The following is a 72,089-nucleotide window of genomic DNA, read 5'->3' on the forward strand; positions in this document are numbered from 1 at the left end:
TGCATAATCCTCACAGATTTTATGTCAAGTTGTGTGTGGGTCCCAAAAAGGAGTGGAACAGCTATTATGTAAAGTTTTGTTTATTATTTGTTTGGGATTTTTTTTGGAAAAATGTACTAATTTTAAATTATTTGTTTTGAAATAAATCCAAGCAATTCACATTGGAAAGATTTTTATAATATCATCCATCTATAATATTAGAATGAGTATAATTTATCATTTGTTTCTAAATTTGTTTTGCATACTGATCTAAGAAAGGGTTCAATATCTAAAGAACAAAATTCATTTCATAACCAGGCAGCCTTATGTGGCTAAGGGAAGGAAACCTTCGGTTTATCGTTTATCAATATTTATATTTTTTGTTAAACCAGGTGGTTGGAGAGAATCCATGTTTCCTGCAACTTCTACTGATATATTTATTCACTGGCTAAAGCCCAAATAACCTGTACATCAGTATCGTTCTTGCTGGCAGCCAATTTTTTGTCCCTGGGGCCTCTCCTGCTTGGATCTTGGCCAGTCCAACCCAAGCCTTCATGAAGATGAGGAAGCAGCATTGATTTTCCTTTTGAGCTAATCTTGTTGAGGCCGCTGCTCCTTCCCCGGCTTTGAATGAGGAGCAGCAGAGGGAGCCAGCTGCAACACTTGGAGGTAGAGCTGCCTCCTCGGCCTTGCCCTGAGCTGAATTCCAAATGCTGAACATAAAAGAGAAAGTGCCAGAGGACAGGCTTCCTTTCAGGGCAGAGACACATTCGAGAGTCTCTAAAAGAATGTTCTTGGGAAACAGGGAATTTGCTTGTTACAACAAGTCAAGGAGATTCTTATTTTAAGGGCTGGTATACAGTTGTTAGCCAACACAATGATTATTCTCAGAATATTCTTATACAAGAATATTCTGAGAATAATCCGTCTGCAAAGCTATTTCTGCGTTTAAATGATACAATGGATATATTTTATATAATACATATGCATATATGTTATATATATGACATATGTATAAATATGTATGTTGTATAATATAGACATGAAGATGTTTCCATTTTTGTGCTTTCTATAAAATGTATATAAATTCCAGTGTAAAAATAACCTGCTTTTAATGTAGATAAATTCATGTTAATTGAGTCTATTAATTTTTAGGCTGATGCTAGTATTTTATGGACAGTGCCATCTGTTATGTCAGCAAAGAAAATAGTATAATAGTTTACCATATAAAGTGAGTTGACACTGTGAATTCATAGGACATTGCTTTTACTTTTTATGTGCTCTAGTATTCATATTTTGGACTCTGGTATCAGAGTTAAACCCAAAGCTTCCTATATGTAAGCATACGCTCTTCCTCTGTACACATTCTCAGCCCTCTTGACCTCGAAGAAAAGGCTAGACTATAAAGAAATGCATTTCTGAAATCACATTCAACAGAATTTCTACCTGTCTAATCTACTTTGAAGAAATTAGTCTTTATTGACCCTAAATTTTCTAATCCCCCTGTACCCAATAATTACCATCATGATTACCTTCCATTAGGATATCTTCCAAGAGGCTCATAAAAAAGTAATAAAAATCTATTTCGTATCTTTAAAATATCCCTGATGACTCACAACATTCATGCTATGAAAAAATAAAACAACCAAGACTAATAAATTGCATATGACAAAGAAATAATATGTTTCGATTCATTGAGGATTAACTGAGGTTTCAAATTCCATGTAGAGTGCAGAAGGGTTATTGGAAAAACCACATACACTTTAATCCAGGGATATTCAATGCTGATGCTTTGTACTTACTGCCTGTGACACAAGCAGAATTTTGAAAAAGTATAAAATTACTCATAACTTGCTTTTTTCTTTTGAATTTGTTATGTGCTAAGCACGTGCTTTTAAAAAAAATGTCATATTTGAACCAGAAGCTGGAATGATTCCTGCGACCTTTTTCTATCATCTTCCCTTGTTACCCTTATCTGTCCTACCACTCCACCACTCTGTCTTGAGGTTGAGAGAGAGACTGAGGGGAGGGCTGGGCTAAGTGCTTCCATGACATTAGGACCTGGAGTAAGTCCAGTTTCCAATGATTGAGATGTTGGCAGGGATTCCTGAAGGCCAGAGCCAGCTGCTCTGCGGACAGTCCCGGGGAGGGGCAGGGTCTGAGCTCTCCCATCCCAGTTTCACACTGTGAGTGGCGCTGATGAGGCCCCACAGCTCAGTAATGAGGCAAGGAGTTAGACCTGACTCAAGAGCGTAGAAGAAGTGATTAAGAGGACGAAGAACCTCCGGCTCTGGGTTATCTTTTCAACTCCACCATCCTTGCACTAACATACGCCTCAGAGACCTGGACCCTATGCAAACAGGATGAGAACACTATTCAGGTATCCCAAAATGGAATGGAAAGTGCTATGCTTGGAGTATCACATTTCACCCAAGTGAGAGAAGGAATCCGGAGTTCTGACCTCCTTCAATGGTCAAAAATCAGATGGGCCAGACACTTAATGCAATTTAGAGACAACCGCTGGACTAGTGCTGTTACGACTGGATCCCATGGGATGTCAAAAGACCTCGTGGTCGCCCACCTACGAGACGGTCAGCCTTCTTTGTCAAAACCTTGAATGAATGGTTTGAGGTTCTTCATGTTCCTGTAGCGAACAGATACCATTGGGCTACACTAGCATAAGAAAGGGATAATGGAGACGTAATGGTGCCCGCTCAAGCAAATCGAAGATCAACAGGATGACAAGTGACAAGTGACAAGGCCATAGGTATTTATCTGCACCAGAAGCACTTTAAATTATCAACTATTGTTAAAGATTATATTTAAACACGTTTTATTCCACTGCATACTTAAATTCCAGTGTTGCCACAATAAAAAAACAAGAAAAACACAAAAAGAACAATTAATAGTATTCAATATGCCAAAAACAGTAACAAGCCTCAAAATGGATATGCTACTGATGCCTGCTTGATTAAATCGATGAACAATGGGATGACAGTGCTACAGTGCACATATGTATAAAATATATACGAATATGTAGAAATGCATATATGTATATACTTGGAGATATTTAAAAATACAAATACTGAAAAATTTGTCGAAAATCTCCTGGACATTTTCATTTCATTATTTTTTTCTTTCTGGTAAAATGAATATACATCTAAGTGTGATTAAATTCATCTGTTAAATGGGACTGTAATTTCCCCCTTCAGCACTTTCTGCCTGAGTAAAATGGGATACTTTAAGTCAGAAAGAAAACCAAAATCATGTGTATAAATTCAATCACCGTACAGCACCATAATCTGCTTCCCTTGGGATTCAAGTGTCCGTGTGGGAAATTAAAACTCTGAAAAATGGCATTATCCCAAGGGGAGTATATCTGCAACCTCCCAATAACACCACGAGAAGCAAAGCGTCAACCAGGCTAAACTTAGCTTCTGGAGGGTCTGAACTCGCACGGTGAGTGGGGTTTGGTGGCGCCGGTGAGCGTGGGTACGTGTTCAGACTGAGAAGGACTGAAAGGGCACATCTAAATAGAGACGCTGTATTTTTGCAACTTCATCTTCAAGGTCTCCCAGCTGAAAGCACAAAAAAGAAAAAACTGCCCAATATTTTTAACATCATTGTGTGTTATTTTGCTTAAAGCTGCAAATTCTTATTGAATTCTTACTTTGCTCTCCAAATCAGATTACTCTTGTAAGTGATTAATTTAAATGTAAACAAACAAATAATATAGTATAGTCATTCAAATATGTACAAAACATAATAAAGTGATGTTATATTTCCATCGACTTTAAATATATTTGTAATTATGCATTGCTGTTGCGATGATTTGGTGATAAACTCGTTTAATTGTCTGAGTGTCTTTCATATGCTTGCTCATAACGCAGAAAATGAGGATCAGATGCCAAGTGGTATGTGGTGGCTTGCTACTGGGGGTAAAATAGAGGTTAATGAGAACTAGTCAGAAAAAGGTTTAGAAAGGTACAATAAAGCGGATGCCTGGGATTATTGCTGGGACAACTCTGCTCAGAGACACGTGAAAGCGGCAGGTATAATCAATGGGTGCAGACCCTCCAAGTGAACAGGAATGCCACAGACCGCCAAAGAATTAACACCAGAATAGCAAGTCAAAGAGAAAAATTCTTTCAGGGATATGTGAAATTTAAACATAGTTCTATGTAGCAAACTAAGAGATGACACAAAGGTCTGGTGTCTGGAGAGCATCAGGGTCCCAGTTCTAGCTCAACGTGGACCCGTAACCCAACGTGCCAGGTCTGCCCCTGGACACCCCTTACCTCTGCCTCGTGGCCTCGGTGCTTCCTCCAAACTTAGGGCCTGAGTTGCTCACGTCCTCAGGTTCTACCACTGAGCTCCACAACCTGGTCGGAGTATCACTGGGAATGGTCCCTGGGCTCCCTGCCATTGTTTAGGACCATTCCCAAACCCCCTCCACACCAAACAAAATTCTAAATAAATTCTGGTTGTAAAAATGTTAGAAGAATCTGAAATATCCTTAAATTCCAAAGTCTTTTCATTAAGTGTCTGCATATCAGTCTGCTGCATGTGTTATTTAAATGTATACATATGCATTAAAAACACGCTCAGATTCTGTATACCAGTCACAGGAGCTACGTTATCTATGAATGCAGTGAGAATGTTCTTAGAATTGGTCCACGCCTTTCTAAGCTGACAGCAGCTGAAGAATGGTTTCAGAGTAGGCTTCTGGGAGGTTCTTCAGGCACATTTTTTATTTAATTGCTTCATAAGTGTCCCTGGGAGACACACACCTGAAAAAATATAAAACCTTATACAAAAGATTGTTAACTTCCATTAATTCAATAAATAGTGTGTATATATGTATATAGATGTATAGATACGAATAAGCATTAGATTCCTACTGATAAGCTCTGTTTTTAACACTTTTAGACTAAATTGTTTAGCTGGATTTCATACTTACCTAGCATATATAAGTATTTTATATTATTCTATTACTCCAGGTGTTTAAATCCCACTGATTGCTTCAGCAATACCAAGTAGAATAGTGAAATTGGAATCTTTAGAGATTACACTACTTCTCAGTATTTAATATTTAAAAAAAATAGGATGTAAACATAAACAAATGTTGAATGAAAATATCAGCATGAAATGTTAAAAATAGTGCTGGAGAGGTAGCACAGGTGTAAGGACCTCCCCGGGCACTCAGTCAATCTGGATGTGATCCCCTGTAGCACGTGTGTTCCCCTGAACACTGCCAGGAGTAATCTCTGAGCACAAAACCAGTAGCAAGCCCTGAACACCACTGCAATACCTTCTGACCACCCCATTTCTTTTTTTAATTTGTTGTTGTTTAGGGATAAATACAAATCAATGAGGTTTAATACACGAGGGCAAAATTTGTAGGAGTGCCGATCTATTTGGTTCTTTAGCAAAATTTTTAAAAATTAAAAGATTATCTTTGCAGAAGCTATGAAGAAAGATATTCACATTAAAGCTCATGGATACTGTAAATCCTGCTTCTTGTGGCCTGAGCGTGGTTCCTCAAAAAATTGGAAATGACTCCATGGTGTCTGGGTAACACGGTCAGTGCTTTTGGCCTTTCCTGGTTCTTTCATTTGAAGCACAGACTTGAGTGTTGTTCTAAGTGTCATTCTCCCACAGTCAACATACCCTTAATCCAGTCAGAAGGGCTGTGGCACTAAGGGGAGCCACTCCGTGAATGGCCAAAGGGACCCATGTATTCAGTCCTTGTGGTTGAATGCAGAACTAACTGGACACTTTTTTTTTCCAAGTCAGAGAAAGAAAGCAAATTACCTACACATGGGTTTTCAAGACATTAGTTTTCATTATCAACTATAGATGCCAGAAAATAAGCAGTAATTGTTTTAGATTGATGGAAAAAAGCTCTTTCATTCGAGTTTTGCATCTGAATCACCCATCATTTAAGGAAAAGTCAACTTAACTTAAGTTATCAATACTTACCACTGCAGGGGTTACCTTCCTCAGAAAGGAAAAGTAACTGCCCTTCACAAATGCATGGCTTCCAGCTCTAGCTCTCAAATCCATCCTGAGGTTTGACACAAATGAGGCAATAGAAGGGATTTTCCTAAAAACAAATCCTCCTAGTTTAAAAGATGACAGTCATTAGGTAATTGGTGAATTTCTCATCCACCTAAGAGGTTCCTGAATGTGATGCTGTGTTAAACATCTTAGAGTTTGAGATCCTAGCCCTAAAAATCAAAGATTAGACATGAAAAATAAAAACTAGTGTTAATTACAGATCTTAAAATGTCTGTGCCACATTATTTGTTAAGGAAAACAATGCAACCTATTACACATCACATGGGGATTGTTCTGCAAATAAAATAATTGTTACTGTCACTGTCATCCTGCTGCTCATGAATTTGTTCAAGCGGGCACCAGTAATGTTTCTCATTGTGAGACTTATTGTTACTATTTTTGGCATATCCAATATGCCACGGGTAGCTTGCCAGGCTCTGCCATGCGAGCGAGATACTCTCGGTAGCTTGCTGGGCTCTCCGAGAGGGGCGGAGGTATCGAACATGGGTCACGGGTCGGCCACGTGAAAGACAAACGCCCTACTGCTGTGCTACCTATTTTAAACAATTTTTATTCTGCTGCATCATTTCAAAGATGAAATGGATATAAGACGTTTTAGTTTTGCTCTGGCCTTTTGAACTCAGGGATCACTCCTGGTGGTGCTTGGAAGACCATAAGGGGTGCTAGGGACTGAAACTGCTTGGGCTACATGCAAGACAATCAGTTTATCCACTCTCCTGTTTCTACAACTCCTCAGATACGGCCAAGACAAAAGATAAAATTATGCTAGTCAAAAAATAGTTGTAAAATGTAAAATGTAGGCCAATAGATCCTTTTCTCGGGAAAAACAAGTCATGGTGGTTTTGTTGATTTTAAGGTATTAATTATACAACTATATTGCTAGCCTAAACGGGAACAGTATCTGCAGTGGAATAAATACCGTGTGGGGCCAGATCAGTAGTCCAGCAGGTAGTCCATGCATTGAATTGCGTGGACCTGAATTCTATCCCTGGCATCCCACATGGTCCCCTGAGAACCACCAGAAGTAATTCCTGCGTGCAGAGCTAGGAGTAGCCCCTGAGCATTGCTGGGCGTTGCCCAAACCACTGCTGCCACCAGAATAAAATGTAGTGCGTGCCATGTACGGCACAGAAGAAACATTCTCATTGGCAGAACAATAATATTAATTCTTATTTTTAAAAATTAAATTGGTTGAAATGGTGTCAATAAGAGTTATGTTCGTGTGAGGTTATTTTTGTGTGAGATATATTTTAAAGTGTTTTCTCAATGGGTAGGATGCATGGACTCACTTTCGAAGCATGTAGTACTAGACTGATGTAGATTTTTTTTTCATGGAGATTTTCTAGGAGATAAGTGAAAACAATGCTACCCATGCCATTGTATTTTACTACATACAAAAATGTTCTACAAAGGAGTTCTGGCCGCTACAGACAAGTATACATTAATTCACACGTGAATGAATGACTTCACTTTTCTTAAAACTAAATTAGAACATGATGCAATCTTTTATTTCATTTATCATGGCTAATTTGTAATGGATCAATCACCTTTCAGAATCAATTTCATTAATTAAAGAAAAAGTTATGGGTTATAAAAGTCAGAACTAGAAAAGCTCAAAGAAACCATAGGTAATCATTGAAATATATTTTATTTTAGGTCATGTCATTAATAATGCCAAACCGCCGAACAGATCATCAAAATTGATAAAATAAGATCATTTAAAATCAGTAGTAAACTGCCTCTCAATTTTGTTAACTCAAGCCAAAAAAAATTTGATTTCATGATATATTTTAAGTAAGCGTGTTTGTTTAGCACACAGGGTGGAGGGGAAAGTGTAAAAATGTAATTTCCTGAAGTGCTTTCAAAGACTATCTCCGACACAATTATAAATCATAAAGTTTGAGCCTGCTCCATTTTCAACTTGGAGCATTCAAAAGTTAATTCTCTTTCAGTTTCTGAAGATTGGCCTAGAAACCCTCACTCGCTTGCCTGTTAGCAGCGTACTGTAATATTGGAATTAAATGTACCAGATCTCGCCCTGCAGACCCCTCCCTCTACACTTCCTTTGTGAGAAAGAAAGTCATTAGATCCTTTGCCTACTGCTGCTTCTCTCGGAGGGTGTCTGTGGTCCTTCTGCTGCTTCCCACCCTGGCCTGCCGGCCTGTCTTCCCCATCTCATCCTCGGGCTTTTCTCTTCCCTCCATTTCCTCCTCCCTTTGAAACTATACATTTCTACAAAATGACCAGGTGTTTCCTCAGTCTATTTGACAGGACCTACCCTGTGCATCGCCCTCAGCCAGTTTCCTTCCTGTCTCCTGAAAAGGCAGCAGACACAGGAAAGGCGGCTTGATTGTTTACCCTCTTTTCCTGCTACTTAGGATTCAGAGAAAATACCATGCATAAAACATTTTGTCTGGGCACCCTGACGATGCCCCTTGGTGTATTTTAGGGACTTCTTCTCCAACCAGCATATGGCCTGAAGTTCTGCTAGCAGATCTAAATCAAGGCTTGGAAGGCCTTTACTGTACGCACCTCCTCCCTGCCCACAACATTTTTTAAGACAAAAAAATTTGTGGAGTGCTTTGAAAAGTCAATTTTAAAACTCCAGCCCTTGGTGAAGACTAAATTAAAAACAGCTTGAGAAGAGTTGAACATGACAAAATAATAGTTCAAGGAGATTTAGAGATACTGTCAGAAGTTATGCTGAAGTTAGAAGAAACAATTTAAAGGTTATTCCAAGGAATTTGCAGTTCTCATTTTAATGCTAATGAACCAAGAAATATTAGGCTAAGGGAGTTAATCTGTATTCAGAGCGTTCTAATAAATTAAATGAAAAGGTACAGATCTCATGGAACTTGCAAATGCTGGTTTCGATAATTGTCACATCAGCTGACTATTTATCTAATCAGGATGGCTAAATTTACTTTTCTCCCAGATACTGCTTTTCTCTTTTTTCACCTCTTTTTAGTGGCAGTTTGGTCCAGCTGAGGATTTCCCTGAAATTGTCTAAGAGAGAAGAGGATAAACTCCTTGTTCACAAAGGGATTCCTTGCATGGGGGAAAAAGTCACTTTAAAACACATTTTACTTATTAGTCTCCCGTCAAGACTCAACTTCTAAAGTACTTCAACTCTTGGGTCCTATAACTCTTCCTTTGGGGAACTTGGTGTAAAATCATCTTGGCTGAAGATGTTGTTCAGAGCTTCACTAGTTTACCACCCGTGAATGTTAGTCATCGACAGATGTCTACAGCACTCCTGGCCTTATGGGGGTACTTCCTCACGACCTCCCCACCATTCTGAGCTTCCTTTCTCACTTTACACCCCCTTCCTCAATCCTGGCGCACATATACCTCAAGCAAAGAAATTGCAAGCTCTAGAAACATGGGATGTAGAGTCCAGTCTTGCTAACATTCCCCAATCTCTCACTCAAAGGTGTCTGCAGCGCAGGAGCTAAGTTGCTTGTGATGGAGGGCTGAGGTGTTCCAGTGACTGCCCAGAGCGAGAGGACAGGCGCTCTGGTTCACTGGGACACCAACGCAGCACTGCCCAGGTGCAATGTTTCAGAGGAGTGTCACCGTCCCTGCTCACTTGGCTTTCCATTTAACTTTCAAGGGGGGACTTTTCACCCTTCTGTCACCCTTCTAGGGTCAGGCGTTGTGATCTTTCCTAAGAGAGAAGAGAAACCATCCTGTGTGTCTTGGGTTGTTTCAATGGCAGCATTCACTGTGATTTTTATATAAGAAAACACTAATTTCACAATTCTCTACATGGCATCTTTCAACTTGGCTTCATGGAAAGGATCTTCCAGAAATTTCTCAGGCAAATGGGGTGAAGAAAGGTAAAAGGAAGTCGTTTTAGAATTAGAAATAAGTAAGAAAGAGGGTCCATGCAGAAAGGACTAGAGAAGAATTTTCAATTTGAAAGTTATAATGAACTATCATTGTTTTTCAATAAAAGTGACCTTTTTTAAAAAATGAAGAGGCGTGCCTTCTTCTTTAGTGAGAATATTGCATTAATAATTGTCAACTTGCAATTAGAAAAGGAACAGGCTTTCAATGCGTATAACTTTTCTCTAAAAGGTTGGCCCATGAAAAGAAGTGCCCTAGACAGATGGGAAATTAGCATGTCATAAAAATCTATAATAGATTGGCTGGTACTGTCAATCTCGTGAAAGTAATTACTTTGTGATGACTTTTTCTGAAAATTACTATGGACTTACAAGGGAAAATATTATGCACATAAAGCAAACAACAATATGAATAAATATCTCTTTCTTTCAATAAAATTTCCTAATCTCTTTTTAATTGTTTGCCAGGATGAAGGTTTTTAAATTGTGTTTGTATGAGAATATCATACAAAAGAGAAATTAACTTTGGGAAAGAATTATGTGTAAGGTGAGGGAACATAGAAAGACCATCCACATTCTGACCCAGGCTCAGTCTTTGGCAGACTCTCCCTGATACCACATGACCCTCCGCTCAATTTTCTTTTGGGAGAGACACATCCGGTATCTCATATGTTAGTCAAGCTCTGTGCTCAGGAATCACACCTGGCGGTGCTTGAGGGATCACATACAGTGCTGGGGATCAGAACAGGGTACACCATGGTTAAAGCAAGAGCCTTATTTCCAGTATCTTCTCTCTAGTCCTTCTGGAGTCAAATTTTCAATAAGGCTTTCTTATTTTTTTAATTAGTAGCACTAGTACAGATCCAAGTGGCATGTTCATTCTTCTGTGTTGAATCTCTAGAAATACCAAGTCAGACACGTCTACGGGTCATTTGGAAGCAAATGTGGGAGGCTGATATTTCCTACTCTAGCATCACCTTCTCCAACACTCATCATCATCATCATCCCATTGATCGTCAAATTTCTCGAGCGGTCTCAGTAACGTCTCCATTCGTCCTAGCCCAGAGATTTTAGAAGCCTCTCTTTACTCGTCCTTCCCAATGAGGTTAGGCTCTTTCAGGGTCAGGGGAATGAACCCCAGCATTGTTACTTGTTTGGGCATATGAATACACCACGGGAAGTTTGCGAGACTCTTCCATGTGGGCAGGAAACTCGGTAGCTTGCCAGGTTCTCCCAGAGGGAGAAGTAGGCTATAAGATGTCCTTCCAGGAGCTTGGTTTTAAGTCTCTGGATGCTGGCTGTTGGTAGGATTACACAGCACCAGGGGCAGTCCTAGCTGTGTAATCCTACCATTTTCCAGTGACCGCCTAGCTACTGGAAAATGGGAAATCTGGGTGAAAGAGGCCCAGTCCCTATCTAAGCAGGCTTGGAGGTCTCAGCCCCGGGTCCCACACACCTGGGTTCCCCTGCTGCTACCTTCATGCGTGAGGCTCATGGGAACATGTGGAGAGGGGCCTTGAGCATGGCTGTAGCTAAGGCTCCAACACTACTAACTTAGATTTTCTTGGTGCTCAGGATCGAAGCTTGGGGCTCACGCATGAAGGAGGCAAGCATTCACCTGCTGAGCTACGACCCCAGAATGCAGAACTCCCAGGGAATGTTCAACCTCCACTTTGTATCCGCTATAGACATCCAGCTCAGTTTTTGCCCTCAAAGTTATCCGGAAGAATACAACTTTTTCACTAATCACACGGAATTAGGAATTAGTATGGAATTTTAGGTGGCCTTTGATGCTGGGAATATCCTCAAGCCTTTTTTTTTTTTTATCACTGTATCACTGTCCTACCCGCTGGGCGTTTGCCTTGCATGTGGCCGACCTGGGTTCAATTTCTCCTTCCTTGGAGAGCCCAACAAGCTACAGAGAGTATCCAACCTGCAGGACAGAGCCTATCAAGCTACCTGTGTCGTATTCAATATGCCAAAAACAGTGACAAGTAACAGTAACAGTAACAAAAGCCTCACAATGGAGACATTACTGGTGCCCCCTAGAGCAAATCCACGAGCAATGGGACAATAGTGCTACAGTGCTACAGTATCACTGTAATCCCGTTGCTCATCAATTTGCTCGAGCAGATGCCAGTAACATCTCCATTTGTCCCGTATCACGTGCTTGTGTAGCCTGAGGGAGTGTTGGGGGCTCTTTCCACACATAAATATATATATATATGTATATATATATATTTATGTATATATATTATGTAAAATAAATGGAGTCCGTTAACTGACTTTCAACCAAGAATTCGTTACATATTAAATTCTTACCTAAATAAGTCTTTGGTTTTGTCTTTTTTTCGGTGAGCGTGGGAGGGGTGCATATCTGGGGTTCTCTAGGATTTGTCTTGGCTCTGTGTTCATGCTTGTCCCAGTGGCATTCTGGGGACCGTGACGTTCTGGGGATGGCACTGGGGTCAGCTGCATGCAAGGTGAGAATCTTCCCTCCTGTCCCGTCTCTCCAGACTGAAGTGCATCTTCTGGATGGTCTATATTTATTCTGCAGTCATTTTTATTGAAAGCATATATTCACTCCCAGGCATAGATGCTATGGGTATGATGTTCTATTTAAAAGAAAACATTTTGAACAGCTTATAATAAATATGACATTTTTCCCTTATCTTGAACACACGTCGTCTCTTCTGATGTATAAAAAATGTTCTAAAACCATGCGGAGCCCTGCAAGGAAATTCCCACTTCAGAGTGTAGCGGCAGCTCCCATCTGTCCATCCGCCCCATCCGGGAGGGTGTTGATGGAGTGATGGCCCCTCTTCTCTCTCCTTTCCACGGTTCACATTTCACATCACCCCCTGCCGTTTGCCACGCGTGCGGGGCTCTCTGGGGGCCTCCTCTTCCCTTCACATTTTCCAAAGCAGATTTCAAGGCTTAATTTTTTCCTTTTCTCTTTACTACTCAACATATGGGAAAGTTTTCTGCTGGCTCTTCTCTACTCAGTATTAACTTTTGAGACTTTAGTTTGATTTTTTTTAGACTTTGTGAATAATATATTTGGTTTATCAGGCTTAATGATTAGTAAAGAAGAGCAAAGCTAAATCCTACAATCTGGCATTGATATTGTGCGACAATATTTTTTATAGGATTTTATAGAAAGAAAATAAAGTCCCGCCATATCTAACAGTCATTCCTTCATTCATTAATGTGTTCTCAAAAGTTTATTCTGATGATGGCAAATTAGCAATTATTTGAGAACCTAGGTTGGTAAAGTATCCTTTTCCTCAAGGAGCTAATATTTGTATGTATGTAAGCTTGTGTGTGTGTATATGTAATAAGTATGTTAGAGATAGGATTTTGCTTAAGCACTTTAAGCAATAGTAACTCTGTCTTCACATACATGCATGTAGGAATGGTGTGGCCATGGGCTAGCTATGCTTGAGGATACTTGGTCTCTGACCTTGGCACTTGTTCTCTATAGTTTTTTGAGAGCTTGTATTCCAGAGCACATGGGAATTGGCTTGGTGCTGCTTGGTGTTGCAGAGCCTTTTCTAAGTCTCCAGAGGTGAGAAGGGACATTGGAAACATTTCTAAGCAAGTTACAGGGAGCACTGTTGGACTCTCGCTTACTGGATATAGAATTCACAAGATGATTAAACCCACTGATCATAGAAGCTCAGAGAAGCAACTATAGAAAAATTTGCTACTACTAAGGCCCTATGTAGGTATGCACAAACCCACAGCCATTATCTCGGATTCAAGAGAGCCAACATTTTCTTCTGGTTGCACTGTGTTTCTAGTTAAATCCAAGTTTTAGACAAAAGCCCTATTTCTGTTTGAGTCTCAGATACTGAAATGAAAAGAGGGGTCAAACTAAGGGCTTGTTTATAGTTCTCTGTTACAGAAAATGGTGTTAAATTATGAACATTTTAAAGGAATGTAATAGGCCTGTGTAACTTCTTCACTTAGTAAGATGCGGCTAATTAAGGCAATCGTGAAGGTCACCAACATAGATTTCAAGTTCAGATGGAAGATGAAAATATGGACACTCGGTGCAAATGATGTTCAAGGTTTCTATAGAAATATAAAATACGAACCTGCAAAATAATTTCATAGATAATAAATATTGACTCAGAAAAAAATCCAGAGCCCAGCTCCTCCCCAAACACTGTCACTTCATTCCTTTGATCCTATGTATCTTTTAATGGTAATTTTAGGTATCAACTTCATCGGCACGGGGAAGAAAAAAATATTTGAGCCAATGTGAATTGTGCATGGGTGGGAGGGGCTTTCTAATCAAGGTGAACATTTTTTTAAAAATTATTTATTTTTATTGAGTCACCATGAGATACACAGGTACAAAGATTTTCATGATTGGGTTTTAGTCACACAATGTTCCAACACCCATCCCCTCACCAGTGTACATTTCCCATCACCAATATCCCCAGTTTCCCACCCCCCAACCCCACCTCTATGGCAAACACTTTTCTTTTCTCTCCCTCTCTGGGACATTGGCATCTTGAATGAAGCAGTTGGCTGGAATTTCCCCCGTTACTTGTCTCTTTAGGTTCTCAGAACTTCAAGCTGCCTTTGGTTTATTAGCATTTACAATCATAAAAGAAAGTTCTTGCTGATAAATTTTTACATCTTTGGGTCCAGAGAGATAGTACAGGAGTTAGGTGTTTGCCTTGCACGGGGCCAATATTTCCATGTTGATTTTAGTCATACTGTGACATACCTCAATTTCCAAACATTCAAAATATCAAAGATAATAACAGCCTCTTGTTTAATAGTTGATACAGTGAATGAATCTCTGCATCCTTGAAGTTAAAGCAATAAGAATTTGATTTCATTTAAATAAAATAAAATTGTTCACATAGTATAGACATGATACAAATACTCACCTTGTGTAATTTTTCTTTTCTATTTTTCCTTAAAGGAAAGTTTCATGTTAAGTTTCTTAGGCTTAACAAAAAGAGAGAGAGTGAGAGAGAGAGACAGAGAAAGAATATTGTTTTCTCTAAAATATACTGACCCCTAACTAGCATACAAGCAAATCCTGCCCATTTTATTTACAGATGCAGAATTTTCTTCAAATGTTTGTTCAGCCTGTACATTTCACAAGAGCTGGATAAGCTAGATTCAAGTTGAAGTTGTGAGTATCAAAGAAACGTGTGCGCTCTAGCATTCTGTGTCCGAGAGCATTACCCTGACCGACCCATAGCGGTGGACGGATGGAGGGAATGGAAAAACAGGGCCCTATGTTTGTTGGTCATCATCATCATCATCATTATCATTATCATCATCATCACATTGATCGTCGATTTTCTCAAGTGGTCTCAGTAACAGTCTCCATTCGTCCTAGCCCTGAGATTTTAGCAGCCTCTCTTTACTCATCCTTTCCAAAGGCGCCACATTGGAGGCTCTTTCAGGGTCAGGGGAATGAGACCCAGCTTGTTACTGGTTTTGGCATATGAAAACTCCCCGAAGAGCTTGCCAGGCTCTCCCATGCAGAAAGGAAAACTCTTGGTAGCTTGTTGGTAGAGAGTTTATTTCTCTCTCCGACCCAACATAGTCCGATCTCTCCCTTATAGCACAATTACAGTTGTAGTTTTGGTGACAGCCCCAGTCATCATAGTACCCTCATCCTCGTCCTCATAGTCCTCAACTTCTAGTCATAATTCTCAACTTCTACTCATCCTCCCCACTGTCCCCTTACAGCCTAGTTATATAGAAATCATGAAGGGTGGGCGACACATAGGTGGGGTTCGACATTGTCACAACAAACAGGGGTAAAGCCACTCCTTCAGGGGAAGTTCTAGGAGATTTACTCAAAGTCAAAATCCCATCTGAGGGCTCAGCACTCCAGATTACTAGGAGATTCACTCAAGGGCGGGATTCCGCCCTGGGTGTGTTGCTTTCTCCTTTCCTCAGCTAGTCATCCATTTAAACAATCATAGTAAATTTACTTCTGATAATATTTCTAGTCATTTTGTTTGAGCACAGCAAGAGATTTATTAAGCTTAAAGGTTGGCTCTTCCTGGGAACATCTGGCTATATGTCCCGGAATATAGTCCTCGGGCCAGGTTAGTCTTTCCTAACCCCAGCAGGGTACTTATTTAGTTACTTCTTTTTGGGTCATGACAAAGTTTGTTCCATGACCGTGATCTTAACTTATTGTACTTATGGTGCTTGCCCCCTTTCGATGCTAGAGGAGTTTACAAGCTTGCCCTGGGTCCAACCAGTCCCTTCGTTGGAACCGTCCTTTTGGGGGTGTTTGGAAGTAAGAGCAACTGAGGCTTATGTCAGGTAAATGCAATGGATGCCCAGGAGTAAATATTATTTGGAGTTAATTAACTACCATGTTACAAAAGCATAGCATCAACTATCTTTCTGTGTCTACACAACAAGGATATTGCTAAATAAACCATGCAAGTGACATAAAGGAAAGAGAAGGGCAGTATAGGATTATTAGTGCTTGATGGAATTTGGTGTGCCTCAGGAGCACTGTCCTGGGAGTAACTCAATAAACATAATTTCCCTGTGGGAGGAGCAAGGACAACCCAATGTTATCGAACACAAATGATTCCTAGCTGACTGTGTGGTGTGGGCCAACTTGTCCTCTGCTCGAACCCCCTGTAGGAATTACTGTTAGTTCAGAAGCAAGAGCAGCATCCTGCAACTGCTTGGAATTCATCCAGAAACCTGAGACAGAGTAATCAGGGAAAGAACGCACTTCAGCATCGACAACGGTTTATTCCTTTCCTCTCCCCTCCCTCCGGATCTGATCACGTCTTTCTCTTCCACCCCCCTGGGTCCCACTTCTTTCTTTAGGGCTGAGGTTCAAGAATCAGCTCAAATCTCGAGGACCACAGAGGAAGGAGGCGAGTAAGGAGGATGCTCTCCTGTCCTGGGCAGGACCACGACCACGCGCCACTCTCAGGCACCGCGTTGTGTTTTCCTCCACTGAGTCTCTTCGGATTTTGATCTTTGCTTCTTGCAGTTACAACCATTCTGACGATAACGCTTCACGACGTGACCGTGTACCCCTGCACTTCTGCTGGGTTGCGGTGTGGTCAGCAGGCGGGTGCCAGCAGGGGTGACCAGCAGCCCTCACACCCTTCAGAGCCCATCAGTCCTGCGGGCCAGGTTCGGATAATACCGAGTTGGAGGTCCGTGTCTGTGCTCTAACTTGATATTTGTTATCAGAGCAGCAGAGACCCTCATAACATTTATAATGAGAAGGGAAACTATCGGGAGCATACATCTGACTCTCTCGCCTGCTGTGAAAATGTCTTCTTGTCAAGAAAAATAAAGAAATGAGACCATTTTTCAGGTGGGTTTCAAATGCGTGTTTCCTCCTGGTGGATTGAAACCACCGTCATTACATAATGGCCCTCTTTAAACCTGCTAATGCTGCTTTTCCTTTCACACCCAGCTTGGCCCTGGGACGCTGCCACAAAGGGTTTCTTTCCAATCGTTGCTGCTGGATAGAAATGGCACAGCTCTATTTTTCTGCTAATATATTTGTAAACATCAAATTTTAATTCGAGAGCTAATAGTGCCTGAAGACTTCCCATGGTGCCTTGCTGTTGGCGTTGTTTCCACTCTTTGCTTTCATGGGCTTGTCACCAACTGATACCGAACGAATCAAAATGAGTCAAAGGATGAGGACTAGAGGACGTCCAGAGAGGACGGACATCTAGAGCATCCAGGGTATCACCACGGGCAATCTGAATCCACTATATTTTAATCAACAACATGTTGTTTTTCTGTAATGTCCATGTTTAAACGTTTCACTCCCATGCCTTTGTGACTGCAAAACTATGGACATACATATGAGTAGGAATTTCTTGCTCATTTGCTCCTTCATCTCTCTCTCTCTCTCATTTTTGTTCCATTGCTCCCACTTGAGAGCCAATTTGGGCCTATTCTTACAGGACCTTTACTTTTACTGTTATAGATTTTATTGAGGCAACAATTCACTTATAGTAGTATAAAGGCTTTAGACAAACAGTGTTATCCCCCCCACACACACCAGCAAAACAACATAACCACCATCATTATCACAACCAAAGTGCCAATTACCTCTACCACCATGTTATTTCATAATTAGGTTGTTGTGTTCACAGGGGAAAATATAGAGCGACTTAGGATCAATTTTATATCACTAATTTCTTAGTGGACAAAGATGTCAGTTACAAGGGCATATAATTATTTCAATAAGCGGTAACAACTAAATAAATACATGAAGTCTACCTAACTTTCTTAAATTTCTTAATAAATGAGGTAAGATTCAAAAATTTTCATTGAAGAGTATATTTTTCATGACAGGATATATTTTCACTTACATTATTCAAATATTCATTGTATACCAAGCTTTATTAAATAATTGCCTTAATGGTATAAGATTTGTAAACAATCCTTACAATTCAAAAGCAGGACCAGGTATTAAGAAACATAGTTTCTTAAGAGAAGAAGAGTTTATCTGGTAAGATAAACTGTAATATGGCTGTTAAGTGACACAGAAAATTCAGGCCCACTATAAGTAGAAGGAGACAAACATTTCACAGGTAGAGAACACCATCAGGCTTACTTTATTTGACTTTAAATGATTGAATTAAAATTTCATAAGTATTTATATGTTTTGGCAAAAATCTAATAATGCAAATAACTATTAGACACCTTTAAATGATATTTGTCTTAAGTAATTTTCTCTCTGTAAAATGTGCTACACAGACATGAAGCATTTTATTTATGAAAATAAAGAGTGTTTTTAAATTCCCTGACAAAACAGAGCACTAAAAATATTTGATTATGTAAAGGCATGGGTGAGACAACTGCAAAAGTTCAGCAATAAAAGAAAACCAAAATATTTAGGAAGAAACAGCATTTAGATACCTTTTCAAGAGTCTCTAAGTTCTCACTTCACCTTAAAGGAACTTAAAATGGAAATTCTAGAAGGTACAATGTGAGCATATTTTATTTAATAAAGTGTTAAATAGGAAAGAGATATTTGGTTCTACAGCAAATATGTATATATACATATATATACTTTTATATCTTAAAGGCTAAAATTGTTCAAATGCCTTACTTTTTTAATGTATCAAAGAACTCTAGTTCAAATAGTTTTATGCCTTTCCTTTCTTATTTGCAGCCACAAGAGATCATGATTTTTATTCTTAAAGTTTTTTATACTTCTCTTGGGTTATAGTCCAATAGCTTTTATTATTTATCTGTCGTTATTTGAATTTTATGTAATAAAATTCTTATATGTAATTCTTATATCTAATATGTAATTCTTATGTAATAAGAATGGGGGTAGTTACAGGATCACAGAAAGGTTTGTGGGGTTTCCATTAGGAGACTCTCATTATTTCCCGTCCCCACAAAAGCTCAACCTCTCACCATCCAACACCAGAGCAAAGTTTACATTTGCTACAACTGATGAACCTACTCATCATAACCCAAATTCCAAGTCTGTATTACAAGTATTTAATATCTTGTATTCTATGCACGTTTTTATGAGTTTCAAGAAATGGATGACATGTACCTCTCATTCTACTATCAAGTAGAGTCTTTTCATTACCCTAAAAATTGTTTGTACTCTAGCTCCTTTTTACCAAAAACCACCAGCAAGTACTACCAATTTTTCTGTTTCCATAGTTTTCCATTTTCTAGAATGTCTTGTAATTGGAATCCTAAGCTATAAGCCTTTATGGATTAGTATTTTTCATTTGTAATGTTCCTGTGCATTTATGCTATGTCTTTTCCTGCCTTTCTTACTCCTTATAAGCTTACCCATAAGTTCTGCCTGGATCTATTACAGTATAAGTTGCCTCCTGAGGAACATTGGGGTTGCTTCCACATGTGTGCGGACCTACATGAACAGTGCTACCCTAAACATCAGCAAGCAGGTTTTTGTGTGGATACTTATTTTAAACTCCTGTGGGAAATATGGGACCAGTATCTGGATCAGATGATTAGAATCCATTTCATTGTAAACCAACAAACTCTCCTCCAAGGTGGTTGTATCATTCTGCTTTTCCACTAGTGGTGAACAAAACTCATGATAATCCTCATCCTCCTCAGTATTTGCTGCTCTCAAATTTTCAGTTTGGGGGCAATTTTTTTGTTGTGTGTGTGTGTGTGTGTGTGTGTGTGTGTGCAGCAAGGTAGTTTTATTGGATGAAACTGACTTAGAAATATGTGAGGAGAGAAAGAGAGAAAAGGTGTCCAGAGGAGGTCACGGGCTTCTCCAGAGTGGAAATAAGCAAGCACAGAAACATAGATATGAACAAGTAAGATTTTTGTTCCAAGGAGAACATGGGTTTGAAGAGCGAGCTGATATGGACCATTTCTAAAAAGAAGATGACAAGGATAGGGCTGAGTATAACTACTAATATAAAGCTAACTTCTTAGACAACATCAAAGAAGAAAAAGATTTGCATATCTACCTTTTGACATTATAATTAGTATCTATGCATAAAATTATGCATAATTGTGGTATGGCATTAGCTATTAAAGATGAGTACTTGAATATATCCTTAATAGAGGTTATTAAGCTTCATTATACATGGTTCATGTAACCCCAGATCCATTTTCACATCTTCCTTACTAATCAAAGCTCCTTTTGTTTTCCACGATGGCTATATGCCCAATTTATTAGCTACATTTCCCACATTTTCTTGCAACAAGCTATATTCAGATGATAGAATTCTGGCCAACTAGATGCAGTCAACAGGTTTCTGAGGTAAGCTAGGAAAGGTTTATTTTTGTTCACTCATAAATTGTTGGTTTCCTCCTTTTTTTCACACAGCATATGGCCAAAAGGATGAAGGCATTGAAGTGACTCTGAACATTTCATGATCTTGAAGAGAACATCTACAAACGTTAGTATTATAGTTGAAAGAACCAAGGTGGCAGGAACATTTAAGGCATTGTAGAACAGCCATGCAAACCTTTCATAATTTGAGGCATTGCAGATAGGATAAAAAACAAACCTACTTTTAATTAAGTTATTCTCCCTAGTTGTTTGTTACCTATTCAGTGGATAGTCTCATAATGATTCAAAATACTAACAGCTCATTTTTATATTGTATAATTTTTAAAATAACGAGACTGTCTCCAAGAGGAATTACAATTGCATAGGTTCCTGAGACATCATACAAATCCTAATACCCCTAAGAAAAGAAATTATCTAACATTTTATTTTGTCATGTAGCCTCCACCTTAATCCTTATGCTGATAAAGTTCTTATGTGTTTTTTTCTTTCTCAGCACCTTCTTGTTACCTAACTCTTTTCTAAGATACATGCTCTTCTTTATCCCTGTCTACTAAATAAGTATATATGGTATTTAGTTACAAGATTAAATCTCCAATTCTACAGAAATGGAAAGAAGCATATGAACGTAGAAGGTAACCTTTGCCCCTGGATAAAAGAATTGTTTTGAAAATTTTATAGACTCAATTCTTTTGTTTTACCCTGGTGCTTTTTAAAATATATTTTAATATTTTAAGTATTTTAATAATTTGTTGGGCTGGAGTGATAGCACAGTAGTAGGGTGTTTGCCTTGCACGCAGCCAACCCAGGTTCAATTCCTCCACCCCTCTTGGAGAGCCTGGCGAGCTATTGAGAGTATCGCGCCCGCACAGCAGAGCCTGGCAAGCTACCCGTGGCGTATTGGATATGCCAAAAACAGTAACAATGTCTCACAATGAGAGACATTACTGGTGCCCACTCGAAAAAATCGATGAGCAACAGGATGACAGTGACAGTTACAGTGAGTAACTTGTTATACATAATTTTAATATTTTTATTGCTGCAACTACAAATCATAACATATTTAGCGGCGGGATGTCATACTCTTTTAGCATGCTACCACTCATTAAACCACTTTAAGTTGTGCAGACAGGACGGTGCTCTGTTAGTTCATCAGGTTGAAATCAAGACGTAAGTAGGTTTGTATTTGATTCCTGAAGCTCTGGATTCATGTCCAAGATCATTCAGACTGTTGGAGGGTTCAGCTTCTCCTGTGTTGGGGACTGAGGTCTCTAGTGCCATGATGGCTTTCAGCCACATGTGGTTATCATCAAAGTGACCACCTTTATTCCTAAGCCTTTCAGTAGCCCATGTTCAGGAATATTAGGTCACATCTGTCTCTACTTTCACAACTTCCTCCTTTCACTCCACTCCTGGCATCTAGCCAGAGAAAATACTCAGCTTCTAAAGATGTATGTGGTTTCATTGAGGTTCTGCCCACGATACTGGATAATCTCCTCATAGCCTTGGTTGACATTTTCCAAATCCCTTGGAGAATATCATCACTAGCCATAGATTCCAAGGGTTAGAACTTTGGAATCTCATTGAATAGCACTTCAGTCTATCACACCCCTCCACAAAATTCTTAAAGAAAAATAGCACTGTAGAACTGTCGTTCATCACTTTGCTTGAGTGGGCATCATTAACGTCTCCATTGTGAGACTTGTTACTGGTTTTGATATATCGAATATGCCACGGGGAGCTTGCCAGGCTCTGCCGTGCAGTCAGGACACTCTCAGTAGCTTGCTGGGCTCTTCGATTGGGACAGAGGAATCAAACCCGGGTTGGCTGTGTGCAAGGCAAACACCCTACCTGCTGTGCTATTGCTCCAGCTCTTATAGAAAAATAAAATCTTAAAATAGTGCAACAATTAATTTAACTTTCCAGATTTAAAAATATCTTGAATTGCACACATTCGGTTCTTTCACGATTTCCGCCTTGAGGTGTTACATCTCTTAGAGATGGCAAATTCCCATCAACTTCCCGCAGATTTCCTTTAGATTTAGATGTGAAAGAATCTTTTATACATGTGTGCTTTTATCAGATTTCAAGGAAAAGAGGAACCAAAATCAGAGAGAGAGCACGGCTTAGTTCTTTGATGATCGTAATTTTCTTCTCTTTGCCACATGACTTAAATTGCCACCTCCACTTAAAATACTTAAGCCAGAAACCAGAGCGGCCCTAAAAAAATGTATTTATATCACTCACTGCAGCCAGGGGAAACACACACTGTGGTAAACCACCAGGTATCAAGGAATAAAACCTTGTATCGGGGTCTTTGGTTGGGTAATGTAAGACAGGGTCCAAAGAAACATATATTTGTTCTAGTTTGAATGCTGTCAGACAGCAAGGGGAATTATGTGATCATCTATCTAAATAAAATTAATCCACAGAAAATGGAGACTAGTATAATGATTAACATATAATTAGTGACAAAGCATTAATTTACATTAGCAACAAAGCGGGGTCTACAATGATCACAATTTCACCTGCACTTGCACAAAATTATGGAGTAGCTCCCTTTGTGCCATGTTACATGTTCTCAGAGTCACCTCACCCGAGTTTGGTAGTCTGTGAATTGTTGATTCCAACCAGAAAGCAGCAGCTCTATTTATACTGGTTTATCTATCTTCTGAATGACAGGAATTACTTATTTTTCTTTGTTAATCTGAGTAGGGTGAGTAACTTCTCGTATATCTGTGTATTCATGTATGTGTCTGTATGTCTGTATATTCATGTGTGTGTGTTAAAAGAAAATACACAAGGTATTAAAAGTGATCCAGTTGTTTGGTAAAATTTACATAAGCCAGTATTTATAAACTGTCCAATGACAAATAACTGGACTGTCTAATTTCAATGGAAAAAACTTTCCAGGATAATGCTAGTACTGACTAACCCACCAAATCTCTGCTTAGAAAAACATATTATATAAAAAAATTCCTATTCATGAGTATGATTTCTAAAGCTTTAATATCAATTTTAATCTATATTTTAAAGTCTCTGTCGCAAAAATCACCGCACTGTGTGTCAAGTATGGTGTCTGTCACTACCATAATACAATATTATGCTTGTCAATACCGTGTCAATATCATAACCAATACCTTCTAATCACTATACTAAAATATTAACTGTTCTGTGAATTGGAGAATCATATTAGAAACAATTGCATAGTGGAGCTTAAGAAACTCAGAGTTTTATGTTTCCTTCTTACAAAGAGACTCAAATCTATTCAACAATGCATGTGAATGTCAGATCTTACGTAGATGGCAATTGGAATAGTACATGATCTCGTGCCATAAAAAAATGCTCCTTGTGGCAATTAACTTAATAACCTAAAAGAAATTTAAGTGTCTTAATGAGTGCCTATTTTATGTTAGAGAGGATGCAAACGCAAACATTAGATTTTTAAAATGACTGGAGATCTGCCCTCAATTCTTCAGCGAGATACCCAAGATCATATGAAGAAATTAAGTGCAAAAATGGTACTTGAAACTTTCTTTGGGGCATGCTATTTTCTTGAGAGTGGCCATTGATACAGAAGGATGTTTGATATCATCACCTGAGCTCAGGAGTAATCATTTACAATTTCTTGTATTTTCTTTCCTGATGGAGTCCTCAGGGGTTCAAGGTAACAGTGGGAGCTTGAGTAATTTGTACATGATATTGGCTCTCATTACCAGTGGATAGTACTGCACTCCACTGCTGGCAATATATTAGGATGAACATCTTAAATGTCTGGGAGCAAATCCTGGAATGTTTAAATATTAATCCTACAATTAGGACATATTACAGGATTTCCCTTCTTAGATGAACATTTTTGGTTTTGAAGAGATTAAGCACAGAAGGAAATACAAAATCTATCTTTAATGATGAACTATTGACTGTAAGCCAGCATTTTAACCAAGGGTGATAAACAGATGCAAGTAAGAGCATTTCAAAGAGTAAAATAGACATAGAACCATAAAATGCTGCACCAGGAAACTCCAAAGCTTCATATTTTCACTACTTCCATGTAGATACAGTCACCGTCATTTCTGTATGCAATGTCCTACCACAAAGCAAACATAGTGATTCCTAATATACTTCTCTATTCTATTTGCTTGACTAAAAGTATAACTCCTAGAATATTATACATTTCACTTTTTAATGAAAGCAAATTTTGCCTCAGTTTTATTGAAATAGTGTTTATTTTCTTAGCAAATTCTGTGGAGTCTAAAGAATGGGACTTCAAATGTAGGGTGTTCAGCAGGTCTAAAATAGTCTTGCTCTACTTCCTAAAGGTTTAATTTCCTAAAGGTTAAAGGAAATCTAGAGAGCTTCATTCGTCAGAATAAATTTACTTCCAATTTATTGCATCTAGAAAGTTGCATTAAGCAAAATAATAAATAATAAGAAATATTGACTATTGATCATTCAATTTTATAGGAATATTTTATCTATTAAAAATCAATAGTTACTAAGAAACATAAAACTGACATGAACATTGAATCACAATGCCATAAAGAAGATATATGATAAGCCACCATAACTGTCCCGAGAGCTGCCTAAGAGAACTATTATCTGGCATATTTATTAGTAAAGTTAGAAATATCAGTAGTGGTTCTTTGGAGAAATTATAGCTTTAAAACTATGCATTGTTTGCACTTGCAATAGCCAATCAAGTTATATATAGTTGACTATTATTGATGCTAACTTATAGAATGCAGCTCAGAGAGATGTTTAATTCTCAAATTGCAGATGAATCTTCTCAATTTAAGTTTGCCCAATACATTTTATAGTTAAATTAGGTACTTGTTTTCTGTTTGTTTGTTTGTTTGTTTGTTTGTTTTATCAAGTCCACTTTCACATGTTAACTTCTTCTCCCTCCCCCTCAATTTTGGAACAGAAAGCCAATAATGGGTAAATGTCAACATTACACTTTTTTTGTCATCAATGTGCTTTATTTAGGTTTCATATCAGAGTCATTTTGGTTGGTGTTTTCCAAATATCAAGGAGTGAATACTGGTTACTCCAAGCTAACAATTTTCCTGCAGATTATAGGTATTAGTAGAAAAGTGTTTTCTATGAAAAGACTCACAAGGCTTAAAGACACTTGAGACTCTTAGAATTGTCTAGAATGCACAGGAAATCAGTCTAATGAACTTCCACCAGTGCCAGAACATCATAGGCCATTGCTTCCTAGAAAATGTGTTTGAATTAAAGAATCTAGAACTTCCGTGTCTTAGGACTTCCTTTTACGTCAGCTAATAAGATTTATGCTTTACTAAAAAAACATTTTCATTAGGTTCTTTGTATCTGTAGCAGAAAGCACCCAGCCTCTGATGTACTTTAGTAAGTGATTTCTAACTCTTGCTTATGAACATGCAAAATTGAGAAATAAAATAATGAATGGAGAAGAGAGAGAAATGGGTTCAAAGTTGTCAGAAATATCTCTAGGTGGAATATGAAACTCAGGATTGTGTTTGATAGGTGGGAATGTAGGGGGAAAATGAGAGAATAACAAAGCTGTATGTCTGAATCAAAAGCCTGAAGTAACAGCCTACAGCACATTTCACAGAAATTGCTTATATGTCAGTGTGGCTTATTTTAATATGCTGAAAGAATTATCCATTATCCCCATTACATGTTGTGGGTATTTCAGAGTTTCTGAAAGGTTGAACTCTGTTTGTCCTAGAGTGTGTAGTATATTCATTGAATTTGTAATCAAATAAAATTACTTGCAACCTGGTGGCCCCTTCCTTCCCCTTCAGAGATGAGATGGACTCTCTGGGATGGTCGAAGTTGTGTCAACTCAAAAGATCAACATTCTTTTTGCTTATATTAAACCAAGATAGGGGATAGGGCATTAAAAATAAATTCTTTGTGCTAATAAGGACACTAGACCCTTAGCTAGATAAAGTCTCAGCAGCAGCAGCCGGTGAATAGAACACTTTTTAAAATCTATTTCCTCTTTTTCATACTAAAAGCCATGTTTCAGCTGATGAAACATGTTTTGGACCTGCAATGAATGTTTATGTTTGTTCCTTGAATATTTCTCACCACTACATGCTCACTATACCACTCAGCAATCTGCACAAGCTCCCCTGAGCAGTTACTAAATGAGTAAAGACTGCTAAAGCCTCTTAGTTCTATTCATCGAGGAAGCACGCCCTCCCTGCTGCTTTTCAGAGTTTAAGGGACAGGCCATGTGGGCCAGAACTAGCCTACAGAAGTTATTTCCTAGCTGAGACAACAATTCTCTCCTATTCAGCTGCTCCTGTGTTAGTGATTCGGACAATTCACAGATTTTGCTTAATGTTTTTGTATAAATGCTATACTTTATTTCAAACCGTTATTTTTTATAGAACACTAAAGTACTAAAAATCAAAGTAAGCTACATGCAGCTCCATACCTTCTTTCATTTGCTTAAAAACAAAGATGAACTCTCTAGGATAAATAAAGCAATCTGTGTTTAATCTGTGTGTGTGTGTAACTATACACAAAAAGGCTCACGTGGTGGTTTTACACAAAAACTTAGCAGATGGTAAAGATAAAACTAGAGAAAAAAAGTGGTAAGGCTTCCATTTTGTAATTATTGATACTTGACATGAGTCTTTGAATGAAATAAAAGTTGACTATTTTAACTATCTGAAAAACAACATAAATTATGACTACAGTAAAAATTTAACTATTTTGGATTTATTTCTACTATCTTTCTACTCTTGCTAAAATCATATAGCAGCATTTTCTTAACAGAGCAATATAATTCCATGTAAATTAAGACGTGTAATAATCTACTTCAGCACTTATTAACATAGATATCTGCTTATATAAAATATGGACACTGGTCAAAATTAATGACTTTATGAACTTTAATTATTGAGGCTATGCTTCTATTTATTAAATGTAGAATATGTTTAACTTCTAAAATTAGTGGCCAACTACCCACCACTCTACTCAACAGGTCTTGAATCCCCTTGCAGGCCCTCTCCCCAACCAGCCCCATTGTCCCCCAATGCCAGCAGCCGGGACTAGCCCTGGGGGTACTTGCCTGGACTTCCACAGCCAGCACCTTTTTTAACAGGCCTGTGGACGCAGGGATTAGCATCTGGGCCGGCTGGGGGTGTGGCCTCCACTGTAGGGTGCGTGGCCTCCTCAAAAGTGGGCATGTCCTTCAGTGTGCCTGCAGTTATAAATACCATTTCCAGCATTCTTGACTCACATCCTAATCTTTATTACATAATTCTGTGGAAAATGTCCTGGTTGCCTCAAATACAATATGACAATAATCCACTGACCTACTCCAATTTCACCAAAAGACCAGTGTACACAAGAAGCTAAACAAAGTTCATTATAAAAGAACACCTCCTCCAATGCTTCACAGATGCCTACTATAAGTCACAGAATAATATCTGAGAGGAAGGATGTAATCTAGAATGGGAGAAGTTTGACCACCATCGACTGAGCTTATTCAGAATCCTTTTCCACAATAAGAGAAAACAGTGCTAGTGAACTTGAAGGTTCTATCATTATACAACCCCAACAGCATGAAGAAACAGTGCAAATCTCCACTATGAGGAGAGGATGAAGAAAAGAGTCCCAAATCCTCAACAAGAGTTACCCACATATACAATCTCTCCGACAAAGAATTCTGTGATGGAATGCTGAGGATGTTCAGTGAACTCAAAGAATCAATGGAGCAGACATCCAGAAAATTAAAGGATGAAATAAAAGAAAGAGTTTAATGGATAGCCAAGAAAATACAGGAAGAAATGAGAGCAGAAATAAGAAAGCTACAAAAATAAATGTCACAAATAAAGGATTCGGTAGATGAAATTATAAACTCAGTGGGTGCCCTCAACAGTAGCATGTCTACAACCAAAGATAGAATCAGTGAACTTGAAAATGAGCCACAGAAATCATAAAAGCAACAACAAACAAATGGGAAAAGGCCTCAAAATAGATCTAAGGAAAATCAGGGACCTAGGGGATGACTCCAAGATGAAGAACATTAAAATCATCAGAGTACCAGAAGGACAGGGAGGCAACCCCAATGAAAAAGCCACAGTTAAAGAAATCATTGCTGAAAAGTTCCCAGAGTTAGAGATTGCAGGCATCCAGATCTAAGGATCCAGAAGGGTGCCAGCTAAAAGAAACCCTAATAAAAACACTTAGGCATGTCATAGTCAGAATGATGGATGCTGTGGATAAAGACACAATATTGCAAGCAACAAGGTCAAAGAAGGAAATCAAATACAAAGGAGCACCCCTTAGGTTGACAGCAGACCTATCAGAGGAAACCATCTGAGCCCGGAGACTATGGTAGGATATAGTGAAAAAACTCAATGAAATGAACTGTTCACCAAGAATACCTTATCCGGCTATCTGCCACAAAACAAGAGAACCTAGAAGAAATGGATAAATTCCTGGATTCTTATCACTTCCCAAGTCCTAATCAAGAAGATTTGGAAAACCTAAATAGACCTATTACTTTCAAGGAAATTGAAACTGTAATCCAAGTCTTCCCAAAAACAAAAGCTCAGGCCCAGATGGATTCACTAGTGAATTCTTCAAAACGCGTAAAGAGGGCCTGTTGCCAGTTCTCCTCAAGCTTTTCTAGAAAATTGAAGAAACAGGAACTCTCCCAAACAGTTTCTATGAGGCATGTATCTCCCTAATACCAAAAGCAAACAAAGACACCACTAACAAGGAAAACTACAGGCCAATATACCTGATGAACACGGATGTGAAGATCCTCAACAAAATATTAGCAAATAGAATCCAACAACTCATCAAAAAGATCATACATCACGACCAAGTGGGATTCATCCCAGGGATGCAAGGATGGTTTAACATTCGGAACTCAATCAACATAATCCATCATATTAACAAAAGTATAGATAAAAAACATATGAGCATATCAATAGATGCAGAGAAAACATTTGACAAGATCCAGCACCCGTTTATGATGAAAAATCTCACCAAAATGGATTTAGAAGGGACATTCCTCAATATAGTCAAAGCCATCTACCACAAGACTATTGCAAGCATTATCCACAATGGGGAAAAACTAAGGGCCTTCCCTTTAAGATCAGGGACAAGACAAGGACACCTACTCTCATGACTTCTGTTCACTATAGTACTGGAAGTACTTGCAATAGCAGTTAGGCAAGAAAAAGACATTAAGGATATCCAGATAGGAAAGGAAGAAATCAAGTTCTCACTATTTGCAGATAATAGGATACTATTTCTAGAGAACTTAAAACCACTACCAAGAAACTCCTAGAAAAAATAGACTTGTACAGTAAAGTCGCAGGCTATAAAATCAATACCCAAAAATGCAAGGCCTTTCTATACACAAATAATGAGACAGAGGAAAGTGACATGAAAAAAACAATCCCACTTACAATCGTGCCGCAGAAAATCAAGTACATAAAAATCAACCTGAATAAGGAGGTAAAGGACCTCTACAAAGAAAACTACAAAACCCTACTCCATGAAATAAAGGAGGACATGAGGAAATGGAAACATATCAATTGCTCATGGAAAGGAAGAAGAAGAATTAACTGTCAAAATGACAATACTCCCCAAAGCACTATACAGATTCAATGCGATCCTTATAAGGATACCCATGAAATTCTTCAAAGAAATGTATCAAACACTCCTGAAATTCGTATGGAACAACAAACCCCCATGAATAGCTAAAGCAGTTTTTGGGGAAAAGACGATGGGAGGCACCACCCTCCCCAACCTCAAACTGTACTACAAAGTGGCAACTATTAAAACTGCATGGTATTGGAACAAAGGCAGAGCCGTAGACCAATGAAAGAGGGTGGAATATCCCTACACACAACCCCAAATATATGAACATCTAATCTTTGATAAGGGAGCAAGAAATGTGAAGTGGAGCAAATAAAGCCTCTTTAACAAATGATGCTTGGATAACTGAATAACCATCAGCAAAAAAAGGGCTTAGGCCTCGACCTAATTGCATGCACAAAAATCAGATCAAAATGGATTAAAGACCTCAACATCAAACCAGAATCCATAAGGTACATTGAATACAATGTCAGCAAAACCCTTCACGAAATTGAGGCTAAGGGTGTCTTCAAAGATGACATGCCACTAACTAACCAAGTGGAAACAGAGAGAAACAAATAGCACTATATTAAACTAAGAAATTTCTGCACTGCAAAAGATACAGTGACCAAAATACAAAGACAATCTACAGAATGGGAAAGGATATTCACCCCATACCCATCTGATAAGGGGTTGATATCAAGAATATACAAGGCACTGTTTGGAATCTGCAAGAAGAAAACAACCAACCCCATAAAAAATGGGGCGATGAAATGAACAGAAACTTTCTCAAGGAAGAAATATGAATGGCAAAAAGGCACATGACAAAGTTTTCTTCATCATTAATTGTAGAATAAATTTGGGTTTGTCCTTTTCAGCCTTGCTGCAGGGAAATTAGTTTACCTTAAAGCAATGTCCTTTCTGTATGGACACAGGAATACAGTTAATATTATGCCTTGTAACTTGGGAGCTGATTGACTCCAATAATATTTACTCCTGGGATCTGCTTTCTCAACTCAATTTCCCTTAGTTCATAGCACCCCAAAAGCAGGGCCCCGACGAGGGACAAAATGGACCCAGGGCAAGCTGTGAGCTACCCTGGCATCGAAATGGGCCAGGCCAAAGTGCCATAATACTCAACTATAAGTTGAGAGCATGGTCATAGACAAATGGTGTCATGATCCAAAGGTAACGAGGAGACTAGGACCCTGCTGGGGTTAGGAAGACTAACCTGACTTGAGGACTGTAGTCTAGAATATATAGTGAGATGTCCTCTGGAAGAACCAAACTTTAAGTTTACATCTCTTACTGATAGTACAGCGGGTAAGGCATTTGCCTTGCATGTGGCCGACCTGGGTTCGATTTCTCCGTCCCTCTTAAAGAGCCCGGCAAGCTACCGAGAGTATCTCACCAGCACAGCACAGCAGAGCCTGGCAAGCTACCCATGGCGTATTTGATATGCCAAAAAACAGTAACAATAAGTCTCATAATGGAGGCATTACTGGTGCCCACTTGAGCAAATCGATGAACAGCAAGAGAACAGTGCTACAGTTCTACATCTCTTACTGTGCTCATACAGAGTGACATTACTAGAAATATTTGAAATAGATTTGCTACAACTATTTAAGTGGATTACTAACTGAGGAAAGAAGAAAGCGACACACCCTTGTTCGGATCCCACCCTTGAGCGGATCTCCTAGTAATCTGGAGTAATCTCTTTAGATGAGACTTTGTTAATCTCTTGAAGGAGTGGTCTCATCCCTCTTTGTTGGTTTGTTAATGTTCAACCCACCTTTGTGTCACCACCCTGTATAAACTAAAACTGTAGGGAGAAGACAAAGAGAGAAGACACGGAAGTGGAGAGAAGACACAGAAGCAAGGGAGAACACATAGAAGCAAGAGGGCTCTGGAGAGAGAGATTGAAAGAAGAGAGATCGGAAGAGACCAGAAGAGAGACAACAGAGACAGAGAGAGGTCGGAAGAGACCAGAGGAGAGACTACAGAGACAGAGATACAGAGACAGATGGAAGAGAGCACAGCGGCACACACAGAAGCAGAGCACAAGAAGGAGTCATCCCAATCTGGTCCATATAGCGGCTCGGGAGCACCAAACACAAGTCGGGAGAGAGAGAGAGAGAGAGAGAGAGAGAAACAGTGAAAGAGAGAGAGCGCCATCCCAAGAGCCCACAAACAACACACACATCATCACATCACTCCGTCCCGCATGTGCGTGTGTTTGTATTTCTTACAACTAATCATCAGAGAGATGCATATCAAAACAACTGTGAGATAGCACTTCACACCACAGAGACTGGCCCACATCCAAAAGAACAAAAGGAACCAATATTGGCGTGGATGTGGAGAGAAAGGGACCCTCTTACACTGCTGGTGGGAATGCCGACTGGACTGGTTCAGCCCTTTTCAAAAATAGTATGGACGCTTCTCAAAAAATTAGAAATTGAGCTCCCATTTGACCCAGCAATAACCCTCCTGGAAATATATCCCAGAGAGGCAAAAAAGTATAGTCAAAATGAGATCTGCACTCGAATGTTCATTACAGCACTATTTACAATATCCAGAATCTGGAGAAAACCCGAGTGCCCGAGAACAGATGACTGGTTAAAGCAACTTTGGTATATCTACACAATGGAATACTATGCAGCTGTTAGAAAGGATGAAATCATGACCTTTGCATGTATGTGGATCAACATGTAAGGTATCTAGTTTAGTGAAATGAGTCAGAAAGAGAGGGACAGATATAGAGAGATTGCATTCATCTGTGGAATATAAAGTAACAGAATGGGAGACTAACACCCAAGAATAGCAGAGATAAGTACCAGTAGGATTACTCCAGGGCTTGGAAGTTGGCCTCACATGCTGGAGGAAAAGGCAACTCAGAGAGAGAAGGGAACACCAGGTAAAGTGTGGTTTGAGGAATTGCTGGGGATGGGAGATGCACGCTGAAAGTAGACTATAGATCAAACACAATGGCCACTCAATACCTCTATTGCAAACCACAACACCCCAAAGGAGAGAGAGAACAAAAGGGAATGCTCTGCCACAGAGTCGGGGTGGGGTGAGGGGTGGGGGATTAGAGGGATACTCTCATCATTGGTGGTGGAGAATGGGCACTGGTGGAGTGATGGGTACTCGAGCACTGTATGACTGAAACACAAGCACAAAATGTTGTAAGTCTGTAACTGTACCTCTCGGTGATTCACTAATAAAATTTAAACAAATAATAATAAATAAAATAAAATTAGTGGCCAGTGGCCAGAGAATACGACAGGGTCATATAACCCTCCTTCCCTCGCCAAGCTCACCAGGATTGATGTATGAGCAGAGTCACCAGGATCCCTGAGCACCACCTATGGCCCAACACGAATACCCCCCCGATATAATAATAAAAATTACATTATAGACATATTTCATGACACAGATACTATAGTAAGCAGACTGTAAAAGTAAATGCTCAGACCATTTCCATTACATACATACACAAAGGAAATACAAGTTCTCAATGACCGTAGAGTTGCACTGTTCCCGCGCCTTTTCAACATAGAAAGTTAAAACAAAATCTAACGCTATTGAGTATCCTATTTACAAAATTAGAGTCAAATTATGATGTGTGAATGCTTAAAAATAGCTCCCAATACATACACAGTGTCTATCTCACTGCGCTTCCATAAAAACAAAAAACCAGGAAAAATTAATAAAAGGCAACAGGAAAAAAATAGTTATCAAAATTCGTCACAAAAAGTAAACTTTAAACATAACCAAATACTCAAGGAGTGGATTTGTGCGTTGTAAGTTCGGAAGCTGTTTGCTTGTGTATTGTTATTCCCACCTCATCAAAACCAGCTGTAAGAGTGGCTGTTGTTGTCCCTGCTTCCAACGGTAAAGCTGTTCATTACTGTCAATCCAACAAGGTAGAAAAGTTGATTTTAGCGTTTTAAAGTTTGGCATAGCTGAGTTTGAGCATAGCCACATAAATATGGAGACATAGGTGCTGGAACACTGCGGATTCGAGGAGCTGCACAACTTCGCATTATTTAAAACAAATTAATCAGTTTTGACAACTCCACCATGTCTACTCTCTTGACTCCCCCCTATATTTCTGGACTCTCTGTGTTCCGTAATTTTCTAACCAGTAGCTACCATTACAGACAGGATGACTCCAATTATTTTGTCACGTCATCTCTCTGACATATTTGATGGGAAAAGTCCCCCAGTAAATGAAAGCATTCTTCTGTGGCTCTTCCACTATCTTGGTAAAGGACACAAATAATTCAGAAGGGCTGCATTTTAAATTCCTGATTTCTCTGTCCATACAGATCTGCACCATTGTTTCACGTCTGTTTTTTGCTTCTCTTATCCCACTGCTTCCTTCCTTCCTCCCTTCCTACCTCCCTGCCTTCTTTTCTTACTCCTTCCTCCCTTTCTCCCTTCCTTTCTTCCATCCTTTTACTCCAATTTTACTTTCTTCTTCAGTTACCTCACTTCTTCTGTCTCTCCGTGATGTATTATTTCCAAACATCATCTGTACTGTCACCATACCACTGTCATCCTGTTGCTCATCAATTTGCTCGAGCGGACACCAGTCACGTCCCAATGTGAGACTTGTTACTGTTTTTGGCATATCGAATATTCCACGGGGAGCTTGCCAGGCCCTGCTGTGGAGGCGGGATACTCCTGGTAGCTTGTCGGGCTCTCCGAGAGGGACGGAGGTACCCAGGTCTGCCGCGTGCAAGGCAAACACCCTACCAGCTGTGCTATCGCTCCAGCCCAAATCAAATACTGTAGGCAAATCTAAAATAGCCGCCACACAGAGAGGGCAATAAAACAAAGTGCAAGGTAATAATGAACCAAAATTTAACACGAAAAGTCCCATGACTGCTAAAAATGTTGGAGAACTTAAAAAAAAATAATAAATAGGGCTGGAGCGATAGCACAGCGGGTAGGGCATTTGCCTTGCACGCGGCCAACCCGGGTTCAATTCCCAGCATCCCATATGGTCCCATGAGCACCGCCAGGGATAATTCCTGAGTGCAGAGCCAGGAGTAACCCCTGTGCAGAGCCAGGTGTGACCCAAAAAGCAAATAAATAAACAAACAAATAAATAAATAAATAAAAATTAAAAATATAGTCCATGGGTTGAACGCAAGTGACCCCCGAAAGAAAATAAAAACTTGTTCATAATGCCATGACACGACCTAATCTTCCAACCCCCAAACTAAGCCCAAGCACTGAAACCCTCCCAGAGCGGGCCAGGGGGCCATGGAGTCCTCCCAAAGGACCTTGACCCTGCGCCCAGGGGCGCACTTTCACCCACGACCTGGGGTCCGGGCGCGTTGCACCCCAAGCGCCACAGCGGGCATCCGCCTGCCAGTCCAAGGGGAAGCCACTCCTGGGCACTCTGGCCCCCGGGGGCCCCAACGGTGCCCCCCAGCAGCCCGCAGGGGAGGGGGCGGCCCCCAGGCCCTGGCCTCAAATCACGCGGACGCGCCCACAAAGCGAGTCGCGGCTGGCTCTCCATGACGCATGATTGCAACACGTCATCTGTGTTCTACACTAGGAGAATAAGTTTGCTTTTCACTCCCCAAGGGAAACCACCCGCAGTGCCACAGGAGCCCCCTAACTGCCTGCTCCGAGCCAAGACACTGGCTCGCACCCGCGCATCCGCCCTCTCTGCTCGACTGCGAAGCCTTGCGCGCACCACAGTCCTTTTGCAGGGAAGGGCGCAGCAATGGTAGGGAACAGCGGTAACTTGGGTGATGTGTGATTTCTATTTTAAGGGTGTTAGAGTACACTGCACTCTGGGAAAGACATATGTCCGTGATTTCTACCCAAACATCGCGAACACGGTGAGAAAACAGGCTGAGAAAAAATTGTAGGTATTTTACCATTTGTTTATTATACAAATAAACGCTATATGATTACTTCTTGAGTTAAGGAATGATTTTTAAAGAGAAATTATTAGCAATATTGTAAAAGAAGAAACAAAAAACAATGTAATGAGCTGTTTATAAAGGCATTTCCATATTTCTCATTTTTATAATTTCCATGTGTATACATTTATTGTGAAATGTTTTATTAATAAAATTGCTGAAGGCATCTTTCTCTTTATAGATCTGCAGAAGTTATTAAGCTATTTTATTTTAAATGTTCATGATGGATACACAATTATATATATTTAATATTTTGTAAGAAGTAGAAAATTTGGCTAATAAAAGTTAAGTTAAATCAGTTGAAGTTTGTAATTAAGATTAACATATTAATTTATAAAAAATTCTCTAAGCTTCAATGTTGCCAAAATGTAAAAAAAGAAAGAAAAAGCTTTGTAATTTGACCTTATATTACATATGAGTTTGATATATTTGTATAGAAAATATGCTTCTAGAAGGGAAGCATGAAGTTCCTTGGGGCCGGTTAGTATTTTTCAACAGAGCAGTCCAGATGAATTTTCCTTGTCACTATCATTCTCCTATTGTTAAGAGGTTTGTAATTACCTATTGAAAATGTGCTGAATGAACAAATTGATCAGTATGCCTATTGGAAGGATTCGACACAGGATAGGAAGCAATATGCCTCTTATTTTATGCACTAAATAACTTTTTAATGAATCTGAGTAAAATTTTAAGACCCGAGGTTAGCTTACAACTGGGTAAGTGATCAATTAAAAAATCAACTCAAATTTGATATACTCAATACTGACAGCATTAACTTCAAACAGCTGCTGAGTTGCTGATGAGATAAACACATTAATGTGATTTCAAATGCAAAGCAATCCATTATTTCCAGAAGACATTGAAATAAATGTTAAAAGCTGCATGCATTTCAGAGAAAGAGAGGTAAGAAAAAAGTTCATATATGTCTGGGCCCAGAAGACTAATTCTGTTTTTCTAAGTAAGAAAATTCAGAAACTTGAGTTATTGGTCTACTTGAGTGTTTGGGATAAAACAGGGGTTACTGTCATGCAAATATCTTGCATTCCTAAGCAAATTAAAATTTTTAAACTTCCAGAAAAAAACAAGGAATGAGAATTCAGTAAGTCTGGAATTCCTCTACATCAGGGAAGGTTTCAGTGTTCACAGACTATAAAAATGAATTAAACACAATTGCAATTTGAATGATTTAATCAATGAAAAATATCATCAATGAGACTGGAGCAATAGCACAGCGGGGAGGGCGTTTGCCTTGCACGTGGCCGACCCGGGTTCGATTCCCAGCATCCCATAGGGTCCCCTGAGCACAGCCGGGAGTAATTCCTGAGTGCAGAGCCAGGAGTAGCCCCTGTGCATCGCCAGGTGTGACCCAAAAAGCAAAAAAAAAAAATAAATTATCAATAATTTCTGTAAAATAATAAGTGATAGTTTTACATCAAATTAGATTGAGGGAGAAAAAAGACATTTTTAAATAGTCATTTTATTCATTTGATTTTTTATATTTTATTTTCATCTCCTTTCTTTCCCTCACTGACCGTTAATGCCTGACAGCCAGAATTGTTCTGCACACTTAACTAGTGGTGTTTGCAGAACCTTCTCTCCCTTGTCCTGGTCTTACACACTATGAAAGCAAGTTAGGGAGACAGTGCAGAAAATGCATGTGGGGGTTCCAAAATGCGTGCAAAGACACGGGGACCTCTCTGGGGAAGGTGGTGGCGTGGCTAAGGATTGCCTGGGGGAGGAGGACCCCTAGGCTTTCCCACTCTCAGATGCTCTAGATTTCATGAAGAAATGGAACCAAGCACATCTTCCCAGGGCACAAATTGTGCAGAGAGGAAAAGGGAGAGGAAGGACATTGCCTGGGATGGGGGCGGTGAGGGGTGCATTAGGAAATTATCCAGGGAAGAAGATGTTTTGGGGAGACACAAAGATGCTGAGAGGACAGGACAAGCCTGCAGAGCTGCACTCGCGCCTGGGACTGAGTAAGAAGAAAGGTTTTAAACAGATCTTGAGTTGCTTTTCTTATCATCTACAGCCTTGCTTTCGGAGTGAAGCACGTCACCATATATCGCCAGTAGGCACCTGCATATGAATGAAATATTTTCAAGATTATAAACAGCGCCATCCTTTTCAACCGACTTCTCTTTACCAGTGTCAGATGACACAGCTGTGTCATTGATTTAATCAATGAATAAACTTAAAGGCTCCATGGCATATGATCATAAATAAACTGTATCCTTCATTTGGTTTGCTGCATCCAATGTGAATCTTTTACGAGGAAGTGAAAATCCCACAACCTGGTGTGTACTTCCCCTGCTCCTGCTCCGCTTAGGAATCTTACTCGAACGTGAAAGGGCACCTGTGATCTGATTCTCTTCCCCGGATGCCAAGCCAGGCTGGCGCTAAGGAGGTCTCACTGTATTAAGATGTCAACAGGATTAGTAGCACTTTCCTGAACCTCCACCAAACCCTGTGGATTATTTCCAATTTACTGTCAGTCGAGTTAAGCACATTTGGGCAAAGCAAATTATTCATGATATACAAAAGCTCTGATATGCATTTCCAAGTTTTCCTCATTTCAACATCCCCACAGCTAAGTGAATAGCTTCTATTCTAGCCTTTCCCTATTTCTCTTCTTTATTTATCCATTACTTGTGCATGCTGTTTGGAATTTCCCCGAGTCTCTGCTCTGGGCTGTCCACTTGCCCCTCTGAACACCTGGTTAATAGGAAATTTTCATGTTCTTCTTTTGTCCTTGCTTAAAATGTAGGGATCCAGTTTTCAAAAGAGGGTTTTGCATTCTTGTTGTCTGCCCTGTGATCTCTTCCAACAAGAGCTACGTTCACATCCTTGTCTCCTGACTCTGTGAACTCGGTTCCATTTGCAGCCCGTGTCAATCTGCCACACTGCTAGATACACTCAGGGCCTGGATTATTTTAGAAGAGCGAGGAGGACTGCATTTAATACATTCGCTGGCTTCCAGCTGATTATCGGGTGAAGTGATTTCTTAATGCAGGGGACTGTAAATCCCTTGAATGATTAAAGATCCCAGAAAGCCTGAAAATTCCCTGGAAGACAGAAACCATGATTCCTGTGCTAGACAGAGCCTCTTGTGGCGTTACTGTGTCAGCATTTCTTAGAGAATATCTTTCGAGATCTTTGTCCATGACGAATGGACACAGGCATCTGGAGAATGACACAAGTTACGATTAATGTGGTAGTAGATGATGTAAGAAAATGAAAAAAATAATGCAAAATTGAACAGGGAGAATATCCAGTAAAACTGAAAAAAAATCTGAAAATAAGAAATTCCTAAGCTGCTTGGCGTTTTGTCTGGGATGTTACTGTTTAAGTGACAGCAATTAGGTCCTACCTCGTATTGCTATCCATATTTCTTTGTAAAACATTCAGATATAAAGTTATAAGATAGCTAATTAGTCATTATTATTGTTTTTAATCACACTTTTGTGCATATGTAACCCTATTTGGTACCATAAAGAAAGTGGAATACTTATCTTCTGACTCAATAAACTTCAAAAACCATTGCACTGTGTTATAAACTATAACATAGATGATAAAAACAGAAAGATCCATAGAATTTGGCATATCACATAACATTTTAAATCACAAGAAAATAGCAAGAAACACATTATTTTTTACTGCTGTTAATGTCTCTTAATTTTGACTTATCTAAAGATATGCAAAAGCATACATTTCAGTGTTTAAAGTAAAAAAAATTCTTGAAATATACGTGACCATCATTCTGGCACACTTTAGAATACGTCTTTCAGTTATACTTTGCTGCATAAGATCCAAGTTAAAAAATAATAATTTCAGGTCTATTTAGTATTCAATATTTAGGTAAATTTTGATATTATAATTATATATTGCAGTTATTTATACAACACAAGGAAAGTCAGAGGGAGAAGAACATGTTTCCACAACCTTGCTGCTGAGTACAGCTATGACAGTATGCCACCTATGTAATATCTAAACAACATGGCTAGAATTTATTTTGCTTTATGAGGGGCCAAACTGATTGTGTTCAGGGCTTGCTTCTAGCTCTGTGCCCCAGGAAGACCAGATGTGGTATGCCAAAGATTCAAACCGATGTCATCCTGGTACAAGACAAATGTCTTGTACCAGGCATTTGTACAACTTTCAGCTCACTTTCTGCTTCCACTTCTCAATTATTGTAAATATATCTTGTCTATGACTCATGACAGAAGAATCACTATGTGTGGTTAAAAATAGAAGGGCCAGAGAAATGGTTCAATGGGTAGAATATTTGCCTTGAATGTGGCTGACACAGTTCAATACCAAGGGCCCACTGGGAGTGATCCCTGAGCACAGAGCCAGGAGTAAGTCTGAGAACCACCCAAAAACAACAAAATGTGGAATGTCCTTAGAATCAATAAATACTGTAAGTATTTTTAATATTACAGAGACATTATCTTTGTCAAATCTGGACTCTCTAGATTATGAAATAGGTTTATTGGCTTGTGACTAATATTTCAGTGTTAAACTATTTAAACCAGAATAAAATAGGAAAGAGAAATGAAATTTATATGTGGAGTACAATTTTTGTTTTTAACATGCAGTATTCAGTGTTTAGCAATAAAAGCTTGTGTGTGTATACCAGGCAATTGTATTTGCTTCACATACACCCTTTAATTCCAGGTTAGAAGCAATGACAAGAGTCTTTGATATCACACCTGGAAACTGTCACATCTACATGTCAAACATATGACATTTACATGTTAAATATATCACAAATATATGACATGTCAAATATATGACTGACTTTTATACATAATACAGTAGACTTGCATATTATGAAAATTGTGAGTATTGTGAGAATTGCAAATACAATTTTCTGAGAATGGAAAGAATCAGTTTATGCTGTAATCCATTAAGGACAGCAGTTCATGATTGGTTGGTATTAATAAAAATAATTATAATACTTTTAAGAAACAGATAGTCTCTTTCCACACCCAGGTGACAGAATCTGGAGTTTGTGTGAGACCGTTAAGCTTTTTCGATTAACTAAATGCTTCCTCATTGTTTTCAGCCAATATGAGATCAATGCAAAATATGGGGGCAGAATATTTTCACTTTCTGGCAATGTATAAGAGCGTAAATTATGAATAGGCAAGAGTAAGTGGCCAAGAGTATTACTATCTGTGATGCTCTGAATCTGAGATACTTTAGTAGCACAGACCAGGGTCCGAATGCGCATTAGATCCATTTCAGAGAGGAATTCGGGGTTGCCAGCGAGGGCACGAGTTTGCCTCTAAGGAGAAACCTGAGGAAGAACGTCCTTGCCAGCAGAGAAAGCATCTGATCGATTCACTCTATTCTATTCATAGTTTTATGCAATAATCCTACAGCTTCTCTGCCACCACCTCGAGAGGAACAAGTTCGTGCCTACATTTAACAGCTTATTCTTCTTTCTCTTTTGGAAATTTATTTCTCTGAATTTAATGCTGTCAAAAATAGGATCCTATATGTGGAAGCACACTTCTTCAATGGATTCATTAAACATATTGTATGTCAGGTCATTGATCTTATTCCTAGTACATTAGAATTTTGCCATTAGAATATTATCATTAATTATTTAAAATAATTATTAAATTTAAAACAAAATTTAAATCATAACTCCCATTGCTAAATAGTGAATGAAACGCTACCCTTTAAATGTATGGAAATCCTTGGGAAAAGAAAGAACACTTTGATATTATTTATCTTGGAGTGTGAAACCAAGTAGGGTCTCCCAGACAGAGCAGCCTCTAAGGAAATAGTATTCATTATGTATTTACAGTTATTGCATTAAAACTCTGTAACGTGCTATGTTCAATTAATAATAATACAGAACAGGGTGAACTGTGAAATACATTGTGCTTTTTTAAAAGCTCTAATATGGGAAAAGACAAGCAGTTTGTCCTAATGAATGCATCTAATTGGTGCACTTTATTATAAAACACTGGAGCAGCATTTTTCAAGAGGCAGTTCTATTTGTAACTGGCTGTCTTCAGCATGTCAGGGTGTAATAAATGTGCTGCAGACTAGAACTGCTGATTAGCATTTCTGGAATCCCAGGAAGTTAGTAAAAGCTGTTTGCCATTAAAGAAAGACCTTTTTAGCAGCCTTCAGAAAAAGAGCTAGCCAGTGACCTATAGTGGTTGCACAGTGTAAGTAACTCAAGAAGGTTTCCTGTTCTGCATGTGCTCATATATCTTATCCTAAAAGACAAAAATGTGTGTGTAAAAATTATAAAGCATTATAGCCACTTATAAAAATAAGTCTCAAGCACAATATTGACACATTATTATTTGAAGTTAATTGCTTTTTTTTACATATTTTGTTTCCTGTTTCTCAGTAACTTAATGATGGATGTAAATCAGTCACTGGCAAAAAAAATTTTAAATGACTTGAGATTTCAGTGAGTTATTAGTGCTGACAATAAGGCCAAATCTAAAGTCAATTATGGAACAGATTTGATTGGCATATAAAATGAAAATGGTCTTTTTTTCCTTATAGACAACACAACACAATGCACTGAAACATTAAAGAAAAATACATTTAATACATTAGGTAGATGCTATTTTTAGTCCTGCAAATATTAAAATCAAGCCTTTAATAATCATTTCCAAGATATTGTGAGCCCAGATGCAAATCACTTGTTGATACATATGAATTCTCACTGCTTGTCACATTTCAGTACATTGTTACTCTCAATTGCTTTTATTTATTTGAGTTTTTATTTTTATTTTTTGGTCTTTGGGGCCACACCTGGTGGTGCTCATGGTTTACGAGTGGCTCTGTGCTCAGAGATCACTCAGTAATACTTAGGGGGACCACGTTCCATGCCGAAGAGCAAATATGCAAGGCAAATGTTAACATCTTATACTGTCCCTCTGACCCCTCTCAAACTTTTGTATTAATAAGTGCTAAAGTCACATAATTCATCTATTTCTCCCTTCATAAATCAAACATGTTCACACATATAAAGTTGACTGAATTTTTAAGGCTAACATAAACATACATCTTTCTGTGTTGGGGCTAGTGACGTGAGTCAGAGTGGAAGAAGATAGAGAGGATAACTTGTGAGTCCCTGGGTTTGACCCTTAGCTCCAGATGACCTCAAGCACCACCAAGTGAGATCTAGGCAACTGATCTCATAGACTATGCATTGCTAAGTTAGAGGAACTTCCACTTTTATTATTCTGGAGTAGAAAGGACGCTACTTGTCCTGCATATTAAGTGTGGACAAAAGGATAACTGGCGTTTCTGGTGAACAGTACATTAAATTAGATGACACGGAATCTTATACTGTTAAAAATAAAGTAAAACAAGGCTGAGTCAGCTTCCAAAATCTTTAGAACAACAGCTAAAGGACAAAAAACAATCTTCCAAAAGAGAAAGGATGTTTCATTATAAGTCACGATCCAGGGAAAGAAATGGTTTCAGAGAAGATTTTTCACATGCTAGGGATTTTTTTTCTTTTTTGAATCACCATGAGATACAGTTACAAAGCTTTCATGTTTGAGTTTCAGTTTTACAACGAACAGCCATCCCTCCACCAGAGCACATTCTCCACCATCAATGCCCCACCCCTCCCCCTGCTTCCATGGCAATTTCCCTCTTTCTCCCTACATTTGAACATTATGGTTTGCAATACAGATACTGAGAGGTCATCGTGTTTAGTCCTTTATCTACTTTTAGCACAGATAACCCATCCCAAGCAATGGCAATGGTAGGAATTCTTAATAATTTTATCAATCAATTTATCATCAGAAACTTTGAAATCTAGAAGAAATGAGGTGATATGTTCAATGTTTTGAAAGATTTAAAAAAAAGTCAATGAGAAATTCCTGAAACTTAAGATGCATTTCTAATAAAAAAAATATGACACCTAGCAAGCACCCAGTGTCCCCAGACATAAAGGCAGATACATGAAACTTGCTTCTCCTGGGCCAGAGAGATAGAGCTGTGGGTAGGGTGCTAGAATGTACACCACTGACTGAGTTTGATCCCTAGTAACCCATATGTTCCCTGAGCATCAGCAGGAGCGATCCCTGAGCACAGAGCCTGGAGTAAACCCTAAGCACTTCTGGATACAGCCCATAAACAAAAAGAAAAGAGAAAGAAAGAAGAAACTCACTTTTCTATTAGAAGATGCTACAAAATTACATGTTCTAACACTTGACATTGAATCTATTCACATCTACAATACATTCACTTATTTGGGCATTTTCCATTTAAAATGAAAAACACTGGAAGTTTTATTCTCCAAAGGAAGTTTTATTCTCCATTTCCTACTGGTTTTTGTAAAACTTGTTTTAGTGTTGGCTAGTAATCCACCATGTATTTAAAAGAATTCATTGGCCATTATAATTATCTAGCTTGATTTTTGATGCCTGTATGTATGTGCTTATTGCTTAATGGGTGGTCATTTCAATGTTTCTAACCACCACCTTCTAAATTGCATAATAACAATTATTAGTTTTGATTTGCATATTCATTTGAAATATGGTTTATGGCTCAATCCATAATTTTTTCTCACCATGCTTCTTATGTGGAATTATTCTTAATTGCAACTACAATTACTTATTCACTACCTTTTTTATAGATGTCAGTCAGATTTATCAAGTGTGGCCTTAGTATCATAGAAACTTCCTGCATAACTGCAAATACTCAGGGGTGTTGCCCAGTGCAGAGCCATTAGCACTAACTGCTCATGAAATTCAGTGCCTTATAGAAGCTAATGGACTTGCAATCACTTCGCAGGAACTAAAAAACTGCGACCACCAGTGTGTTTCAAGTTCACTTACTGATTCCTCATACACAATCATTTTATCACTGAGGTTATAGACATAAGATGACTCAGTTATTTACTTTTCATAAACCAGCTAGCACACTTATGATTATCAAGCCATAATAGAGATTATAACACATGAGTGCTTATAATAGGCTTATTAAAACAGGTTGTTACATTCTTATTATGATTCAGTATTGACATCAACAAAGTGAATGATATTAAAATGATTATGTTTCAGAAAATGTAATAAAAATGCACAAAAGAACATAGTAAAATGTTATAATGCGCCATAAGGAAAATAAATAGTTTTAGAAATGAAGGAGTTGAACCATTAATGATGATGTGGAAAAGATTTTAACTTTGTGACCAAAATATAGCATTAGATAAAAGAAAACATAAAATTTACATTGAAAAGATAAGCTACTGAATTTAGAATCTTGAAACCAGGAACCAGGAACCAGTGGAGAATGAGATAAAAACAAATTTCCATTTCTATTGTATTCAAACACATATAAATGAATATTGGGATTTTTTTTCAGAAGCTAAGATATGATTTTTACAGATTCTATTGATAAAATAGTTCCCTTGAAGGGTGAGCAACCTGAGTTGTTTGCATGTGTACATGATTCACAATCGTGAAAGCTGAAAAGAAACACGGATGGCCATATTTCAATAGAAAATGAATATATTGAACAACATGGACTGAGTCATAACTGAGGAAAGGGATCAATGATACCATAAAGGGGATGGTAGAAAGTCTAGACAGCCTAACTGCCTTCCCGCAGGTGGAATGTAAAGTGGGTTGAGGCTAATTTAGTGAACAGCATGGAATGAAGGAAGAGAGAAAAGTAAAATTCATAAAGTGTGATGACAAGTATTATTACAGAGCACTTTGTAAATCCTAATTTCAGGGAAGAAGATTAGTTTTTCTCTATCCTTCCAAATTCTGAGCTGAGAGTCCAATACTAAAAGTTACAATTAGAGATAACCTTGTTCCCATATATGCCTGATTTCTATACAGGTGGGGGTCACCCAGGAGAAATGAGTCGGTCCCCTAGAAGCACTCAGAATCAAAATACCATCTCAGGGACAGACATAGAAAGATTGCACTCATCTGTGGAATATAGAACAACAGAGTACGAGACTAATACCTAAGAATGGTAGTATATAATACCAGGAGGTTGGCTCCATAGCTTGGAAGCTGGCCTCACACGCTGGGGGAAAGGCTTCCCGTATAGAGAGGGGAACACCAAGTAATATGTGATTGGAGATCCTGTTCGGGAAGGGAGATGCGTGCTGAAAGTAGACTAGAGACTGAACAGGATGACCACTCAATACCCCTATTTCAAACCACAACACCCAAAAGGAAAGAGAGATATCAAATTGGAATACCCCGGCACAGAGGCGGGGTGGGGCGGGGGATGGGACTGGGGGGGTGGGAGGGATACTGGGTTCATTATGGTGGAGAATGGACACTGGTGGAGGGATGGACTCTCAAACATTTTATGAGGGAATAACAAGAACAAAATGTGTGAATCTGTAACTGTACCCTCACTGTGACTCACTAATTAAAAATAAATTAAAAAAAAGAAACCACCTCAGCAGGGCAGATGGAAAGTGTGTCCTGCAAGAGGACATGAAGGATGAAGGAGGCCATCACCGAAGATAGGGGGATGCCGTCGAGCGGGAACAACAGCACGTGTCAGACACAGGAGAAGGAGGTCTACAACCCACCCAGCAACAAGTCACTGGAACCTGGTAGAATAAACACCGGGGAGTGATCCCTGACTACAGAATTTCCTTGAGTATCTCTGGGTTTAGTGACATGGAAGGTAGATGGAGGGAGAGGGGGGAAACTGAGAGCAATTACAATTTCTGAGAGTTTCCTTGAGTAAAGCCACTCACATCTGGAGGCAGCCGATGAGAGTGGCTAGACTTGGCTCAGGAGGAACTGTAACAGGGATAAAGCTCTCGCCTTGCATGTGGCTGACTCTGGGTCAACCTTCCACACTGCGTAGGGTCCCAGAGCACCACCAGAATGATCCCTGAGCACAGAACCTGGCGTAATTTCTGAGTTACTGGTGTAAGCCCGGACACCTTTTGGTGTGCCCCTCCCGGCCCTCAAAAAAATAAGAAATCGCAAGTGAAATGTCAGGAAATGAAGCTATTTCAGTGTACTGATATGGCACTTTCTTATTTGGAAGTTGCCTGTTACTTCCTCTGACAACCAGATTTTTATTTCATAACTTTGGGTCACTTGTAAGGCTTCAGTGTAGGTTTGGGACGCTGTTAGATGACATTAGGATAGTATAGTCACTTCGGCCCAATGACCATCTTATTTATTGATGGGGGCTTAGGGACTCACAAAATGTGCTCAGGGGTTTCCCTGGGGTCTGGGCTCAAGAGGAACCTCCAGCAACTGCTGGAGTGATCAGACACGATTGCAGAATTGAATGGCTCTGCCACAATCAAGACAAGCAGCCAGGATATTCTGTCTCTGTGGCCCAGCTTTTAAGTTCGTTAGGGAGGAAATCTCTCTGTAATCTGTAATGGCTTTTTTTTTTCAGTGCCTTTAGCTCAAGTTATTTAATGCACTAAATGCCATACTTTGGGTTGGCATTTCTTCACTCCATCGAGTTAAAAAAAAAATCCAAAATGTGTAGGGGAAAGGCCAAGTGCTCAGATAGAAGTCTAAAAGCGTACATAAGACCATGGATGTTGGATATCTGACAAGGACGTGGCTCAGCTAAAGATGATGAGGAAATATTTGTTGTGAAGATACCACCTCAAAGCAGTGTGGGCCTCACACATAATAATAATAATATCCTGAACTCAGCAGACTTATGCTAAGAGACTCAGAACAGTCCTGATGGAGCGACACTGAGCACCAGTTGAGTGAACCATTTTAAAAACATGTTCTACTGGCAATCTATATTTCATGCAGCCCATTTATATCACTATCTGTGCTTTGGTTGGAGTGTCTATCAGACGGAGACAATCATTACTTTTTAAAACTAAATTTCATTATTGATAAAGAGAGACTAACTTACTTAAATTTATTACCAGAGTGAAACGAATAGACTCACTGGCACATAATTTTGTCTTTGTTATTGATGTCTGGGCTGCTCTCATTTCTATATTTTGATTTTTTGCCAGATGGAATGTTCTTACATATTTTTATTCATAGTCATTTTAGTAACATATTGTTTCAGTTCGGTTTTATTGAGGGAATGTTTTAAACTCAAAAATATTAAATGTAGTTTTATCAAATCATTTATTGGTATCTTACCATCTTAAGCAAAAAATAGACAAAGTTTTGAATATTTGAATATTGAATAATTTTCTCATTACCTTTCTTCGCATGCAAGTCGTGGTTGTGGTGGACCCCTGGGAAGGCCCCAGGGACGCCTGGCATAACTCAGGAAATCACAGAAGGAGACATTCTCGCTTGTGATTTTCTGATGGGCCGGCACGCAGTTGTGGTTAGTTCTGTACCAGAACTTTCTAGAACCACAGCAGTTAATTTCTGATAGGCCAACATGCATTTGTGGTGATGTCCGTGCTGGAACCTTCTAGAACCACAACAGTTTTGGCAGGGGACAAACCTCTTTCGAAAGAAGCTAAGAGAAGAGCTTGCTAAGGTACCATCCTTTTTCATAGGTTATTGCTGGCACTCAGGAAGTATGGGAAATTCTACATCGATACCCAAAGATTCTTCTTCTCCGGCTGCATATTGGAACATTGGAAGAGCCACCAGCTAGATAGTTAAAGTAAGGAATGTCTCGTTGACCTCCGGAACACCGTGTGGCCTGGTATAAGCTGGAGCACAGGGAAAGGTGGCCAGTGAATGGCAGTTGGCATTACCAGATCATTTCTGCAGTTAGATCCTTTTGCAGAAAGCAAAATAAATGGGATTATCAAAGCAGAGGAGGTAGGAAAATGCAAGATCATGTGATTAACCTTTTAATATTATCAGGAACAAAGAAGTCACTAAGGCAGCCTACCCCGTGTCATGTAAAAAGTACTAACTCCTGCCTCAGAACTAGTCTTGACCTTAAAATGGTAACATCTGACAGCCTTAGGTTTCAATAACTTTGTCATACTTCATTTTGTTGGCTTTTATCAACAAAAGCACTTTCTGGACTCATTTTTAACAAGCAGGAAAGAAGCTGGTTAGGCTGGGAATCGGGGAGCAATGTTCCCAATCGGCCGACAGGGCTTAACTTTGCCCTGGGGACTACTCCTTCCTTTCTCAGCCCATCAGCTTTCTCCCTGCCATTTTTGAAGGGTCAGATGGATCGATCAACTGCATATGTATGCACATACATGTGGTGTTTTTAGTCATTCGTTATCTGTCTGTCTGTGTGGAACACTCAGGTGTTTGAGCCAGGTTGATGAAGATTTCTCATCAGAATATTGAGCCTGCAGAGAAATTGAAATTCTCATTCTAAATTTCTTATTGGAAGAACATTAATGGTTATCAATGGTTGACATTATTTTTGAACTTCAGAATTTGTACCTAGGAAGAGCTGCGGAACTAGAGCCTGACACTAAAGTGGAATAAAGTTCAGAGAATGCAAGGTTTTATCTTACAGGTATCAGCCAATTTTAATAAAGGATTTAGGCTGTTTTACAATAAAAACTGGACTGGAGGAATAGCACAGCAGGTAGGGTGTTTGCCTTGCACGCGGCCGACCCAGGTTTGATTCCTCTGCCCCTCTCACAGAGCCTGGCAAGATACCAAGAGTATCCCACCCGCACCGAAGAGTCTGGCAAGCTACCCATGGCATATTTGATGTGCCAAAAACAGTAACAAGTCTCACAATGGAGACGTTACGGGTTCCTGCTCCAGCAAATAGATGAGCAATGGGAAAACAGCGCTACAGTGCAGTGCTACCTTTCTTCCTAGCAGTATCATTCAGCCTTTTTTTTTCTGACAGGGGACTCTAGGATATCTTCTCCTTCCTGTGGTCCTCCTGTGGTACAAGTTGGTACCCATCTCTCATGTGGTAACACTGCCATTTTCATCATTTTCCACCTTTGTTACCCTTAGAATAACTTGGGGGCTCCCAGGGGCCATATGGCCCTGGCTGAGAAATTCTGATTGTATGGTAATGAATTGTGGTTCGTGTATCATAGCAGCTGACTCATTATTTATTTCTGCAGGATGTCAGCAACATGACCCTTGTGTTCTACGATTTGGCATTGTATCTCAACATTAAAATCACAACCAAAGGATTAGTTTCCCCCATCTTCTAGCACAAATTGATCTTTACTACATCTCCAGTCCCAAGTTTTCCTTAAGTTGCCTTCTTAGAAACTCAGCCTCTCTCTAGATGGTATCACACATACATTTCGATTGTGTTGTGCCAGTGTTTATTATCTTCAGTAAACTAAAAAAGAGCTGTGAAACACATATATGCATGTCTTAAAAGAAACTGTAAAATTACCTTTTTCTCCTATTACATATTTTGAGAAGTTTCAAACTTCTAGTACATTTGAAACCTCTCTTACACCATTTCTCTTTTCCTCTCCCATACCCTTCCTAAGTGATATTATTGACTTTTATCTGGTTTACTCTTCCCATTGCTCTTCCCTAGAGGTTTATTACACATAACTCACATACATGCACAATTTTACATATAACACACATATTTAATCTATTTTTCCTATATAGAGAGAAGCACTGTATGCAGATTCACTCATGATTATTCCTTTTCTTAGCAATATGTTTTCAATAGTTTTTCATTTGTACTGATGACTGTAGTTGCACTAATTTATTTTCACTGCTCTAGTAATCCATTCTTGCATTAATTTAAGAAGCTGGGTTTCATGGCGTGTGCTTTTTCAATTTTCCTGGTAATGACAAATTACTTTCCAAGTTAATGGTGCTTATTTAAATGACCATGAATCTGATGGGGGTTCTCTTGCTCAACATGTTCCCGGTATCTGGTATTGTCAGACTTTTGAGTAGTGTTCTTTTTACAAATATCTAGTGCCATTTATTTTTAATTTACCCTTTAGTCCTGTGTTTCGAATGAGACTGGAACTTTTCAAGGTGGTTGGCTATCTTTATTTTGTCTTTATAAAATATATTTTCATGTACTTAGCTCACTTTTTCTCTTATCAAGTAAAAGTAACTTGCATATATTTTTTAGATTTTGACTATTATCTCTTTTTCAGAAAAAAAAACATTTTTCTACATTGCAGTTTATCATTTTTACATATCCTTATATATCAGTTGATTTTAAGGTTTGCAAATTAAATGATCATTTTCTTTTCTAGTTCCCTTTATGTGTGTGCTGGGTGAGGTGAGGGGGGACAGAGGGGAGAAGCTTGAACCACACACAGCAGGACTTGGGACTTACTCCTGGCTCTGTGCTCAGAAATCACCCCCGGTGATACCCAAGGTCTGTTGGAGATGCTGGAGACCGAACCTGGGTCAGTCTCATAAAATTCAAACACATTCACACCTGGACTCTTTCTCTTGTCTCATCTTTTTAAGTATTTCTATGCCGTTTAAATATCAATCCAATCTTCAATACAAGGGCATGTTTCTTCTGATGTTTGAAATATTCTACTTTCATTTTGTATGTCATTATTTATCCTGAAGGGCTCCAGCAAACTGTAGCATGAAATTTACTTAATCTTAAGGCATTTGAGTTCTTAAAATCCTTTCTCCAAGTCAAAAGGGAGAGACTTCCCAAAGAATTAAGTTGTTCTAAGACCCCTGTGGGTAAGAAACCAGGTAAGAGACTGATTCATTTCCCTGGGACAAGTCTTTAATATCCAGGCAACCCCCTGCCCAAAGGAACAATTTCCATCTGCTCTGCTCACCTAAGAGCCTACTCGTTCTTCAAATACTCAGTTGTTTCCCTTCAGTGTCTTTTTCTCCTGCCCCTCCAATAATGAGATGGAATCTAAGCCCTACTTCCTAGCAGAAACTTTGAGACTGTTTGCTAGAAATGCTCCCAATATCTTGAGTAAGCCTGTCCTTAACTTTGTAAATGTCTTTTGCCAACATACATCTTAAGACTCCATCAAAAAGCCTAACAGAATAGAAGTTTGTCCTCCCCATATCCCTGATGACAGATAGCACCAGGCATGGACCATCCAATGCTTATTATCAATGACACATCATGTCATATTTTTTTATCACAAAATGACTTTGCATATGAGGTCAATGTATGTAGGAGCAGATTTTGGAGTTGGTTGTTGTTTGCATCTATTATTTATCCTTGTGCTCTATATTGGCATATATTTTTTATTAGTGCTTGCCAAAAATACCAGACTGGGTAATGAATCATAGAAATTCTACTCACTTTCTTTTATGATATAGCATTAATGCTGTGTATGTATTCGATCCAAGTTGACAAGTTCTGTGGAAACAGTATGGCTTATTTTAATAATTGCATTGAATTTATATAATTTGAAAAATTTTAAATGCAATATGTCCCTAGCCAAAAGCTTCCTGTGTATTTCCATTTGTTTATACTTTTGCTGATGTGTTTAATTCTGCTGAGTGGAGGTTTCATACAGGCATAATAAGAACATTTGTGAAGGAAGGGTTACTCCGGGAGAGTCACAGGGCAGCAGCCGTGGAGACCACAGAGTTCTCTGACTCAGGGGCACACCTCTGTCCGTTCTTGGGCTGTATAAAAATAAACTGGAGCTTTCATACAAAAAATTTGGTGAATGGTTGAAAAAATTCAAAATCTGGGACGCTATCCTGAGTTAGAGTCAATATAATTTGGAATCAAATTTCCCATCCACGTATTTGAATGTTCTTTACCACTAAAGGAGCCTGCCTGGATTCCTGCCTGGGTAGGCATCTCTCCAGATCACCACAGCCCTTTGTAGGAAGGAGCATGGAACCTGCTTCTTAGCGATTATGAAAGATTTTGTGGGAAAGAGCAGTGATCATAGAGTGGGGAAAGCATTTGCCCTGCATGTGGCCGATCAGGGTTTGATCTTCGGTCCCAACCCCAAGCACACTAAAAGTTTTACTCCTAGAGGATCATTCATACTAACAGAGCCCAGAAATTCCCATGAATAGTTATTTTCTTTTCTGTCTCTCAGTTAATGAGAAATTCACCTCATAGGCATATAAAATGTCTCTTTTTCATTGATTAGCATCCTGCTCTCACCAGAACCTCATATATCTCTGAACACCTGAGCTATCCAGGGAAAAAATATATAGATCTTTAAGGAGGAAGTATCATGGGGGGTAAGTCCCACTTCCGTTGGGGTGCTGGATCTCACTGTCTGAACCTACATTGATGCGCTGTGCTTTGTTGCTTGGTCATTGTTCCAAGGACCTCGCCTTAGAGTGGACGCAAAGCCAGAGAGCGGAAGTGATTCTTCTTTTTCCTTAGTCAGCGTCTCTACACATTCGATATATTGTGCTGCCTCCAGGCCCACAGATTAAATTTTACTTCGCACAAGAAACTTTTGTGTACATGAAAGATTAATAGTGATTAGGTCCTTTGAAAGACTCAAACATTTTATGAAGTCATAGTCGGATGAAACGGGCTTAATGACTGAATCACTGTATCACTGTCATCCCATTGATCATCGATTTGCTCGAGCGGGCCCCAGTAATGCCTCCATTGTGAGACTTGCTGTTACTGTTTTTGGCATATCGAATATGCCATGGGAAGCTTGCCAGGCTCTCTGAGAGGGGCAGAGGAATAGGACCCGGGTCGGCCGTGTGCAAGGCTAAGTCCCTACCCGCTGTGCTATAAGAGTGAGTTTAGACTCAAAGACAATCTTTTAGCATTTCTTAATATTGTAAAGAAGGGGACCGAATGTGGTAATGAGGGTGACTTTGGGTATTCCATTGGAGAGAATCTGTCCCTTTAGAAAAGCATTGCCCAGAATTGATTTGGAAGAGCTGAGCTTACACAGAGATCACTGGCTGCAAACGCTCCCCGAGACGTATTTGTCAACACACAAAGTGCAGATTGCCAGCTCTGAGTGTCCTCACCAACCACCAGTGCCAAAGGATTCTCGGGACTCCATCTGCTGGGCACACGGGGAAGACAGACATCAAGTTAGGCACAGAACATTTCTTCTAGCTACTCACGCATGGGAATGTGGCCAGTTTTACAGATGTGTAAAGAAGAAGAAAGATCAGTAAAAAGGCAAGTAAGATATTAGTGAGAGAATTCCTTTCACTTAGGAGACGTAGATGTTTCTTTAATCCTCTATCGATTGCATTAATATCTATCACCAACCTCAAGTTCATAACAAAATATTGATATTTGTAGCTATTCAATGTCTTTTCACAAAATCTATGCAGGTGGGGGTCAGGGTTGGTTTGATGTTGAAGTGACAGTGGAGAGGGCAGGTCCCTTGCAGTACAGGAGCGACCCAGTTCCACCCCCAGCTCCAAGTAAAGCTCCCTGAGTCCAGAGCCAGGAGGAACCCTAAGAACCTCTCGGGGTGACCCCCAGACAAAACAGAACAACAAAAATTGAGGGATGTATACTCTGAAGTTCAGAGAGTTGAACAAAGTGAGTAAAAATAAGAGTGAAGAAATGCAAGAAACAAATTGTGACATTTAAATGGAAAATTACGAATTATGATCATCTTTCTAATCAGTAGTTCTAATAAATATTCATCACCCAGCTTATTATTAAAACATTTAAGAAATGTTAATATAATTTCCCTTTAAAAAACAACTGAATACTAATTATTCTGAGAAATTCCATTTTAGTTGTAATTTCTTCTTAGGTTGTTAAAATCATACTATTTAAACATATGTGATATTAAACTTAAATATAGATGAATTAGTGCTTTACAGATATTTTTCCACTTTATTTTTTTAATATAGTTAACTTTATAATCAAATTTCAGCTCTTTCAATCCTATAATAAGAACTTGACTTCAGTATTAAACAGTTTAGTACAAAACCCACAAAAAAGAGATTTAGAAAGTTAGTATTTGAAAGTATTTTCCACTTAACCACTTTCTTAATTGTTCAAAAATGTATATATCACATTATATAAATTAATATGATTTGATTAAATAATCAAATATTTATTAAACATTTGATTATTAAGTTAAATAATTAAACAGTTAATTAATTTGTAGAGAATATATGCCTACAAACATGGTCAATCTATTGAAACCCAAAACAACTGTGTTTGTATATATATATATACATACTAAAATATATATATATACATATATGTATATACATATGAGCTACCTGAAAATAAATATTTAGAACCAATTTTGCTACTTGTTTGAATTCACTACTAGTAATTCACTGCTGGTTTTATTTCCTAGTTTATAATTAGTAAAATCATTTGTTCTATCATATCATATCGTTTTGATCACATTCCATGTTCAAAGGAAAATGCCTTAAAGTTAAAAGCTTGAATATTTTATTATTTTCAAAATCAATAACTTTTGGTCTAAGTGATATTCCAGCAATATTATTGTTGTTAGGAAGACAATTGTCCCTTTGTTTGTTGGGGCTGATGAGCTGGTATGTGGCTTGTGACAGAATTTTCTGAGGATCACGGGTCAAACCATTCAGTAGAGACGGGATGGTTGCAAGAAGGAGCCCGTAGCTCCAGTTGCTTCACTACAAAGAGATATGGTCCAGTGATGCTCTTTGTGTGGGTGTAGACCCCGTTTCCTGGATGGCAGGCGGCCGTGCACCTGTCCTTACGCCTGGGAGTCGGGCTAGGCTAGTACTTCCTACCTCTCGGGTGTTACCTGCATCCTGCTGGTGAGTACCTTGCTGAGCCTCAGTAAGTTAGAGTCAGGGCAGGGGTACAGAAACCTGCTGAGACATCCTGGTTAGACAATCCCACCGGCATCTCCTTCCTTGGCGCCCACGGAGAGATTGCTGGCTTGCCTCTCCTTCTGAACCTCAGATTCGGGAACAGGCAATCTGTTGAACACTGGAACATTACAACTGTCTCACCCCTGAGCCTCAAAACAGAAGCTTTTGCTAATTCATACTTACCACCCGTGAGTATAATGGCATGCAAGGACAGGTCAAGGATCATAATGCTTGATCCTTGTATGCCGGAGTGATAGTCAAGTTTCATAAGTGCTATTTAATAATAAAGGGAAGCAAATTGCTACGGAATGAGGGGACCAACAAAATCATAGAACTCCTGGATGACATGAATGTTGTTTCAAGCTAATATTTTCGAGAGGTCTGGATGCTCTTTGTTACCTGGAGCCGGATGGATATGGAATCTTCGTATGTAGGCCTGGTCGAGCCGCCACAGAAAAGGCGATATGGGACATACAGACGCAGCTCAGCTCAAGGCCTTGACATACACACTAGAACCACCCCTAATCTACGTCCCCCAAAGGAACATGCCACTGACAAATGAAAACAGCGCTATATCCCATCATTCTCCCAGGCCCTTCTCTATTCAGGAAGCCGCAGAATCTCCAGGGCTGTGGGGACGGTTAGCTGTCTTTCCCTTCCATTTTAAATTGGATAGCACACATTTTCAGATACATACTTATTACCTAAACATTTTCTAAATGAATACTTATTGTATTATTCTGAGACACAAATAAAGCTGTGACCAAGAGAAATGAGCTCTTCTATGATGCCTTTTCAGGTACGAAGTCCTGCATGTATGACCAAAGTTTCACCTAGTTTACTATTTGAAATGAATACACAGGCTGAGTGTCATTGGAAAAGAGCATATTATACTTCCTTGCACCCAAGATTCTGATTATCTGATTTATTTTTCCAATATGAAGCGTAAAAGTGTTCCTTGCTATCTTCTATGCTTTCTTTCTCTCTTTTCTGCCTCCCTTCCTCCCTTCCTCCTCTTCCCTTCCTTCATTTCTTTTTTTTTCCGCTTTTCTTTTCTTTCTTTTTTTCAACCTACTCAATGAATCTCTCCCATCTCTCAAGACTCTATTTGGGTTCTCTTAGGAACTTTTTTAAAAATCTTATTTATATTTTTATTTTTTCTTTGCATCTCAGCCAATAATATCTTAATATATTAAATATAGGTGATTCATTGGTGCAAATTGATGCTAATATCTACTGTAGTCATGAACCATTTGGTTTACCTGTGTCTATCGAAATAATTGATCTGTACCACACCACATAAAATTTGTAAGAAGAAATACTAAGACAAACTAAAGAACATTTCACAAGCAATGTTTGGGCGAGCTTTCAGCTCATTGTGTGAGCTGAAAAGATGTATATTTAACTTCCAACATAATTTTAAAATTAAAAGATTTTTTTTCTGACACCTTTTAGAGCTAGAAAGAGGATTCTAGGTAAACACTTCTCTTCCTACTTGTCTTTCCTTTTTCTAGGAGATGTAATTATATGCTAGTTGCTTCAAAACCTTGAATCATGGAATGTATCATTGAGGAATTGCTAGAAAATTTAATTGGTTTCCTTTATGGCCATTTTTCTCAAATGAATTTCAGAACTTTCGTACTGTCAAGTAATGATTAAAAATTTAGCTACCTATAAGAAGCAGGTTAATGTCTAACACTGTAAATTTTAGCAAATATTTGAACTAAAATGACATTACATTGAAAGTATGTTCTATACAGTGTAATTTTCTGAATTTTTTTTCAAAAATTATAGAGAAATTGAGGAGTTTTAGATTAAAAATTGATACCCAAAAGAAGTCTTCATAAAATTTAACATTATAATGTATGGGTTTGCTGCTCTTTTTCCATTGATAAACTGAATTATGTAAATTGTATCTTCATTATTATTAGTAGTAATAATAGCACCACTATTACTTGATCCATGTTTAACTACTAAAGATAACTACTAAAGTGAAAATAATATAAAATGAAATATTATTTGGTTTTACTTAAAAATTTGAGAGTGAGTTGTCTCATTACTTTATTCATAGTAAATAAGAACACAATTACATAGTAATATATTTAAAGAAACTTCTTTTTATATTAAAAACTGTTTATAATTGCCCTAGGAGCTATATCTTTGATGACCTCAGAAAATATGCACACTCTTATATTTGTTCTTCCTTAGTCAATCAAGTTTATCTGATTTAAAATTAAAACTAATCTTATGGAGAATCATTCCTAAAAACTGTTATAAAAAAATTCCATTTGCCTCACTGCCAAGTTTCAGATTCTACTACTTGAATTATCTCAAGACCTCATGTAAATTTATATTTTTAGATTTCTCCATATGGAGAACAGTTCATTTAACATAAAAGGATACTGTATGAAATTATCTACAACTTTTGTCGCCTTGGTATCCTTCAAAACAATGGACCTGAGTGAATATTTGGAAATACAAAGTTATGACAATTAGATTCAATGTTTGTAAATTCATGAAAAAAAATCTTAAAATCAAGAAAATAATCTGGACCTAAGGTAGCAAATATGTTTAAAATGTAAAGATATCTCCTACGTAATAGGCAAGAAAAAAGACATAAACATTATCAAGTTATTGGAGTAATATTTCATAGAATTTCAATAGAAATTCCTAATTTACCCATAGGTTCATTTTAATTGAATATATTGTTTATTCAACTACGACTTTCTTCTTTATCTTTGAAAATGGTTAGCAGATCACACCTCTATGTTGCTTAAAATTTGGGTTAAGCTGTAGTGAATATATTTAGTGATAATCAAAATGCATAACATGAATGAAAGGATTTGAAGTAAGAAATATCTGGATTAAATTTGTTTTGTACTATTAGTTAGTTACATGCATCTTAGAAAAATGAAGCAATTACTTAGATAAAATTTATGATTTATTTAATAAGACTTATTTCAAAATGTACATTATTATTACTGATGTACTTATTAGCATAGTAAATAAAATACAATAGAGATTAAATTATTCCATTGAATGGATATATAGTAATTTGTCCATTCGTTGAGTACTGGACATTTGGTTTATTTTGGTATTTCCCCACTTTTTAAGAAAGTTGTTGGCACTTGGGTGGGTTTGTGGTGCCGGGGACTGAACTAGGACATCTCATATGCACATAATGTACTTGTCTAATTAAGGCACACCCCTCGCTTAATTTCCAATTTTCAGCTATTATGAATATATGAACATTTGTGTTAAGTTTGAATATATCCTTAGAAGTAGAATTGCTGAGTCATATGGCAACTTTTTGTTAAATCTTTGAGGAATTTCCAAGTTGTTGTTCAAAGCAACTGTATCTTTTTACATATATACCACTGGTGTGTGTCTTGACAAAGTCTTAACTTTTATGTTGCTTATGCTGTTGGTTTGCTAAAAAAAATAATTATCTGACCCACATTCATGAAGACTTCTCTGAGATTTTTTTCCACTAAGACTTGTATTTTGAATCCATGTGTCTAAGAGTTTGGTATTATTGAATTAATTTGAAATAATATGAAGTAGTAGTTCAACTTTATATTTTGGAATATATAAAAATAATTATAGTTTGCTACAGGTTGACTTTAGGTTGACTTTGCGACCACTCACTACTTCCGGACTAGGCCAACCCAGTTCAATTCCTCCTTCCCTCTCGGAGAGCCCGGCAAGCTACCGAGAGTATCCCGCCGGCATGGCAAATCCTGGAAAGATACCTGTGGCATATTGATTTGCCAAAAACAATAGCAACAAGTCTCACAATGGAGATGTTACTGGTGCCCGCTCTAGAAAATTGATGAGCAACGGGACGACAGTGATACAGTGATATAGTTGTTACTATAACAATTGTACTACAGTTTTACTTGATTAAATAAATGCTCTTTAATTCCAAGAAAAGACATTCTAGAAAGAGACTTGGATTTCAAACCCTTCCCATTCCGCTATTTTTGTTTTTACATTTGTATCAGTAACCTTATGAATTACAAAAATAATGGAAAATTGGAGAAGTTTTGTTATAGAATGAAGAAAATCAGGCTAAGAACCCAATGATCTGCCTTTTCCTTCCCCTACTAGAACAAATTGAGAGACAAAAAAAAAAAATTACCTATTCCCTATTCGTGACAGAGTTCAGTCACCCGAACACATGTCTCTCTGTCCTGGCCTTCTCTTTCCGCCTATACCCGGCTCATAAAGTGTCCCCTGAGCAGGATACTCTCCCAGTGCCAGGAAGAGAGAATCTGATGCCTCCTTGTGTGGCTTAGAAACCCTACTGGGTGCTGGGGGTCAACCCCTGGCAGGCTGTTGCAAAGTAAGCTGTCTCTCCAGAAAAGTATCTTGTCACTGGCACATGCTAAAGTGAACCTGTAGCATTTTTATCATAATAAACTTACCTGCCATTAGTTTTCCCTACACACATCCTGCTCTCTTTCCCCGTGTCTTGTCACATCTTAAATAAGTTTTTCTATGTGGGAAAAGTATGGGAGCTGTCATTCTTCACTGCTTTTTTGGATCTCCATCTTCCAACTGAAGAGCTCCGCGGCCACATAAAATGACTAAATACAATTTTCATGGTTTTCCCTTTGATTCGAAGGGCCCTGCCACAAAATAGAAAAGAGTCATGGGAAGCCTTGCCTTTCCTATACTACTCGTTTCTTCTTGGATCAGATATTTAGTGGGACTTGGTTGAGTCAACATGGAAAGTCACAGATAGCATCCAAGATTGATGAGCAGAAGACAGTCACAACTAAAGCACCTTTCCCCAGAGCTTTTCCAAAGGGATTTTGGAGCTACAGGAAGGTTCTTGAGATCAGTTGCTGAAGGGTCAAGCTCTTTGACTTATTAAGTAATACTTTCAAAGGAGCCAGGAGAAAAAGGCAGAAATGCGTTAAGGTTGGATGTGAAACCAAATTCTTAGAATTTGTGAAAAGATGTGTCGGACATTTGAAGGGGAAACGCCACCAGGAGGAATTGTGAGAAGAAAAAAACAAAATCAGCACAAAATGCTTCCCCAGCTGCCTGCATAAGTTCCTAAATCATCGGTAGCAGGAAAACAAGTGATGGTCAATTTATGGCACCACATGGATGTCCCCTTGTGGCCATCTGCAGGGGGTTTCCCAAGGACAAGGACCCGGTGCTGCTCCCAGACTATGCCCGATCAACGCCAGCCGCTCTCCGAGGACGCTCTCTTGAATATAACTCGGATGCTTGCAAAGCCAGTCCCTCCATTACGGATAATGACAGGGCGGCGTACTTGATTCTCAGGGCTGTGTAGGAAAGGAACGGCAGAAGTGTGAGTAATTGGCAGGCCCGCTCAACGCTAGCTTGAATGTCCCTTGGAGTCCGAAAAGCAAGGAGGTTCTACTATATTATGTACATAATTTGTATCAAGCAAAGAAAAATGTGTATTAAGCACAAGTGTTCGCAGTTGTCCTTAGAAGAAAAAAAAAGAAAATGCAGCTAACAAACACTGCCTCTGTGCTCCCTACACCGACTATATAATCTTAGCAATCTCCTCCGGCTCTGAATCTCATTTACTTTATTTGAATCTGGAGGACAATAATACATAAATCAAAGTTTGGGGAAAAATTTTTTTAAAGATAAACTTTGAGAAGTGCTAGAAAGCCTAATACTGGCAGATGCTCCGTGGGAGGCGGGCGTACTCACGTGCTTTTGTATCCAAACACATTTAAAATTATTATTTAATGAGACAGCAAAGCTGTAAAGCTGTCTTGCTAAATAATAAAATAAAACAAACAGTAAAGAAAAACTCTCCAAAGCTAATTATTCATTCTAAATAAGTTTTAACGTGGCCATTTTTTTTCCCACTCAGAATAGGACCTATTTCAACTCTTACAATGCAGAGCAAAAAAGAGGATTATGTGGTCCATTTTCCTAATCTGTAAAACACCATCCAAAATGGAAATTTATTGTCAGCTTTAAGGCTCTTGCTTAACCAATTATTCTGTACGCCCGGACTCTGAAGACAACATAGGAATTAGTGTTGGGTGCCTCAAGATTTTATATTGCATTTAGCAAACTAAAGGATGGTATCTAGATATTTCTCTCTTACATAGCAGTGAAAAAACAAAATTTATTTTGCTTCCATCTCTAACAAGAGCAGAAAATAACAAAATGGCACAGTGATATAGATCTACTACATGACTAACAATTATTTTAATCAACATATCTGATAAGAGTAATTAGTAGGACGTCAGAGTTTTATGTCTGTTCGTTTGGGGGCCCACGCTGGGTGGTGCTCAGGGCTTACTTCTGACTCTGTGCTCAGGGATCACGCCTGCAAAAACAACCCAGGAACCAAAACCTGGGTTGGTCACACGCCAGGCAAGTGTTCTCCACACTGTGTTCTTTCTCCGTTCCCACAGAGATTATGTTTTAATTGCTTGGATTTCAAGGAAGAAAATTGCTAATTGCTTTATAGATGACAATTCCTTCCTGATCTACATATCTTTATAAATCTTAGCCCTAGCATAAGCCTCTTTTTAAATTGAATTAACTCAGGTCAGAAGAATTGTGGGGAATAGATCTGAAGTATTATAAAATGCCTCAGTTTAAATAAATTGTTATAGTATATCACATAAAACTTTGGGCTTTTGTATCTGAAATATCAAACATTTTGTCTTTAAATATAAAAATAAAATATGCTAAATAATTTTAATTCTTTCAGGGTCTTATTTTGAAGTGAAATAGAACTGAAAATTAATTTAAATATTAAAATATAACAGAATTCAGAATTATTAACTTTAATAAATTAATAATTATAGAGAGGACATATGTTCTAAAAGGGACATTATTAATTTTAATTTTACTAAATTCAATATTTTCTAAGTTTATGCATAATTCATTTATGCAAACTTGATCATGTAATTAGACAAAAGATATTTTTATTTAAGTGTGTGATTGGTGAATGATAATATTTCTGGTACTTATTATTTTAGCTAAGTTTCTAAACATCTTGTAATAAGTTCCTTCAAATTGCAATTCAAAATCCAATATGCTTTGGGTTATATTTTGCATTACAATACTATCTAATGTTTGATGGTTTCCATCAAAAGCAGGGGCTCTTACATTCTGAAATAAATGGATCTTCAGCTTAATGAAAATTACAATTCTAATCATCCTCTTCTAATTTTTTTCTCCAAAACATTTAGAATGTTTTTATTTTTTCTTATTAATTCATCCAAAGCTGACTTGACTCAAACAACCACCCGGCTGAACTTAAGACATTTGACTTGGAGATTGGAATAGGTAATTAGGAGTGCATGGAGGGCCTTTTTCAAATGAAGACTCTGGTGGAGAGAACAGTTTTTATACAACTGTAGAGAAAATACAGCATTTAATAACATGGTGGTGCAGATTAGTATGTGAGTATCCTGCATGTTGAAATTGTCTTGCTCTAGAGCAGGAAAGAAAATGCTGGAAAATACAAAATATCTAAAATAAAAATCAGTAATTTTTAGCAAACTTTTGAGTTATGAAAAAACTAATACAGCAAAATATAATTTTCCTTAGAAATTAATGTATAGGGTTAGCATTTGCATATTTTCCCGCTTACAGTTTTACAAAGACATTTATGGAAGTATTTCTGCCCCCTCCATAATGACTTTTTTAATAATATAAACTAGAGTCAGATGTTCCTTCATTTCTGTAGTTAACTTGAAGTTAGGGATTTTTTTTTAATCTTGTGAAACATATTATTTCTGTGACCTCATTTTGGCTCCGCGGTTTCTCTTCCCAGCATAGAATTCCATGGCAGATGCAGTGTTGAAAGGTATTTTGTCTTCTCAGAAAGTGTAAACTTTGCTCCGTGCATGTCTATTAGCAGCGGGTCTCTGCACAGTGTGAGGCGGAGGCTACATGCATCCAGACGTTCCTAGAAGAAAGCTTGCAGGCTGGCGGCGAAGCTTCCGTTTCAGAAGAAAGCAAGGCAGCTTTCTCCGGGGTAGAGAGTCGGTGGCCCTAGTAATCAGGAGCAAAGTCCTGTGGGAAAAGCAGGTTATCTCAACATACACCAAGCTAACCCGGGTATGGTTCCTTTCCATGGAAACAGGCCTCTAGAAACGGACAGCGTGCTCTTTCAGGCTGGTTGTGTTGAAGATGGGCCGGATTAGTACAGAATAGCATCAAAGTGACCGCAATGCAGTCTGCGGAAATTTACAGAACGTCAAGGGAACTTAAGCTCTGAGTGAGAGTGACGCCTGCAGTAACGGGATAGCAGGGGGGAGAGAGAGCCGAGGCCAGACTGGGGCAGCGTGTCCTCTGTCTGCAGGTTCCAGACATAGCCCAGACTCCCCAGAAGGACAGGGGAAGGAGGTAACAGCTTGGGACTTCCCGTTGGCGGGGCCCCTGGGCAGCTTAGGCCCCTACAGGTCAGGTCCCGGGACGGGTTTTACCTGAGAGCCCCGGGCTGCCCCTGGACGGCTCCGAGGGTGAGTAGTTTTCAGCAGCAGAGCGGAGGGGAGCAAGGGACGGGCTCGGGAAGACCATTTCTGAGACTCAGGACGTTCTTAGGGAAAGAAGGAGGCTTGCACTTAGATGCTTCCAGATGATAAATCCTGGGGCAGAACTTGCTGGAACAGAAATTGCTAGAACTTGCAAAGAAGGGGGAGGAAAAGGACCTAAACTCGGAATGGGATGGACAGTCCAAATATGGACAAGCTTCGAGAACAGTGCAGGAATGAGCTTTCCGCTTGTTTGAAGGGCTGACAACTGCAAGATTGGGGGGGCGTGGGAGGGGTCTCAGGGCCCGAGTCACAGCTCGCTGTGGTCCTGGCTCTCTCCCGAGGTCCCCAGGGCACCCTCTGCAGGGCAAAGGAAATACCTTAAGCCTTGTCCCCTCTCCCAGGTCCAGAAGTTTGGAGTTTTGACACGTGTCATGTGTCCTCTGTCAGCTGAATATATGATTCTTGAACTCAGCATAGATGCTTGGTTCCACATGAAGATTTGGGGGTCACCAGCACGCAGAGGGCATTTGACCCCAGGTCAGTAAGAGAGGCGAGTGCACGCCCTAGGGCCCCAGGACGGAATCACACGAGCACTGCCGGAGAAAGGAAGGAGCCTTAGAAGGGGCTGCTCGGGGCACACGGGGAGAAATCCCTGAAGTGAAGAAACTGTCCAAAGGAAGAGAAGAGGTGTGTAGCGGCAAAGGCTGCCGACAGGTGCCAGAGGCCAGGGTCAGGGCCACGCTCAGGGACAGGGAAGTAGCTGGGGAAGCCCACGGGGGAGCTTCCATGGACCAGTGGCAAAGCCTGGCGTCTCTTCAGAAGGAAGCGACGGGAGAGCTGAGACAGGGAGTGCGGCAGTCTGGCTGTGCGGGAAAGGAGAGCACAGAGGCCTGAGTGAGGGCCGAACATGGGGGTTTGTGGCTTAGGAGGACAGAAACAGTCTCGTCACGTTGGCAGGCTAACGGGGAGTCTGCGGAGAGCAGGTGTTGGGGCCTGGCCCGTCTGCTGCCCGTCCTGTACATCCAGAAGCTTCCTGCACCCTGGCGGAGGCTTCTCTTGTTGAGGTCAGGGGTCAGAGGTGGCCCGGGCACCAGCCCATCAGCTCTCCGTGCCGGGGCACTGTGCTTCTCCCCCCTGTGTTTGAGCAGCGGGAGAAGCTGGCTCCGTGCCTACTTCCCCCACTTCCACTGTCCACTCCAGTTCCAAGGTCAGTCCTTTCCAGACTGGCCAGACAGGTACTAGAACACCCTCCCGCCCACCCTGGGCCCCGTGGACAGGCCAATCCGCACTCGCCAGCCTGACACCAGGACTCCCCTTGACTCTGTGCTCCAGACTCTCACCCCCTCTCCGCTCATCCTGCAGGAACAGTCACAAGGCAAAGGGAATAGACTCACCTAGATCCCACCCAGCAGAGCACGTCCTGGGGGGTGGGCAGGGACACTGAGCCCAGCCACCCACGGCCGGAGACTCCCTACTGCATCCTTCAGCTTAGTCCCTGCACCCAACTGTCTCCTCCCTTGTCTCATGAGCACCTGGACAGACCAGATCCAAAGATTATATATATATATATGTGTGTGTGTATAGATATATGGACATATGTATATTTGAATCACCATGAGATAGAGTAACAATGTTTTTATGATTGAGGGTCAGTCATACAATGATCTGCATTCGCACATCCACAGATTTTTGTCCTTTGGTAGTACAGCGGTAAAACATAAAACCAACATTTAAAAGAGTGCAAGAATCTTTAAAATTTGTGGTACAGCCTTATGAAGTATCCGGTGGTCGCTAAAATAATTTTAATGTCTCTAATAAAGCTAAATCTGAGGACGTATATGTGGTTGGCCTTGACTAGACTAATTCTTTTCTCATGTTAAAACCAGATTTTTAAGTAATTTATGCCATTTCTATAAACATGAGAATACAATAAATGTTAATTATAAGGATAAATGCCATCAGCCAGGCAGAAAATAAAAAAGGAAAAGCTGTGTATCCTTTCTCTTGCCTGCAGGCCAATTGCACACATGATTAGTTTTTAACTAGTTCAAAAGCAGGAGTGAAAAGAATAAAGATATTTTGAGGAACTAGAACTGAGGAATCAATGTGCCCCCAAACAAGGTCCCCACACTAATCGCACCATTTAAAAACACTGATCATTGTTTACAGAACTAAAGTTGTAATGTATCCTTACCAAAACAAAATCTATATTTGCTGGTAAAGATCATCCATTTCTAAAAGTATACAATAGGAGCTTTTTTTTCATGTGGGAAATATATGTCTGCTTTTTTATATACTTAGTTCATTCATAGAAGTCTCATTTATTTCGTTACCATGATGTCCTTTATTCTTTCTTTAGTTGATGACTGATTCAGAATCTGAATCAGCTTTAGTTTCTTTCTTTACACAGTTACTACCCACCCCCCATCGATACTAGACAGAAACACTCATTTTTTATGGAGGGGAGGGAATTTCAAGAATCATGACATGTTCGTAAAATGAATAGCATTTGGTTTTATGACATAAATGGTGAATCTATCAACTTGGAGCTAAAGAGATATTTACAGTCTATTATGTTAATAACCCAGATATAAAGTCTTCACTGGAAATAATAAACTGTAATTCTGAGTGAATAAATAACAGAATACAGAGATATTTAACTGTCTTAGTTCATCACCAATCAGTAGCTTCTCAAAAAAATTATTATAACTCCTTGATAGATTTCACCCCATTTCCAAGAAGCAAGGCAGTTTTTATGATGTAGTCCAACGGTGATCTCTGCCTACACTTTTGAACACTTGAGCATTTGTCCAAACACCCTTTTAAAGAAGGACCATAAACATAGTAATGAATATATTGGTTATATTGTTATTTTCCTGCAAGTGCTTCCTAAATGTGACATCTCCAGCAGTTCAGTGAGCAGAGCCGTCTGGAAGGAGAATCGGGTGTCGGGGGACAGCTCCAGGGCCAGGGAGAGCACTGTAGGGTGAAAAGTGGGACCAGGAGTCAGGTGCTGAACTGGGCTGGCTGCAACCATGGCTCTAGCTGGGATCCACCCTGAGCCTGGGAGCGGAGGCTTGGCAGCCGAGACAGAGTCACCCTGGGGATTTGTCTGCCACCAGAGCAAGGCAGGTGGGCTTGGTTCCCGGTTCCGGGGCAGGGTGGTGCTTGGGGAGAGAACCCGGAGGTAAGAAAACCAGGTGGTCTGAGAGAGCTTAGACTCTGAGTCTTGGCTTGATCATCCCCTTCACTATCCGTTTATTGGAACCTGTCAAGCCACCAGGTCACTCTTTCTACTTCCAAAATAGGGATGCGGAGTCTTGATCGCCTTGAACAGAAGGCTCTTCATGAAGACCCAGGCATCGCCACGCAGACATACTCATTTTCAGCTTATAAAATCTGGGACTGTTTCTCTAGTCAGCAATGTAACGCATTGCTAAAGAGAGTACATTTATGCAATTTCAACGCCTTTCTATTTACTATCATAAAGACAAAACTTTTCCTTAAGTGATTAACCTTGACAATAGCAATTTAAAGACTAGTGCAAATTCTGCTCATGCTGCACCCCGGTATCCCAGCAGGAGAGACACTTTCGCCATGCTCTATTAAAACCAGGGAGAAAGGCTTATGTAGTAAATGGGAATTTGTATCTTTTGTTACTCCTGTTCTTCAATATCTACTAATGTTTGTAAATCTAGTGATACAAAGTAACAGCTACTGCATAGTATTCATTACATGCCATGTATTATTCAAAGATATTATTTTTTGCTATCTCATTTATAAATTGTTGCAGAAAATATATTTTTAAATAAGTCTTTTGTATGAGAAGTTTTGCATTTAAGGAAAAGGTTCCAGACATTGTAGAAAATTTCCATATGGCCCAGAGTTTCTTGTAATATTTATATCTTACATGAATAATATTGTATTTGCTAAGCTAATAAACTAAAGTGATTATTATCAAAATTCTATATTTTACTTAGAACTTGTTGGGGACTATAGTCCACAGTGCTTGGGGGTCCCATGCCAGGTCAAGGATTGAACTGGGGGCTCAGCTATGCAGTGTTCTCTCCAGCCATTTGAATCCTCTCCCGGCCACATCTCCTGCAGCTTTTGCCTGTCTTTATCCCCTCAGGACCCCCGTCTGGGAGAGGCTGTGGCATTGGTATACTTCTCAGATTCTCCTCACTTTCCTGGCTTTAACAGGATTGAGGGGTGCTGAACGCTATGTAGATTGTCACTCAGGCAGATTCTGTTTCTGAGCTTTTATGCTTTCGTCTGGATTCTGGATTTTTAGGAAATTAGAAAAAGAATTACATTATAAGTACTAAAGAGAACTTCCAGAGTGACCACCAACTGGGAGCTCTTTGGCACCATTGTGGCAACGTGGGAAGGTGCCATTGTTGACAACGTCAACGAGGAACACAATCCACTGGTTCAGCACCTCCATGATTGCACGAGGAATGCCAAGAATGGGAAAGCCACAAACAGACGCCTGTCTTCAGAAACTCTCCAGCTCATTCGCCAATGTGGTTTGGCACGAGCCTCAGGCAACCACAAGCTAACATCTGAGCTCACAAAGGTGTGCACAAGTGATAAAGGAAGACCTCAAAGAGGGAAGAGCAACCGTGTTGGCTGATGTGGCTGATGCAGCAGAAGTGGGGGAAAAGTATTCACAACTCTCGCCTGTCCTTCGCCAACTACAAGACCAAGATGACTGCCCTCTGACATCCTGCTGGATCTATCACATCTTCCAGAAGGGCAATGGAGAGGATTATTCATGACTTCTACTCTGATCTCTTCGACAGCCAAGTCTACCTGTCCACATACCAAATTCCGCAGAATAGAAATGTCCTTCCCAACGTCCTCCCTTCCGAAATCTGACATGCCATTTTCGTCAGTAAAGACACATACAGCACCTGGTCCAGACAAGGTTAGACCCAAACACCTGAAGAATCTGCCACCAGTATTCGTCAATATAATGGCTTGGCTCTTCACACGCTACCTTTCTGTATACAAGATACCATCCCAATGGAAAACCAGCAGGACCATTCTGTTGTACAAGAAGGAAGACATCCATGACATCAGCAACTATCACTCAAACTGCCTATTGTCCGTTATCTACAAGTTGTTCACTCGAGTCATTCTGAATAGAATAGGCAGAACACTAGATGAAGGACAACCATGTGAAAAAACCTGGTTCCGAAAAGGATTCACCACAATTCACCATATCCTCACAGTGACCAAGCTCATTGAAGTTTTGCGAGAGTTCAAGATGACGCTCTGTCTAACGTTCATCAATTTAAACAAGGCCTTTGATTCTGTTGAGACTGAAGTGGTCTACAAAGCCCTAGCCAAACAGGGTGATCAAACTCAGTATATCAGGATCCTCCATGAACTGTATTATGGATTCACCAGCAGGATCTAACCATTCTACAAGGAAGTGATCATTGATGTAAAGAGAAGGGTGCCTCAGGGTGATACCATTTCACTGAAACTCTTCAGTGCCACCCTCGAGAACATCATGCGATGACTGGAATGGCAAGGAATGGGAGTGAAGATAGACGGTCGCCAAGTACACCTCCTCCACTTTGCTGATGACATCGTTCTAATAACACCAAATATTAGCTAAGTGGCACGAATGTTGGCCGACTTCGACCATGAGTGTAGAAAGGTCAGACTGCAGCTGAATCTCACCAAAACAATGTTCATGAAAAACGAACTGGTCCCTGACATTTCATTTGCTCTCAACAGAATGAACATCTCCAAATGCAGCAGCTACGTGTACCTGGGTCGAGAACTCAACATGAAGAACAACTTGGCACCAGAACTGCGCAGGAGGAATAGAGCAGCATAGAACGCCTTCAAGAGCATTGAAGAAGTGGTTAAGAGAATGAAGAACCTCTGGCTCTGGGCACATCTTTTCTACTCCACCGTTCTTCCTGCACTACCATATGCCTCAGAGACCTGGGCCCTACGCAAACATTATGAGAACGCTATTTGGGTATCCAAAAAAGAATTCACGTTGACGATCAAGAATCAGGGGCGCTGTCTTGTTTGCCAAGGCCTCAAAAATCAGATGGGTCGGACATGTAATAAGATTCAGAGACGACAACTGGACTAGAGCTGTTACACACTGGATTCTACGGGACGTCAAAAGACCGAGTGGCCGCCAACCTCCGAGATGGTCAGACTGCTTCGTCAAAACCCTCAAAGAATGGTTTGAGGCTCTTTGTGTTTCTGGAGTGAGCAGATACCATTGGGCTACACTAACCCTTGAAAGAGACATATGGAGACATTACTGGTGCCTGCTTGAGCAAATCGAAGATCAACGGGATGACAAGTGATACAAGTGATATAATTACTGAAAAGATCAAATTCCAATTAAGAAATAGAGATTGATAGAGAGATAGATAGATTAATAGATAGATAGATAGACACATACACACATATATACACATATATATTTTGTACATAGTGTGTATATATTTTAAACTTTTGTATTCATTACTTTTGTAATTTCACATGCACAACTACATTTCCTTAGTTTATATGGCAATTTGTGCTACATTTATTTAAATTTTACACCACCATAACTCTAAATCACATATAATTTATTTTGACTTCTTTTTCTTTGTAACATTTCATTATTCTTCACTAGGTATCTCTGACATTTACATTTTAGTTCCAAGCTTATTATTATGTTACCAAGTTTCTGCCTTAGAAGTTTCTATTCTTTTTGTCCGGTCCTTGAAAATCATTTCCTAACTAACATATTCATGGGGTAGAGACTAACTAATATCAAAAATATATCCCTGAGATATAACAACAATCACTCCAAGTTCGGCCGTAAAGCAATCACTGAATTTCTATCAGCAAACTAATTGCGGGTCAAAAGCCACACATAGCCCCTTTGTTCTATTTCTCCAGGCTTAAACTCTTATTCTCAGGTCCCACTGACAGTTAAGATGTCCCCCTTGTTTGAGTTTCAAGGTACGCCCAGGAGGTTCCAAGGGGCTACTCAGACCTGCCTAATTCCCAGCTCTGGATGTTTCCACCTTTACACATCACTGCTGATCTTATGTATGAATCGAAGGTTTTTGAAGGCAGAATTACATATTTTAGCACTTTTAAAATCCTTCATCATACCTAACACTGCATAGTCCACAGTTTTCTATTTATCATGGATTCATGTGGCATACGTGAAGATGAGCTATTTTTAATCTTCTGCCAAATTGACAAAATTCACAAATCCTTTTATCATTGAAATCCAATTTCACAATAATTTATTCATCGTCCTTTCATATCTAGCTGCCCGTGTACAACAATCCATTTCATGGAGCTTTTCTAACTCGGACTAATTTTTAGCATCAGGCTTGTGGCTCTCCTTATTTACATTATTCTTATTTTTCATTCTCTGTAGAAAATGTTTATCTTTAAATATATGTTTATCTTCTGAACTTGAATGTGAATGTTGCCCTTCTCACCTTTAGCCACTTTCCTTTTCAGAGGGACAGAAAGGGAAAATCTTCCCGATGAGTTAAAGATGAAACCATTGTAACTGCGGAAATACTTAGAAATGAAAGTGGTGCTTGTCTGTGCAAGTCAGTCTCCTCAAGTAGCCCGTGGCATCACGAAATTTTTCGTTTCCTGCAAAGAAATGTGTTAGAAATTGCTAAGTAGGACCACAAAGACCAAACTCTTGTCTTCGAGGAGTCCTTATCCCCCCACCCACCCAC

The sequence above is a fragment of the Sorex araneus genome, chromosome 7, assembly GCF_027595985.1.
Source record: "Sorex araneus isolate mSorAra2 chromosome 7, mSorAra2.pri, whole genome shotgun sequence".
Taxonomy (NCBI): Eukaryota; Metazoa; Chordata; class Mammalia; order Eulipotyphla; family Soricidae; genus Sorex; species Sorex araneus.